The sequence below is a fragment of the Schistocerca americana genome, chromosome 1 (assembly GCF_021461395.2).
Source record: "Schistocerca americana isolate TAMUIC-IGC-003095 chromosome 1, iqSchAmer2.1, whole genome shotgun sequence".
NCBI lineage: Eukaryota > Metazoa > Arthropoda > Insecta > Orthoptera > Acrididae > Schistocerca > Schistocerca americana.
Window position 1 is genome coordinate 743,466,355 of NC_060119.1, and position 72,089 is coordinate 743,538,443.

The 72,089-nt window shown below is 40.2% G+C and overlaps 1 protein-coding gene across 1 annotated transcript; it reads right to left on the bottom strand.

The window, feature by feature from the left end:
- Positions 1-13,630: 13,630 nt before the first annotated feature.
- Positions 13,631-54,551, bottom strand: LOC124610877 (39S ribosomal protein L9, mitochondrial). The gene is made up of 5 exons (XM_047140196.1): positions 54,341-54,551; positions 43,491-43,650; positions 31,107-31,270; positions 30,176-30,376; positions 13,631-13,840 (listed from the first exon to the last, which is right to left on the bottom strand). Exons 1-5 carry the CDS (start codon positions 54,413-54,415, stop codon positions 13,712-13,714), a joined length of 729 nt encoding a protein of 242 aa, XP_046996152.1. The 5' UTR covers positions 54,416-54,551; the 3' UTR covers positions 13,631-13,711.
- Positions 54,552-72,089: the final 17,538 nt, after the last annotated feature.

Sequence of the window (72,089 nt, forward strand, 5' to 3'; positions counted from 1 at the left end):
CTTGTGACTATGTTTGCCCATCCAGCTTCTGTTATTGACATCTTAGTGATACCTACTTTAACTGAATTACGTATTGTGATATCCAGTATCGCAATTTCTATAACCTTAGAAAACTTGGAATGAATATCATCATTCCTCAGTACTTAAGTACCCCATTGCTTTTCGCATCCATTCCACCTTACAGTCCAATATCTGAGTTTGAAATCTCTGTCTTATCGTGATGTTATCCAGCTGGAATGTTTCTCTGTCTCCTTATTTGTCTTTTGGACAGTATATTCGCTATTACTAGCTAAAATTTATTGCAGAACTCATTTGATTGTTCTACTCTCTCATTCTTACTACCTATCTCATATACTCCTGTAACTCTGCCTTCTATTCCTTTCACTGCTTCTGCATTTCAGTCCCCCATGACCATTACAATTCCATCTCCATTGACACACTGCAATTCAAGTTCAATATTCACATATACATTCTCTATATCTTCATCTTTTGCTCGTGACCTTCTTAAGTATCCTTGAAATACTGTTGTTGGGTTTCTTTTACGGTCGATTCTGATAAAAATAATCTTATTACTGATATGTTTGCAGTTAAGATACTCTCTGTCCTGCCTTCTTATTCACGACAAATTCCATTTCAGTTACACTATTTTCTGCTTCTAATGATCTTACCCTTCACCAGGCTGACCAGAAGCCGTTATCTTCTTTCCACTTCACCCCACCAATCTGTACCTAGATTGAGCGTTTGCATCGGCCACTTTCAGATTTTCTAGCTCCCTTACCTTACTACATTCAAACTTTTGACGATCCTTGCTTCGACTCGTAGAATGTTAGGCTTTTGTTGGCTGACGAATCTTTTTCTTGTTGTCGTCTCATCCTTGGCAGTTCCCTCCCAGAGATCCAAATGGGAGACTAATGTGTAATATTTTGCCAAAGGAGAGATCATCACGACACTTTTTGAATTACAAATCACATGCCCTGTGAATACACATTACGTGTTTTTTAAGCAGTAGTTTCCATTGCCTTCTGCATCCTTATATCGTTGATCATTGCTGATTCTTCCGCCTTTTTAATGGCAGTTTCCCATCCAAGGGCAAGAGGATGCCACAAACCTCTGTCCTCTCCTCCACCTGCATTCACGAGACCATTGACAGAATGAGAATGGGTCCTTATACCGAAGGTTTTCGGTCGTCACAGCTGATGATCTGTATTTATAATTTAAGCAGTAGCTGGGATCAAATACTGAACCCAAGGGGTTTTGATAACAAGTCGTCCCTAGACCTCAACCAAGAAAAATAGAAAGACTGACATCTTAAACATAGTAAACGAATGAAAGAAGCAACATTCCCCACAGATACGAGGTCTGTTCAAAAATTCCAGACATTTGTAGTTTCGCGCTAATGGTGTGTTGGAGCGAAATGCGGTTGGCATTCCTGCACACACCACTGTTTAATGTGGAAGTGCCGGAAGTTTCATTGTTGTATGTCCGTTAGTTATTGTTCAGTGCTTATAGCATTGCCTCCGGTAGAAAAAAATAGAAAAAATTTAAGAATGAAGAAGAGTTATCTGCGCTATCAGAATTACAAACATTATCTGCAGTCTTTTGTAGAGGAAGAATGAGTGTTTTTTTGTTTCATTGTCTTATCGATTCTGCTGTTCTCGCTGACAGACGTTAATTGGTCATGGTCTGTAATTGATACAATTATTTGTAGTAGAAATATAATTGCATAATTGTACTGTGTGTGTATATATATATATATATATATATATATATATATATATATATATATATATATAATTTTTTTCAGCACAGAACACCGTGAATTCATTGTCCCAGGAAGGGGAAACTTTATTGACACATTCCTGGGGTCAGATACATCACATGATCACACTGACAGAACCACAGGCACATAGACACAGGCAACAGAGCATGCACAATGTCGACACTAGTACAGTGTATATCCACCTTTCGCAGCAATGCAGGCTGCTATTCTCCCATGGAGACGATCATAGAGATGCTGGATGTAGTCCTGTGGAATGGCTTGCCATGCCATTTCCACCTGGCGCCTCAGTTGGACCAGCGTTCGTGCTGGACGTGCAGACTGCGTGAGACGACGCTTCATCCAGTCCCAAACATGCTCAATGGGGGACAGATCCGGAGATCTTGCTGGCCAGGGTAGTTGACTTACACCTTCTAGAGCACGTTGGGTGGCACTGGATACATGCGGACGTGCATTGTCCTGTTGGAACAGCAAGTTCCCTTGCCGGTCTAGGAATGGTAGAACGATGGGTTCAATGACGGTTTGGATGTACCGTGCACTATTCAGTGTCCCCTCAACGATCACCAGTGGTGTACGGCCAGTGTAGGGATCGCTCCCCACACCATGATGCCGGGTGTTGGCCCTGTGTGCCTCGGTCGTATGCAGTCCTGATTGTGGCGCTCACCTGCACGGCACCAAACACGCATACGACCATCATTGGCACCAAGGCAGAAGCGACTCTCATCGCTGAAGACGACACGTCTCCATTCGTCCCTCCATTCACGCCTGTCGCGACACCACTGGAGGCGGGCTGCACGATGTTGGGGCGTGAGCGGAAGACGGCATAACGGTGTGCGGGACCGTAGCCCAGCTTCATGGAGACGGTTGCGAATGGTCCTCGCCGATACCCCAGGAGCAACAGTGTCCCTAATTTGCTGGGAAGTGGCGGTGCGGTCCCCTACGGCACTGCGAAGGATCCTACGGTCTTGGCGTGCATCCGTGCGTCGCTGCGGTCCGGTCCCAGGTCGACGGGCACGTGCACCTTCCGCCGACCACTGGCGACAACATCGATGTACTGTGGAGACCTCACGCCCCACGTGCTGAGCAATTCGGCGGTACGTCCACCCGGCCTCCCGCATGCCCACTATACGCCCTCGCTCAAAGTCCGTCAACTGCACATACGGTTCACGTCCACGCTGTCGCGGCATGCTACCAGTGTTAAAGACTGCGATGGAGCTCTGTATGCCACGGCAAACTGGCTGACACTGACGGCGGCGGTGCACAAATGCTGCGCAGCTAGCGCCATTCGACGGCCAACACCGCGGTTCCTGGTGTGTCCGCTGCGCCGTGCGTGTGATAATTGCTTGTACAGCCCTCTCACAGTGTCCGGAGCAAGTATGGTGGGTCTGACACACCGGTGTCAATGTGTTCTTTTTTCCATTTCCAGGAGTATATATATATATATATATATATATAAAACGCGTTCTACGAATCAGAACGTGTAATGTCAGATCCCTTAATTGGGCAGGTAGGTTAGAAAATTTAAAAAGGGAAATGGATAGGTTAAAGTTAGATATAGTGGGAATTAGTGAAGTTCGGTGGCAGGAGGAACAAGACTTTTGGTCAGGCGAATACAGGATCATAAATACAAAATAAAATAGGGGTAATGCAGGAGTAGCTTTAATAATGAATAGGAAAATAGGAGTGCGGGTAAGCTACAACAAACAGCATAGTGAACGCATTATTGTGGCCAAGATAGACACGAAACCCAATCCTACTACAGTAGTACAAGTTTATATGCCAACTAGCTCTGCAGATGACGAAGAAATTGAAGAAATGTATGATGAGATAAAAAAATTATTCAGATAGTGAAGGGAGACGAAAATTTAATAGTGATGGGTGACTGTAATTCGGTAGTAGGTAAAGGGAGAGAATGAAACGTAGTAGGTGAATATGGATTGGGGCTAACAAATGAAAGAGGAAGCCGCCTGATAGGATTTTGCACAGAGCACAACTTAATCATAGCTAACACTTGGTTCAAGAATCATAAAAGAAGGCTGTATACATGGAAGAACCCTGGAGATACTGACAGCTTCCAGATAGATTATGTAATGGTAAGACAGAGATTTAGGAACCAGGTTTTAAATTGTAAGACATTTCCAGGGGCATATGTGGACTCTGACCACAATCTATTGGTTATGAACTGTAGATTAAAACTGAAGAAACTGCAAAAAGGTGGGAATTTAAGGAGATGGGACCCGGATGAACTGACTAAACCAGAGGTTGTACAGAGTTTCAGGGAGAGCATAACGGAACAATAACAGGAATGGGGGAAAGAAATACAGTAGCAGAAGAATGGGTAGCTTTGAGGGATGAAGTAGTGAAGGCAGCAGAGGATAAAGTAGATAAAAATACAAGGGCTAATAGAAATCCTTGGGTAACAGAAGAAATATTGAATTTAATTGATGAAAGGAGAAAATATAAAAATGCAAGAAATGAAGCAGGCAAAAAGGAATACAAACGTCTCAAAAATGAGATGGACAGGAAGTGCAAATGGCTAAGCAGGGATGACTAGAGGATAAATGCAAGGGTGTAGAGGCTTATGTCACTAGGGGTAAGACAGATACTGCCTACAGGAAAATTAAATAGACCTTTGGAGAAAAGAGAACCACCTGTATGAATATCAAGAGCTCAGATGGAAACCCAGTTCTAAGCAAAGAAGGGAAAGTAGAAAGGTGGAAGGAGTATATAGAGGGTCTATACAAGGGCGATGTACTTGAGGACAATATTATGAAAATGGAAGAGGATGTAGATGAAGATGAAATGGGAGATATGATACTGCGTGAAGAGTTTGACAGAGCACTGAAAGATCTGAGTTGAAACAAGGGCCCGGGAGTAGACAACATTCCATTAGAACTACTGATAGTCTTGAGAGAGCCAGTCCTGACAAAACTCTACTGTCTGGTGAGCAAGATGTATGAGACAGGCGAAATACCCTCAGACTTCAAGAAGAATATAATAATTCCAATACCAAAGAAAGCAGGTGCTGACAGATGTGAAAATTACCAAACAATCAGTTTAATAAGCCACAGCTGCAAAATATTAACGCGAATTCTTTACAGACAGATGGAAAAACTAGTAGAAGCTGACCTCGGGGAAGATCAGTTTGGATTCCGTAGAAACATTGGAACACGTGAGGCAATACTAACCTTACAACTTATCTTAGAAAATAGATTAAGGAAAGGCAAACCTACGTTTCTAGCATTTGTAGACTTAGAGAAAGCGTTTGACAATGTTGACTGGAATACTCTCTTTCAAATTCTGAAGGTGGCAGTGGTAAAATACAGGGAGCGAAAAGCTATGTACAATTTGTACAGAAACCAGATGGCAGTTATAAGAGTCGAGGGCCGTGAAAGGGAAGCAGTGGTTGGGAAGGGAGTGAGACAGGGTTGTAGCCTCTCCCCGATGTTATTCAATCTTTATATTGAGCAAGCAGTGAAGGAAACAAAAGAAAAATTCGGAGTAGGTATTAAAATCCATGGAGAAGTAATAAAAACTTTGAGGTTTGCTGATGACATTGTAATTCTGTCAGAGACAGCAAAGGACTTGGAAGAGCAGCTGAATGGAATGGATAGTGTCTTGAACGAGGATATAAGATGAACATCAACAGAAGCAAAACGAGGATAATGGAATGTAGTCGATTTAAGTCGGGTGTTGCTGAGGGAATTAGATTAGGAAATGAGACACTTAAAGTAGTAAATGAGTTTTGCTATTTGGAGAGCAAAATAACTGATGATGGTCGAAGTAGAGAGGATACAAAATATAGACTGGGAATGGCAAGGAAAGCGTTTCTGAAGAAGAGAAATTTGTTAACATCGAATATAGATTTAAGTGTCAGGAAGTCATTTCTGAAAGTATTTGTATGGAGTGTGGCCATGTATGGAAGTGAAACACGCACGATAAATAGTTTATACAAGAAGAGAATAGAAGCTTTCGAAATGTGGTGCTACAGAAGAATGCTGAAGATTAGATGGGTAGATCACACAACTGATGAGGATGTATTGAATAGGATTGGGGAGAAGAGAAGTTTGTGGCACAACTTGACTAGAAGAAGGGATCGATTGGTGGGACATGTTCTGAGACATCAAGGGATCACCAATTTAGTATTGGAGGGCAGCGTGGAGGGTAAAAATCGTAGAGGGAGACCAAGAGATGAATACACTAAACAGATTCAAAAGGATGTAGGTTGCAGTAGGTACTGGGAGATGAAGAAGCTTGCACAGGATAGAGTATCATGGAGAGCTGCATCAAACCAGTCTCAGGACTGAAGACCACAACAACGAAAAAACTACGAAGAACGGAACTCGTCTAGCTTGAAGGGGGAAACCAGATGGCGCTATGGTTGGCCCGCTAGATGGCGCTGCCATAGGTCAAATGTATATCAACTGCATTTTTTTTAAACAGGAACCCCCATTTTTATTAATATTCGTGTAGTAAATGAGGGAATATGAATGTTTTGGTTGGACAACTTTTTTCGCTTTGTGTTAGATGGAGCTGTAATAGTGACAAACATATAAGTACGTGGTATCAAATAACATTCCGCCAGTGCAGATGGTATTTGCTCCGTGATACATTACCCGTCCTAAAATGGACCATTTGTCAATTGCGGAAAAGGTCGATATCGTGGTGATGTATGGCTATTGTGACCAAAATTCCCAACGGGCGTGTGCTATGTATGCTGCTCGGTATCCTGGATGACATCATCCAAGTGTCCGGCCCGTTCGCCGGATAATTACATTATGGGACGGAGGGAGAGCTCACAAGAGAGTAGGGAGAAACATGATGTAGTGAATATGTTAAGATATAACCATGGTGTTGGAATGGACTTGGAATTTACGCTGAGGGGTCGGAGCAGGTGGACGACCCTGGCTGCTTAATGCATTGCACAGAAAGTGTCCCAAAAAATCTGATATCAGACAAGATCACGGTTGGTGAGATACATCCTATTTTAATGCCAATGGAGTCAAGCTGCGAAATTCTTTACATATTTTGATTTTGTAGATTTACTTAAAGCTTTCCAACACACATTGCCAATAATATTGTGATCTGGTAATTAAGTGGCAGGTGCAGCAAAGAAAGCCTCCTGTAACATTCTCAGCCGGCCGAGGTGGCCGAGCAGTTCTAGTCTTGAACCACGCGACGGCTACGGTCGCAGGTTCGAATCCTGCCTCGGGCATGGATGTGTGTGATGTCCTTAGGTTAGTTAGGTTTAAGTAGTTCTAAGTTCTAGGGGACTGATGACCTCAGAAGTTAAGTCCCATAGTGCTCAGAGCCATTTGAACCATTTTAAACATTCCCACTAGACACAATGTCTCTACATGCAGTGTCCACTTCGTTAACCGTCATCAGTTTTATATTCGGGTAAATGGAGTTGAAATGTGTTAGGCAAAGACCAACATCACATACTCAAGTCTGAAGACATTGCACTGCAGCCAGACACTTTCAAAATGAACAAGTTCAGCATCTTCAGCATCCTTGTAAGCTCTGAAGTCATCTGCCACTTTATTAGGTTCCCTTCTAAGGAGCTTTTGGAACTTACTGGCACAAAGTTTGAACTGTAGAACGCCTTTCTTTTATGGCCTGTCTTGACCTTAACATATTTTCTCTTCGATGTAGCATACCGTACGCAGACAAAGGGATCACAATGGGTAGCGCTCTCTCACCAGTTGTGGCCAACTTGTATATGGAGCACACTGAAGATGAAGCACTGGAACCTGTTTCCTAGAAACCTACTGGCTGCTTCTTGTATGTTGACAACACCTTCATAATATGTTGATATGTATGAGATGAGCTGAAAAGGTTCCTTACACATCGTAGCTCCGTTCACCTGGACATGAAACTGATGAAGGGAGATTGAAGTGAGTGGTGAGCCCCCTTTCCTGGGCACCTCACAAAGATGAAGGCTGATGATGGAGAACTGCATCACAGCATGTACTCCAATAAGAGTCACCCAGACTTGTAACTGCGTATTCAGAGCTACCAGTGCGCTAATAACCCAAGTACATTGGCTAAGTATGGCTCTCTCACCTGGGAGTTCGCAGCTGTGAACTAGAATATCTGTTGATAGTTTTCAAGAAAAATGGCTACACTGAGGGGCAGATTCAAAAGGCACCACACACGAAACATACTACACTCTCCTCTGAAACAGCGCATGAACAGGAATGAAATATTGCCACTGCATTTGGGCCATACACTGGGCTATATTGGGGAAAATAGAACAAAGCCTGTGGAAACACGACACTCAGCCTGTATTCTTACCAACCACAAAGACACAAACATTACTGCAGACAGTTAAGGATGATCTTGCACTACACAAGGCCAGGTGCATCACACATCGTGCCACTACAGCAAATTTAAGTGACATAGAGAATACACACCATTAAAGACTGACTGCTGAAACATCAACATACTCATTTCATGCAGTCAACAACTAAGCAGTCACACAACACTGTCTATCAGAAAAACATGGCATGAAGTACAAATACAGCAGAATCCTAGCTCCAATATCACATTACTGGGATTGTAATGTCAAGTAATCTGTTGACATATGAACCAATGACCAAATCACCACCCATGACTCTGGCTACTTCAACAAAGCTTGGATTCCACAACAACCAGCTTAATAAGGACAAAGAACAAAACTTTCAGCAAATGAAGGGAACTGGTGCCTAGAACTGGGAAAGCTGCTGACACCATGCCATGGGAAGTGAAATGTAGACAGAATATTGAATGCCACTGCAGTCAACACGCCAGCATGTCTTTGGGGGTAGTTTGCAGATGAGCACTCAGCCAGTGAACTGGTGTACTAAAAACTGTAGGCACACACGGGTCAGGTATTCTCGCTGACCTGATGAGTGGTGAGGACATAAGTGACCCCTGAACCACCAGACAGTCAGCTCATCACACACCTGATGATGTCAACAGACCCAATCACTGAAATACTGTACCCTCTGGACACAAATAGCTGGCAGTGCGTCCACTGATTATTCTGCAAATTAATTAACCTTGAATCTCTCTTTATAAGCAATTCAGTTATTTGTCCATTCCTTTACCATCTCTTATTCATTCTTTTAACATTTATGTTCACAGTTGTATTCTTCACCTGATAATGGAATTACCAAAAAGGTTCAATTAGTTAGAAATGCCTATTAAATTTGAATGTGGGACTGAAACTCAAGTGTCTGTTTGAGTTGATGTCTCTGGAACAGAGCAGTATTTGGATGATCGTATTATAATTGAATTGAGGATAGGATCTCTGATTGGGTTCTACATTTACAAGCATACTCTGCAAACCATTGTGAAGTGCATGGCGGCAGGTACTTAGCAGTTATACACATTCTAGGGCCCAATTGTGTGTGGATCACAGGAAGAACAACAGCTTAAATGCCTCTGTGCACACTGTAATTAGCCTTCATGGTCCCTTTGGGGATGATGAGTGGGGATGATGAGTAGAGGGCTGAAGAATATCTCTAAATTCTTCACATGATACTGGGTCTCACAATATTGTACACAGGCTTTTGTGGGATAATTCATGACCATCTTTACTCATCTGCCATCCCACATTATTCAGAATCTCTGTAACTCTTCCAAGAGTCAAAACTGTGGTTATTTGTGCTGTCGTTCTATGTATGCATTCAATATCTCCTGTTAATCCTGGTTGGAACGGGTCCCGCTTACTCAAGCAGTAGTCTAAGTTGTATGAACAAATGATCCATAAGCAGTCTCCTTTGTAAACCTGTCAATGAACCAAAGTCTGACACCTGCTTTACCCATGAGTGAGCCTATTCTTACAAATTGTTACATTCAGGTATGAGTTGAGTGATTTCAAGAGGAAGAGTTGTATTAAAAATTTGAGCTGTTATTAATTAGTAATCTTGTATATAAATATTATCTTTTCTTGTGTGATTAGAACTGATATTAGTAATCAGAATTTGTGTGAATTAACACTTTATAAGAGACTGCGGCAAAACATAAAATAAAGAAAAGACAACCACTCACCTATAACTGACTGACGTTTGGTGCATAGAAACACGAAACAGAAAACAGAATTTATGCTAGATTTTTAGCTCTTACTCTCTCTCTCTCATCAACCAGCTACAGTATAGGCAAGTTCACTCTTGTCATCTTGTTGTTGTTGTTGTTATGGTCTTCAGTCCAACGACAAGTTTAATGCAGCTCTCCTCACTACTCTATCCTGTGCAAGCCGCTATGTCTCCAAATAAATACTGCAACTTACATCTTTTTGCATATGCTTACTGTATTCATCTCTTGGTCTCCCTCTATAACTTTTACCTCCCCCCCTCCCTCCCCCACAAGGGCACATACCGCCCCCCCCCCCTCCCACACACACACTTCCCTCCAGTACTAAACTGGCAATCCATTGATGTCTCAGAATGTGTCCTATCAACCTATCCCTTCTTCTTGTCAGGCTGCACCACAAATTTCTTTTCTTCCCAATTCTATTCAGCATCTCCTCATTAGTTACATGATCTACCCATCTAATCTTCAGCATTCTTCTATAACCACCACATTTAAAAAACTTCGACCATGTTTCACTTCTATACACTCCACACAAATACTTTCGGGAAAGACTTCCTAACAGTCAAATCAATATCTAGTGTTGACGAATTTCTCTTCTTCAGAAATGCTTTCCTTGCCACTGCCAGTCTACGTTTTATACCTTTTCTCCTTTAGCCAACATCAGTTATTTTGCTGTCCAAATAGCAAAACTCATCTACAGCTTTAAGTGCCTCATTCTCAAATCTAGTTCCCTCAGCATTGCTTGCTTTAATTCGCCTATATTCCATTATGCCTGTTTTGCTTTTGTTGATGTTCATCTTATAGCCTCCTTTTAAAGCACTGTCCATTCCATTCAACTGGTCCTCAGTGTCCTTTGCTGTCTCTGACAGAAGCACAATGTCATCAGCAAACCTCAAGTCTTTTTTTTTCCTCTCCTTGCACTTTAATTCATATTCCAGATTTTTCTTTGGTTTCTTTTACTGCTTGCTCAATGTACAGATTGAATATGGTTGGGGTAGCCTACAACCTTGTCTTGTCTCAGCCCCTTGTCAAACACTATTCTTTTTCATGCCCGTCAACTATTACAAGGTGGTGCAAAATGGACTTCCTGATTTGATGGATGAATTCCAAAAAAGCCAACAAAGATAATAAAAAACGATTTTGTTTCTGAAAACTATGTTCAATGCCATTTTATTTCATTAGGTTTTGAAAATTATATCATCCCAGTGATGACAGCGAGAGATGCACATACTGAGTTGTTTAAAAAGGTTTTAGAAAACTCTTCTCCGCATATCTTGCAGTGTTCCAGCAATGACATCTGTAACTGCCTCTTAAGAGCTTCCAATGTCCTACGTCAAACTTTGTAAACCTCTTCTTTGAGGTATCTCCAAAGAAAAAAAATCACAGGGGTCAATTCCAGGGAGCGAAGGGGCCATGGAACATCCCCTCGTAAGATCAAGTGGTCGCGAAACTGTTCTTGCTGAATTTGGCATGAACGAGGGGGAGTATGAGCTGTGGCACAATCCTGTTGAAACCAAAAGGCTTCTGTGTAATATTCCTCACCATATTCTTCTATTATGGGGAGCAAAAATTTCTCCAGCATCTCACAGTAACACACAGAGTTCACAGTAACAGTTGCACCTCTAGATTCAAAAAAGTAAGGCCCAATAATGGCTATGGAAGACACAGCACAGCAAACTGTCACTCTGTGGCTGTGCAGAGGTCTTTGGTGAAGTTTAACAGGATTTTCAGTTGCCCAGTAATGAAAATTTTCCTTATTTACTGAGCTGGATAGGTGAAAATGCGCTTCATTGCTAGACCACAGAATGACATCGGGTTGCACAGAGGCTAAGACTGCATTGTAAGCATATGTACGTGTCACCCAGTTTTCTGAACTAAGTTCTTGAACAACCATTAACTTGTATGGGTGTAAATGAAGGTAGAGTGTAAAATTCGCCTTTCCATTCTGGACAATATTCCAAGAGCAGCAGCATGTTTCTGTGCAGAGCATGATGGAGACTGTTCAGTGGATGATCTCATTGCCATGATGTTTTCACGTGTCCTCACACTTTTACGTTGGCCAGCTGGTTTTCTAGGAAGTGCAACATGCGGTGCCCCAACACTAATAATCTATTTCCTAGTGGTTTTAGAATCAGGAACCCTGTCATAATTATTCAAACCAAACCCACCACGAAAAGTCCTCTTTGTCACCACCACATTTATCATCGTTTTTAAAGAACATCTTTACGACAAGGCCTCAATGCTCACCAAACCACAGCACGGTGACTACTGAAAATATTGTCCCCCCCCCCCCCCCCCCTACATCTAACACCACTACTCCCACTTCCCTACTGCACCTGCATGATCTTCAGTGATTGAAACTAGGGAGTCCATTCTGCCTCACCTTATATAACTGTTCTCTGGCTTCTGTACAAGTTGTAAATAGCCTTTCACTACCCATATTTTACCCCTGCTACCTTCAGGATTTCAAAGAGAGTGTTCCAGCCAACACTCAAAAACTTTCTCCAAGTCTACAATTGCTATAAACTTGTGTTAGCCTTTCCTTAACCTATTGTCTAAGATAAGTTGTATAGTATATCTAAAAACACAGATGATGTGACTTACCGAACGAAAGTGCTGGCAGGTCGATAGACACACAAACATACACATGAAATTCAAGCTTTCGCAACAAACTGTTGCCTCATCAGGAAAGAGGGAAGGAGAGGGAAAGACGAAAGGATGTGGGTTTTAAGGGAGAGGGTAAGGAGTCATTCCAATCCCGGGAGCGGAAAGACTTACCTTAGGGGGAAAAAAGGGGTATACAGTCGCGCGCGCGCGCGCGCGCACACACACACACACACACACACACACACACACACACATCCATCCGCACATCACACATGTGGGAAGGAGAGGGAAAGACGAAAGGAAGTGGGTTTTAAGGGAGAGGGTAAGGAGTCATTCCAATCCCGGGAGCGGAAAGACTTACCTTAGGGGGAAAAAAGGACGGGTATACACTCGCGCACACACACACACACACACACACACACACACACACATATCCATCCACACATATACAGACACAAAGTAAGTCTTTCCGCACCCGGGATTGGAATGACTCCTTACCCTCTCCCTTAAAACCCACTTCCTTTCGTCTTTTCCTCTCCTTCCCTCTTTCCTGACGAAGCAACCGTTTGTTGCGAAAGCTAGAATTTTGTGTGTATGTTTGTGTTTGTTTGTGTGTCTATTGACCTGGCAGCACTTTCGTTCGGTAAGTCACATCATCTTTGTTTTTAGATATATTTTTCCCATGTGGAATGTTTCCCTCTATTATATTAAAGTATTGTTTATTACATTATGGTGGTCTAATTACTATCTGAACAAGAATACAATAATACAAGAAAACCTTGGTTTATTTTAAGAACAGCTTCAATCAACCTATACAAAAACTTTGTTAACCTCTTTAGTAAAAAGCATTGTATTCCACTTAGAAACTACTTCTAAACTCAGTCTGGATTAACCATGTCCTGCACAACAATTCCTTGTTTACACATTTGATTTCAAAGCAGGCAGTGGGGAAACATTCCTAAAAACACATACTGAGAATGATATATAACTGTTCTGAGTTTATTGATGTGATGATTTATTCCTGTGATAGAACAGTTCTTTACTCACACTAAGAGAAATCAAACTTTAAGTGAACATTTGAAAAATATTTACCCAAATACAACTAATCACAATAAAACTTGGGATACAGGGAAAAAGGTTGAAACATTTTCTTCCCAGCGCACAAAATGCATGAAAATCAAAATTTTGTTTTATTTTGCAATTATCACAATAGATACAATGTTCAGTTATTCGGTGCTATAAAAGTACTCAAGACTGCTCCAAAACTGGGTCATCAGGTAAGTTCCAATACTCCGGAACATATGGCAATCTGTCACTAAGTTTGGTGCTCCAGTGATGGATCCGGCATTTGACATCAACCTTCTCCCGGCCATTTATCTGGAAAGAAAGTATACAAAGTGAAATTTCTCAATGAATGTCCCAGTACGAGGGGTGCTCAATAAGTAATGCAACCCTTTTCAGACATTATGTAGGTTTTGTTCAAGATTCCAATACGCCACTTTATTCCCCACATAATATCCATTCAAGCAATGGCCTTATGCCACCTTACTGGGAGGACCTCTATGTACACATGGTATCACTCCACTAGTTGACACTGGAGCCATCATCCAAGTACTACTTCCCACGGAGTGCATCCTTCACTGGGCCAAACAGACAGAAGGTGCACGATCCAGGCTGTAGAGTGGATGAGGAAGAACAGTCCAATGAAGTTTTGTGGGCTCCTCTCAGGTCTGCAGATTTGTGTGAGTCCTTGCATTGTCATGTAGAAGGAAAAGTTAGTTTGCATTTTTGTGGTGACGAACATGCTGAAGTCATTTCTTCAATTCCATGAAGGTAGCACAATACATTTCAGAGTTGATCATTGCACCATGAGGGAGGACATCAAACAGAATAGCCCCATCAAGAGTTCCAGAAAATTGTTGCCATGACTTTATTGGCTGAGGGTATGGCTTTCAACTTTTTCTTCAGAGGAGATGTGATGTGGTACCACTCCTTGGTTGCTGTTTTGTTTCCAGTTTGAAATGATGAACCCCTATTTCATTGCCTGTGATGATGTTTGAAAGCAAGCAAGTCTGCACAGATAGTCTTTCATTGCTCTTTACGGTCTTCTGTTAGGTGGTAAGGAATCCAGTGGGCACACACTTTTGGGTACCGCAACTGGTGGACAAGTGTGCCAGCACTGCCAACAGAAATGTCCAGTTGTGCTGCGATGCATCTGATTGTGACCTGTCAATCGCCTCGAATGAGTGTCTGCAAGTTCCAATACTGCAGGAGTCACAGGTGGGTGCAGCCAGTATGGACTCGAGATATCAGACAGCTTTGCGCGATCTTGTTGTGTTGATGAAAAACGCCTTGCCCAACAACTCAGCATGCTTTTGTTCACTACCAGATCTCTGTAAACATTCTGCAATTGTCTATTTGTATCTGTGAGGCTCTGGTTTTCTGCCAAAAGAAACTCAATGACAGCTCTCAGCTTGGAACACACCACCATTACAAACGCCATTTTGTAAGGGTGCATATAGTGCCACTACCTACCAGAACTTCGTGGAACTATAGGGATTGAAGCAGAAATATTCCACGAGGACCCATGTTTTTGAACTGAAACTGGGGCAGAAAAAATATGTTACATTATTTATTGAATGTCCTTCATAGTTTGTAATAAATGCTCCTATCTTTTTTGGAATCTAATTACTGTTCATTCTAGACATAAGTCCCAGATGTAAATTTAACAGTTTCTTCATAACAATTACTGTCATGATAACCTCTTAAAAACTACTATTGCTGTTTGTAGTTCGAGATAATAAGTAAATTTAATACCTAAGCTCTGTCCGCGTGAATTATCAGATTTTACTGCCTGATAACAGAAAATATTTGTGAAATGTTACAAATTATGATCAGTTGCCACGCAACTAAGCAAGGAAAAACTAAAGAAAGTTTTCATTTCACTGAATATTCTAGAGTAGGCTGTTTCAGCTTGAGTGCCTGCCCATGGCACAGGTGGTCAGACGAGGGCAAAAAGCTGATATGTGGGCCACTAACCTACGGGATCATACTGTCCTCAGTGAGGGCCCACTGGCAATGGTGACCAATCTACACAATAACAGCATTACACTAAATTGCATGTTAGCAGCGAAAGTTATAACAATTTCTAGGTCTCATCTGGAATCTTCACACAGTCAAAAAGATAATGGATGCTTTTAAATAATGTGGATTTGAGAAACTATTAATCTATTTACAGTTAAATATCTAACAGTGGGAATGAGAAGTGCCACACCCCCTGTGTATACAGCTGTTGCTTACCTTTGAGAAAAAGCTGTGAATCTTATGAAATATCTGAAAAGTGACTAACTGATATATCTAATGCTCTTCTTAGCCCAAATTTAAGCAATAGCAACTATGCAAATTTTAGCTCTCAACCAGATGTGCCAAAGTATGATTCGCCATCATCATAAATTTATAGCTATACATTTGCAATGTACGAAGAGACAGATTGCTGCTTACCGAAAAGAATACATGTCAAGTTGCAGACAGGCGCAATTAAAAAAAGACTCACATAAAGCTTTGAGCTGCAGCAGTCACCAGTAAAAGAGAGATACACACACCATTCACACATGCGTAAGCAAGCACACCTCACATACACACAACTGCCAACTCCAACATCTCAGGCCAGAATGCAACGTCACCTATACCTTTACCTACACCTTACTAACTTTATCCTAATCCATAACTTCTTCTCATTTGAAGGGAAGATTATGTACACAAATATGTAGCTCAGCCATGGGCACCTGCATGTCACCCTCCTATGCCAATCTTTTTATGAGCCACGCAGAGGAAACCTTCCTAGCCTTTCAAAACACCAACCCCTAGACTCGTTCAGATTCACTGGTGAAATCTTCATGCTCTGGTCTAGGGCCAAGACATCCTATCTTCGTTCTTTGACAACCTCAATACCTTCTCTCCCATACGCTTCCCTCCTCAACCCAGCATACCACCCTCCTAGATGCTGATCTCCTCGTCTCTGATGGACTCATCAACATCTCTGTGCACATTAAAACTAACAACAGTACCTGCATTTTGACAGCTGTCATCCCATTCACACCAAAAGAAATCCCTGGCCACCCGGGGACAGCATATCTGTACTGACAAAAGATTGCTTGCTCACTATGCTGAGGGCCTCATCAAGGCCTTCACAGACAAGCACTGTCCCCCGACCTAGTTTGCAAACAGATCTCCCATACCATTTCCCCTCACACTCCCAATCCTCCCACCATCTCGAAGAGCCAGGGCTTCGATTACACCATTCCTAAAGTGGTGTTCCATTGGCCACCCAACTTTCACAACATCCTAGTTCATCCCTATGGCACTACCACTCCCAACCCCTTGGCACATGGATCATACCCTACTGTGGAAGATCCAGCAGACCTGCCCAATCCACCCACCCAGCACTTCGTATTCCAGTCCTATTACAGGTTTATCCTACCACATCAGGGCTGGGCTACCTGCGAAAGCAGCCATGTCATTTACCAGCTCTTCTGCAGTCATTACACAGTATGACTATCAACCAGCTGTCCATCAGGATGAATAGCCATTGCCAAACTGGCCAAGAGCAAAGTAGACAACCCTTTGGCACAACATGCAGCTGAACATAACACATTCAATTTCAACATCTGCTTCACTACCCAAGCCCCAAGCCATCTGGATCCTTCACTACACCACCAGCTTTTCTGAACTGGGAGTTATCCTTACAGCACATTCTCTGCTCCCATAATTATCCCAGCCTCAACCTAAGTTAAGATACTGTCCCCACACCCTTCATCCAACAGTTTCCATTCCCTCTGTCCTATCATCTCCTGCCCATGCTGCTCTCCAACCCTGTTTATTTGCAGTCCTCTGCTAAAGCATCCGCCTATCTTTCCCTGCTCCTCTCCTTTTTTGTTCCTTTTTTCCCCCCACCTCCCTACCCCACAACCTCCTGACACTGCGCCTGTCGGTATTCTAGTCCCTGCACACTCCACCAGACAGCGTTCGTCTCTCTCCACACTTATACACACTAGCCATACCCCTTTCCTGCTCCCTCCAGATCACTGCTCACATCCCACATGATATTGCATTCCGGTCTGAGATGCTGGAGCTAGCAGTTGTGTGTGCATGAGGTTCTAAAGTTTTCCTGACGAGAAGACTGTGTGGTACTGGGGTGCAAGACTCACACGTCTCTCGTGGGTAATTTACATATTGTGTGCAGCCGACCTTCTCAGGACAGACGGCTGCGTCGATCTTAACAATGCTTCTTCACCGAAGATTTCGTGCTGGTTAGGGAAATGATACTAAACTACTTCTCTACTTTTGAAATGATTTTTTACTCTCAGAATACTTTAATATCAACTTTGCTATATTTTCTTCTTCACAATAAAACAACTACACAAGTTTCACATGCACTTTCAAGTCTCGCAAAACAACCCAGTCTGGAAAACCTTAGTACTTAACATACATACTTCGTTTGTTCCCAACAGTAACTACTATTTTACTGCCAAAGAGTAGCCCTTGATTACTCCTCGTACTGGACATACGGCTTCCAAGGCATGCTCAGCCACCACTTGTCAATGCCGATAGACCGCCACAACTTTAGTCTTCTCGTAACACACGCCTGTCCAGCACACACATAAACCGTGATGCAGTAGACACATTTCCATCCTCACACACTCATCCTTCAAATATCATGTGTTCGAGACGGTGAAATACGAGTGTCTCTAGAATTTACCCCAAAATTCTCGAGGCACTACAAGGTGTGCTTGCTTTTGTGTGTGTGTGTGTGTGTGTGTGTGTGTGTGTGCTTGTTTTACTGGTGAAGGATGTTGCCAAAAGCTATATGTGAGTGTCTTTTAATTGGGCCTGTCTGCAATTTGATGTGTCCTCTTTATAGTAAGTAGCAATCTGTCTTTTCCTATACTGTTGATATTCCTAGTTAGAGTTTCCATTGTTTGATTTAACTATACATTTGACAATAGAAAAGGATAGATAGCTACTCACCATATGGAAGAGATGCTCAGTGACAGACAGACACAACAAAAAGAGAGCTACAAATTTGATTTTCTGGACAAAAGACCTCCTTCTAAAGTAGAAAGCACACACTCATTCACACAAGCCATTGAGGCCAGAGACAGTGGTCATGTGTGAGTGAGTTGCACTTGTGTCAATGTGTGTTGTTTTAGAAGATGGCCTATTGGCTAAAAGCTCAAATTGTGTGTGTGTGTGTGTGTGTGTGTGTGTGTGTGTGTGTGTGTGTTTGCATGATCACATTTTGTCTAATTTGATGAAGGCTTGTCTGGCTGAAAGCTTTGTTTGACAGTCTTTTTGTTGTGCCTATCTGCGACTCAGTATCTCCGTAATATGGTGAGTAGCAACTATCCTTCCCATAATATTGTCGTTATTCCATCCTGGATTTTTCATTGCTTAACTAGACATCTGCATAAGTTAAGTCAAATGGTTCTATGTTTTCATGTGTTTACTGGATAGTGATTGTGGAAAGCAAACAAGAAATTTTGAGAACAAATGTTCAAGTGAGAGAGTGTGTAATATAATGACTGAAAGTTGGTACAGACTGCTGCATTTCAATTATTTGGATTTAATGGAGATTCTGATCTGAATGTTCAAAGATAAGTAATGAATTACCCACACACCTGTCTGGGATACACAGAAACAACGCTAAAGCTAAAGATACCACATAAAAAGCTTTAATGTACAGACTGAGAAAAATACAGCTTAGCAAGCTCACCAATTAATCACTGTAGACACAGGATTTGGTTATCAATGAAATAACTCAAAAACTGCTTTGAGAATTAGATGTCAAATACTGAACAATTCATTCATTTGCACATCACATACCATAAATTTTATAAAGGAAAAGAACCTTCAGGAATGGGAAGTGATTCAATGTATACATTAACTAAACAGAAGCAACTCTTAGAAACTAAATTTGTATCCAATACTCACAATAAGCTATGACTACACTGTTTATTTATGTTTACTCCACCTAAATATACATATGTGATTTAGAAGGCAAGCCACTACATTGAAAATAGCTGCTGATGTCTCAGTGTTATTACCCAGCTGCTGTTTATCACCTACTGGTAACTTATTTGCATGAACACATTAATAATTTTCAAATTAAATAGTTACCTACACCTGTAACAACAGAGGTGTAAAGGTTGTGGGCTGGGTGTGGACAACTAGTTCTCTGATGGAGATGGAGAGAAGATGTAGAAAATGAAGGCAGAGTGTTGCGACAAATAATTTATTGACTTGTAAGTTGTACAGACTTAGGTATACGGCCCATAGGGATGGGCGACGGTGGCTATTGGTGAACCAAGGCTAAGGTGGGCAGGCAATGATGCATCGATGTTGGCGCCAGTGTTTTCGTCGATCTGGCTCGGTGGCGACCTTACTAGATGTGCATTATTCAGGGCTGGTAACATGTCAGGAGGCACCACCTCTGTCCTCATAACAGTGGCCCAACTGAGCCAACACTCAGCACAGCAGTTGGCAGTTGCATTGCCTGGGATCAAGTCTCAGACCAATGGCTGGAGGGTGTTGACTGGCACTGGTGAGCCCCAGTGGCTCGGAGTTGAGAGGACACTAGCTTGACACCCAGTCCATCCAACCTGAGGCTGGACCACCAGCTGACTGTCCAGTTGAAATGTGGAAGAACACTGGTGGCCTCACGGCAGGTGCCAACTCACAGTTGATGCTGATTCAAAGTTCAGCTATGGCAGTGTGCCCAGCCTGGTCAAATGGTCAGCTTTTATACATAATAAGATAGGTCTTGCCGCAGCTGAGGTCAAGTACGTGGCCTGCCAAGTACCACCAAATAGTCTCGAAACACTGTGTATTGCCCCAGCACCTGCGTCACAGTTGCAGCGCCACTGGCATGATGTAACTGCTGAGCTAGCAAGTGCCAACAAGCGCCTGGATCTCAACATCGGGCCTGGCTTCTCCCTGTACCGCACACTCCCCCCCTCTTGAAATAATTCAACACAAAGAACTCATGATTGGCTAAAGCCTGGGTGAAACCAAGACACTGTTACCTTACGCTTCACTCTCTTTAAATTCCCAATCAAAACACAAGTCCAGAGTACTAATTATAGTTAGCTGCCATCTTTATTAAACAGTTAGCTATTTCACTTTTATGGGCTCAGACACACTTCTCTGACTCTTGATTTCTGCACTACATCATTTCAATTCTCCAAGCCTTCGCCATTTCCTCACTTGAGCCGACACTATTAGCATCAAAAGACAGTAAGGGTGGGATCTGGTCAATTTTATGCTTTAAGTAGCAATAAACATGATAAATGTGACTGCCAGAAGGGTCAGGTCTTAAGTAAGATTTAAATAATATAGGTTTTCTTTACGTAAAATTTCAAAGGGAAGGTTCATAGGTGGTGTCAGAGTTGTGATTCCGGAGATGGTGGTGAGTAACTGGCAGGTGGGTTCATAAATATTGCAGCTGGTGCTATTGATCAGCAAATCTTGCCCTTGTAGTTCTAAACATTGTGCACTACCAAGGCATCCTTGGTCGTAGTAGGTACAGCTGATGACTACAGTATCTGCTACTGAAAAGAGGCAAAATGACCTATCTTTTTGGCACAACTCATTTTTACCTACAATTACCTCACTTGGCCACTCAAATAAAGGTGCCTCAATGCAGAACAAGTTGAGCTCACATGATCATGGTATGTATTAGTTTTGTGGGGCAGATGGTAACACACGCAGCCTGGCATTGCAGCAGCCCCAAGATGGAGAACAGTGCAAGGGGCTTCCTGCCTGGCTCTGCAGCAGCTCCAAGATGGAGAACATTGCACAAGAGTTCCTGCCTCCCATTACCAGCAGTTCCTCGTGTACTCTGTCACAAGAATTTCCTCACTCCCCCCATCATCTTTAATGAACAAATCAACTCACAAAACAATACAATTCAGGAAACAATCTTTAAATTTGAAGCTATATACCCAAGACTAACTCACATGCATGTACACATTTGCAATCAATGACAACCTACTTCCTATTGCGAGTCTACATTGGACAGGAAGCTACTGCTACACAAAACACACAGTTCATAAAATAAGCAACATAATGCACTACATAACACTGATGTATCCCCAACAAACTAAAGTAATTACACTATGTTTCCACTATAAATATACCAATAACAAACACTGATAAAGGCACAGATAAAACACACATATTTTTGCATCCTAGAAGGCAAGGCAATCAATAATTTAGCTCACAAGACCACATCGTGGCCTTGGGTGTACAGAAACATTGCAGTAACCACAAGAGTATCTTGTTCCATTTGCCTGCCTTACCTTTCTTCCTTGCCACTTCCCTGCCCTCTTTTGAAGGAGCTGCCGGCAACTGAGGCAGTGCCTCAGAGGTTTTCTTAATTCGACGGACTCACCCTACATGTACAACACTGGCAGGAGTTGAGAGTTGTTAACTCTACATTAACCAGGCACGTTATTTCAATTACTTGATAAAACCCTTCATACTGCACAACAAACTTATCCGTTTTCCTTTCTGAGATGTACAGATCAGTCAACATAATCCACTTGTTGAGTGGGGTACTTGAGTACTTGGCTTTTCCCTTATGTACACCTTCTGTTCTGGGACACTGTACACCCTTCAATCTCTTAGCAAAATTCTGTTTACAGGAACCAAGAATATCCCTAGTGATCATCTGGAATAGTATGCTAGCCTCGTGTAACCTCTGCATGTAATCTGTTGATGACTTAGCTCAGCCCTTTACAAGTATGGTACACAGTTTTTGACATGCTGTATCACATGCTTCTTCTGCGTTCGCCACCAGTATTTTCCGCAATGCGTCATTCTGAAGATCATCAGCCTCCATGCCCTGCCATTCATATAATGAACTGAGTTCACTTTGCAAAATGCTGTAAATCCTGGTCAGCAGCTTTTCACCACTCCTCTGCAGATATAGCAATACATACCATGGTGCTTATCTTGTCAACGTGTCTGCATTACTACGAGCCTTCCCAAGACTATGTTGGCTTCTAAATCAAACTCACTTAACCATAAAGCCTACAGAGTCAAGTGGATAGGCAGATCCTTAACACCAACAGGCCATTTCGGTGCTGCATGATGTGTTACAGCTTTAAGACATTGACCAGACAAGTATCAATCAAAATATGTGATTCCATAGATCAAACTGAGCATCTCTTTTTCAGTAGATGAGTAGTTTTTCACTACCTAATTTAGCTGCCTAGGAGCATAAGGTACTGGACGCTCTTCTCTTTCAATTTCCTGACTCACAATGACCTCCACGGCATGACTGCTTGTGTCACACGATAATATAAGTTGTTTTTGGGTGCATGTCTGTACCTATCTTTCGATTTAAATACCTGCAATCATAACAAATACAGGGTGTGTCAAAAAATGTATACACACTTTGAACTGTCATAGACAATTTATTTCCCGTTCTACAAGGTTAAATATCTGTGAGAAAGTAATGTTATGTTTCTTCAACAGGTGGCAGCAGTGGCAAGGAAGTAACTGCAACATGGTGGATGTGCTTTTGAGCTTTGAAGCATGGAAGCAGATAATGAAGTGGTACTGGAAGTTTGGGAATGTAGCTGTGCTTCGAAGACAGTGGAGAAGTGAGTTTGGTACAAACCACCTTCAAGGTTAACAATTAAACGTCTATGAGACAAATTCAAAATTCATGGAACAGTGTGTGATGTACATAAATGTCGATGAGGGCGACCTTGTACAGCTACAAGTGATGATTCCACAACTGCAGTCTTAGAGCTGTTTCAGCGTTCACCTCAAAAATCTTCAAGGCAAGCGGCACGAGAGAGTAATGTAAGTGCTAGTAGTGTGCTATGCATTCTGAAGAAAGGCAAGTTTTATGTGTACATTCCAAGGCTGGTGCCACAGCTAAGTGACAACGATCCAGATCAAAGGTTAGAATTTTGTGAATGGGTTCAGGAGATGGTGAGACGTGAACCGGGATTTAAGGGTAGCATAATTTGGTCAGACGAAGCCCAATTCAAACTCAGTGGAACTGTCAATAGGCACAATTGTGTGTACTGGGCTGAAGATAATCCTCACATTAGAGTCGAAAATGCTGTGAATTTGCCTGGTGTAAATGTGTGGAGTGTTTTGTCTGCAAGGGGACTCAGTGGTCCTCTCCACTTTGAAGGTACTGTTACTGGAGAAACATACCTAACAATGCTTGCTGACTCCATGTTCCCTGCCATTCGTGCATTATACGGTAATGATGAGTTTTATTTCCAACAAGATGGCACCCCGCCGCACTATCATAGGGACGTACGAGCATACCTGGATCACAATGTGCCAGGCCAGTGAATAGGACACAGGGGACCAATCAAGTTTCCTGCACACTCTCCAGACCTCACGCCGCTGGATTTCTTCATATGGGGCACAGTAAAAGATGAGGTGTACAAACATAAACCACATAACCTGGACACACTTTGGAATGAGATTCAGGCAGTGTGCACAGAAATCTCATTGGACACTTTGGTACGATGTATGGAATCAGGGGTGACTCGTACTCAGAAATGTATTGATGCTGAAGGCCACCAGTTTGAACATTAATCACATTTGCAAAGTACATTTATTTTTCCAATTGGACTTTAAGCTCTCCATTTCCAGAAATTTAACATTGTAGAACAGGAAATAAATTTTCTATGGCACTTCAAAGTGTGTATACATTTTTTTGATGCACCCTGTATATAAGCGTTACTACTGTCTGGGGCCTTTTATGGTATAATTATGAGGGACATTCCTTACCTAATTCCTCATTTTCCATCAAGGGGGTTCAACCACAAGGAAACTTCATTGTAATAAAGAAATACACCATGGCATCATGAACGATACACCTTGCACTATTTTTCAACATAGTCACCATCAACAGCGAGGCACTTGCTGCAGCATGGAATCAGTTTGAAGAAACCACTTTCGTATAACTCTGTGCCCTGGGATGCAATGAACACACACACACACACACCCTGATCCACCTCAGCATTGGTTTGGAAGTGACATCCTGAGAGAGCAGCTTTCAATGCAGGAAACAGGAGAAAGTCCTTTTCTGAACATGCAACAAATACCAATGACCAATCATTTGACATGACATGACCTCTTCACCATAATGCTCTGTAGGCATTCATTGATTATGGACACACTAGTATCAAATGCCCATTCATACCAGATAAAGCAGGCACTTCCATTCATGACCACATTTTCAGTACACATTCATCTGTCATTGTGATGTGCACTCAAATAATTCCAGGCACACTGCTCAGCTGCTACTCTCTCTCCTCTTCTCCAGCTAATCATTCCTCCTCCACTGACACCCCTTCCATTGATGAACTAGCAATGGGTGTCGATTCATGTGGCATTCATTTGTGTTACCTAGTATACCATTCTCTCTTTCAAAAACAATAAAGGAACTTACTTTCAGACACAGGGAGGATTAAACAACTTCGGGTATTTTTCGAATAATCTTTCAATTTCCTCCCTACCGTGCTGCTGTGCGGCTAAGTCAAAAGACTGTCCCCACATTGAATATTTTTATCTGGAATCTCTACCTAATTCTTACTCCTCCAACACTTCCAAGCTGGCCAGACAGGCAGCTTTTATACACGACAAGGTAATTTTTCTGCTGCAGCTGATGTCATGTACACAGACTGTTGACAGTACCTTTATACGGTGTTGATTATGCTCTTTAACTGACCTCTGATTGTAATATTGACTAATATTTGATGGTGACTGTCAGTACTAGTGTATTTTAATGTAGATTTTGCTGAATCATCTCAAAATGTCAATTATTGTCTCAACGACCAGGTTGTATCCGCATGAGCCAGTGGCATGGTTTAAGTGCTGAGTCAGCAGGTGTTGGCAAGTGTCTGGGTTTCGGCACCGGGTCTTCACATGTGGCCCCGTCGTTACAGAAGACTGTTTACAACACAATACCACTTGTCATGCAGCTCTACAAAGAACAATGCTACCTGTCCATTAGCTAACATAAATATTTAATCCCTGAACATAAATAACAAGACTCTTTGTGAGAGGATTCGTTAATGATGTAAGATTTAAATTTTCTTTTAAATGGGTAGGGAGCACCAATGATTGCTGTATGTTAGATGGCTGCCTGTTGAAACAATTTTCACAGGAGTACCTGTGCATCCTAAGACAAGAAAGCAAAATCTACATTAAAATACACTAGTGCTGACAGTCACCATCAAATATTAGTCAATATTACAATCAGAGGTCAGTTAAAGAGCATAATCAACACCATATAAAGGTACTGTCAACAGCTGCCTTGTGACTGCTGTTATATGGAGTTGCCCCTCCCCCTCCCCCTACCCAATAACTGCACTGAAGACATTTTCACAATTTTCTGCCTCTTGTGTCCCTTATGCTACTTCGTCATTTTGTATTATTTTTCTTGCCCTTATTTAACTCATTTTAAGGTAGTTTTCTCTTTAGCATCTCAATCCTTCCCCTTTCCTGTAACTTCATCTACTAGCCTCTGGGAGTCATACATAAATTCTTAACCCCCTGCTTCACTCATTTCTCTCACACCAGAGAGAGCAGGGAGAGAGGGGGAGGGAAAGAGGGAGAAAGGGAGAGAGAGGGAGGGAAAGAGGGAGAAAGGGAGAGAGGGGGTAGGAAAGAGAGGAAGGGGGAGAGGGAGGGAGGGAAGGACAGAGAGAGGGGGTGAGAGAGATATTGGACTATGCACCAAGGGTGAACAAAAGTTCAGTAGCTTAACAGTAATAACAACCTTTTTATTTGTCTGTCTGGCAGCCGTCAATTAATATTATGTAAAGGATATATTGCTACTCACCATACAGAGGAGATGTTCAGCTGCAGACAATGAGAAGACTGCTGCATATGTGAGCTTTCGGCCAAAAGGCCTTCTTCTAACATAGAAAACTCACTAATATTCAAGCAAGCACAACTTACACACACATGACCACTGTCTCGGGCCACTGGAGCCAGACTGTGACCAACTGTGCCTGATGGGAGACACAATCTGGATTGGGGGAGAGAGGGGGCTATGGAGGAGGCTGGGGCATGGAGGGAGGAGGGGGTTAGTAGGGCTGTGGTTGGGGGAGGATGTAGTGGTGCTTGTGGAAACATGTAGGACAGGATGGTACTGTTAGGTGTAGTCAGGAGGTTTGAGGGTGGGGAGGGGGGGGGGATGAAAAAGGAGAGAAGTAGAGGAAGGGAAGAAGACTAGTGAGTGCATTGGTGAAATAGAAGGTTGTGTAGTGCTTGAGTGGGAGCTGGGCAGAGGACAGCTGGGTGAAGGGCAGGGGCTGGTGATGGTTGAGGCCAGGGAGGTTGCAGGAATATAGGACATATTGTGGTAGTATTCCTATCTGCGCATTTCAGAAAAGCTGATGTTGGTAGGGAAGATCCAGATGGCAGAGGCTGTGAAGTAGTCATTGAAGTGAAGCACACTGTGTTGGGCAGCAGGTTCTGCAACTGGATGGTCCAACAGTCTTGCATCTAGGTCTATTACACAGATAAGAGCCATGATGCAAGGGGTTGGGAGCACTGGTGGAACAGGGGTGAACAAGGATATTGCATAGGTTCAGTGGGCAACAGAATACCACACTGTGGGATGGGTGGGAAGGATAGGGGTAGGACATTCCTTGGTTCAGGACACGACAAGGGGTAATTGAAACCCTGGCAGAGAGTGTGATCCAGTTGCTGAAGTCCTGGGTTGCACTGAGTTACAAGAGGAGTGCTACTTTGTGGCCAGACAGTGGGATTGTGGGAGGTGGTAGATGACTGGAGAGACAAGGCATGGAAGATCTGTTTCTGTACAAGGTTGGGAGGGTTAGGTCTGTGAAGGCCTCAGTGTGACCCTTGGTATATTTGGAGAACTCCTCATCACTACAGATGTGATGGCCACAGGTTGCTAGGCTGTATGGAAGAGAATTCTTGGTATGGAATGGGTTGTAGCTGTCAAAGTGGAGGTATTGCTGGAGGTTAGTAGGATTGATACAGACTTAGTGATCTTTGAGTGGAGGACAATACTGAGGAAGGTGGCCTCTTGTGTTGAGGAGGACCAGATGAAGCAAATGAGGGAGAAAGTGTTGAGATTCTGGAGGAATGGGGAGAGAGTGTCCTTCCAGATCACTAAGATATCATAATGAATCTGAACCATTTGGGGGTCTTAGATTCTGAGTGGTTAGGAAGGATTCCTCCAGATGGCCCATCAATAGGATGGTGCTATGTGGGTGCCCACTGCTGTTACCATGGATTTATCGGTAGGTGATGCCTTTTAATTATGGGTGAGGATTCAGTTGGTTGTGGTGACCAGGAAGGAGGTTGTAGGTTTGGAATCAGTCAGGCATTGGGAAAGATTGCTCAAAGATTGCTACGTCAGTACCTCTGTCCGTATCAAACTTACTAACCACCAGCAATACCTCCACTTTGACAGCTGCCGCCCATTCCATGCCAAGAAGTGTCTTCCATACAGCCTAGCAACCTGTGGCCATTACATCTGTAGTGATGAGCAGTTGTTCTACAAATATACCAAGGGTCACACTGAGGCATTCACAGACCTAAACTGGGGCATTATGAATGTTAGTGTTGACGGAGGTGGCATCATTAGTGAAGAGCATGGTGTCATGTGGTAAAGGAACAGGAACTGTGGAGACTAAGTGGAGGAAATAGTTGGTGTCTCTGACATAAAAGGGTAGGTTACGGGTAATAGGCTGAAGGTGTTGGTCCAAGAGAGCAGAAATTCTCTCAGGAGGCGCAGTAACTGGCTCAGTGGGGTATCCTGGATGGTAGGGTTTATGGATTTTAGGAAGCATATACAGGGTACGAGATCGGGTAGTGGTACTGGTGAGGAGACAGCAGACTCAGAGGACAGCTTCTGGGATGGCGTAAGGAGTTGAGAGAAGACTAAAGATCCTGTTATATTTGTGGAATGGGTTCACTGTGGCAGAGTTTATGGGTGGACGAATATAAAAGCTGGTGGAATCCTTCTGCCACGTAATCCATGTGATTCAAAATGACAGTGGTGAAACCTTTGGTGGCACATAGGACTATAAGGTCAGGACCAGTTTATAGGTGGTGGACTGCAGTTTTCTGTGCAGACATAAGGTTAGCTTCCTTGTTGCGGATTTAGGGAACAATCGTGAGGCAAAGTTTGAAATTCTGAAAAATTCTGGAATGTTAACATAGGTTGATTTGGAGACAGTGAGGGTGAATCACGGTTGGATGGAAGAGTGCACTGAGTCACATAGGATTCAACATTGGCTTTGGGTCGAGTTTGATTGGTACGATTTGTGGAGAACAAGTGTTTCCACTGCAGGAACCTGGAGACAGAGGGAAGGTCTTTAACAAGTACAGCATGATTTAATATGGGAGTGGGGAAAAACATAAGACCTTTGGAAGAGGAAGACATTAGAGTTTAATATCCTGTCAACAGTAAGGTCATTAGGGACGGAGCACAAGCTCAGACTGGAGAAGGATGGAGAAGGAAAGTGGCCATGCCCTTTTGAAGGAACCATCCCAGCATTTGCCTTAAGCAATTTAGAATAACCACAGAAAGCCGAAATAATGATGGCTGCATGTGGGTTTAAATTGTTGTCTCCCGAATGTGTGTCCAGTGTGCTAATGTAAGACCTTTGGAAAGAAATGATACTAATGTGGGATTAGGGCTCCCTGTGAAAGCAGCCAAGTGATCTACAAAATAAGCTGCAACCAAAATGCTGTTTTCTACCTGGGAATGACTACCAACAAGTTGTCTGTCCACATGAATGGCCATCGACAAACTATGGCCAAGAGACAGACGGACCACGCAGTTCCTGAAAATGCTGACCAACGCAGCATGTTTCACATCAATGACTGCTTCAGAGCCTGTGCCATTTGGATCCTCTATACCAACACAAGCTTTTCTGAACTGCGCAGGTGGGAACTCTCCCTGCATTATACATTATATCCTATGTTCCCAAAACCCCCCCTCAATCTTCACTAGTCCCTACCCTTCACCCATCTATCCCTCTCCCTGCTCCCACTGCAGCACTAACTATTTCACCAACACACCCTCTAGTCTTTTTTTCCTCCTCTACTTCTCTCCTATTCCCCTTAACCCCCCCCCCCCCCCCTCAAACCCAGCAGTCCTACCCTGTCCCGATCACGTCCCTGCATGCTCCCACAAGCAGTAATACACCTGCCCCACCTCCACCCTGCTATTCCTCCCCCATCCTAGCCCCAGCCTCCTTTCTTCTCCCATCAAGCTCAGTTAGTTGTGCTAGCACCGCTAGCATGAATATGTGTGTGTGTGTGTGTGTGTGTGTGTGCGTGTTTTCTGCATTAGAAGAAGGCCTGTTGAAAAGCTCACATGTTCCTGTCTGCAACTTAACATATCCTCTAGACGGTGAGCAGCAATCTGTCCTCATAATAATATTGTTGTTATTCCACCCTCGATTTACCATTGTTCGACTGATCCATCCATCAATGTTTAAAATATCTAGTGGTAAGTTCTTTTAATTATTTTCATTCCATACAATATTTTTCATTATATTACGAATTCTATGCTCTTGCAATAAAAACACGAAAAGTTATGTTACATGATGCACTGTTACAAAAACAGCCACACTTAGTATCTTTCATACTGGTGTTTTCAGACTACACTCTAAAGCAAGCACTTACCGTTACAGTAACATAAAATATTTTTCCCTCCTTGTCCAAGTCTGGGCCAGTTATTGGTTTATCAGGTATTTTGATAGCTGCTTCAGGTACATACACTCCACGTTTGCGTAACGATGCTCGTACATGCCATGGCTCCACTGTCCATGGAACTTCCTTATTCATAATTATTGGTAGATTCATGTTTGACAAGAATCCCAGTGTCTGAAAAAAATGCAAAAGAAAGTACACATATTTTCTTTTATTACTACGAAGAACAATGTCCCATCATTAGTCAAAAATGTTTTCAGTTGTACTGGTTTGAATGTCATCACATTCTGTCAAAGTAGTCCCATTTAAAATTTCCCATTTACTATGTGCTATACAGGTGACTTTTGGCAGCACTATATATGTTAAGATTGATCAGTGAAATTAACCATATAAGGTAGATTAGGAAGACATTGCTCAGTTATTACCACAATAATTCTCCACATTAACTGGTTTTGGAAAACATCATTTTCTCATCTGAAAATTAAGCAACGTAAATTAAAAAATTATATCCTCATATTTCTCAGAGTACCAAGTAAGAGACTGGATAATTACACTGCCTTTGTAGTTTCAGATTATAAATTCATACAACAGGAAGTATGCTCAATGTCAGTCAAAGATAATTAGCAGGTTCTATCATCTGTCAATTATCAAACATCTGGGAGAAAAGTAACATACTTCACAAAAGTCAATTGTATATATGCAGAATCTGTATGTAGTACAAATTTAGAGCAGTACCATACATGACATAGCTATAGTAATAATCTCATTTTCTGGCAACCTTTAAACACTCTTCGTCGATGTGGCAAAATAACGGACTGCTGAGAATGTAGGAGGGCTGAAGGATACAGCAAATCAACAAATGTTTAGGTGCAAGATAGCTTTCAATAAAATGTACTAAACTTACTCGCTGAACAAATGGTGAGCTATATGTTCGTTGTCTATTATTTTCATCTGTACAATATCTTTCAATGTTGTTTGGTGTAACATAAACTGCAAGACCTGGGAGTAGAAGCTCGTTGTAGGCATAGTTTGGCTTCACAAACACCCTGTCACCTCGGTCTCCAAGACCTGCAAGGTAAATTTACTGTTTACTCTTGGAATTACGTTCCTACAACCAGTACTTATTAACAAAACGTTTATCGATAAGATGTAATAAAACAAAACAAAAAATCCATTGTTGCAACAAAAACCAGTAAATAATGTGACATACAAAATAGAAGAAATAAATTCAAAGGAATTGTACATGTATTTCTTTTCTATATGCACCCTGTGCTTTTCTTTTCAGAGCACAGGTCTCATCTTTGACATATTGAATACTGGCCCTTCTTTGAAGAGCTTGTTAGTATATGAGTGACAAGCTATCTTAATGTCTATGAATCCCAAACAGAGTAGTAATTAACACTCATCCTTCATTCTATAACTTTGTTCATAACTTGCAAATGGTCCATTGTACTGTATCCAATTCCAAAGCAAACTTGTTGCCAATCCTGATTAAAGTCCCAAGTTTTTGCCATGCGAGTGGTGATAATTTTAGAGTTTATCTTGTGCACTATGCAGAGGAGTGTGCCAGGTATGTAGTTTTTTTGTCTCTTTTCTTGTGAAGTAATACATTCATAGTATTGTTACAGTTTTGGGGAATTGTCTTTCTCCAAAGATGTTTTAACATAATTTTGCTATTTCATTCTGTAACAGCTTACTTTACAACCAACACTGTAATACAGTAATCTTTCATAAGGCTAAGTCAATTCATTATATTGTATTTACATAAGATGTACATTTTTAATTGTTTTCCACATTCCAAAAAACAATTTCAAGAGACCTGACAGATTATTACTAAAGTTATGTAATTTTCTTCAGCTTTAACTATTTCCACGGAAATACTACGAGGGTCGTCCACAAAGTAAGTTCTGTTTCGATTTCTATCTGCGGCAGCACTATGATTGCAGTTCTGAGCATGCACGGCAATTACTCTGACTCAAGGAGAAGACACGTACGCCATTTTCAGATCACTGATGCCAGCATGTGCTTTGTAGTGCTTCTTTATAATGTAAGCCATAATTGAAAATGCTGCCGCGTGTGAAATCAGATCTGTGATTAGTTTTCTAAATGCAAAGAAAGTTAAACCAAAGGAAATTCATCAGCAAATCTGTGAGGTTTAAGGGCAATGATTCAATGATTAGAAGATGGGTCAGACTGTTCAATGAAGGACATGATCAAGTGCACAATGAAGAATGAAATGGACGCCTGTCTGTGGTAACTGATGAACTGGTCCACACAACTGAAGAGAAGATTAAGCACAACTGTAAGTTTACACTTAGTGCCGTTGCTATGGAAGTTTCACAAATCTCACCATCACTAATTCAGGAAATTGTTACTGAAAAACTGAAATTACGAAAACTTTGCTCACGTTGGGTACTCAAAATTCTAACTGAACAACACAAAAAACAATGGATGGGCACTGCACTTCAGTTCTTGACATGCTACAAGAAGGCAATGGTTTTCTTTATCGGATAGTCACGGCGGATGAAACTTGGGTATCTACGACACCCATGAAACAAAACGGCAATCAATGGAATAGAGGCACACTTCGTCTCCAACAAAGGTTAAGCCTAAGGCCGGTATTACACTATCAAATTTCTTTGTCGAAGATTTGATCAAAGATGTGATCCAATATTCCGTCAAATATATTTGACAAAGATCTTTGATGTAGCGCTAGAAGGGGTATTACACTGTCATCAAATTTTTCGTCAAAGTTCAAGACGGCTGACAACTACAAATTGTTATTAACTGCAGCAGCTGCTTGTAGCACAATTGGACTGTGTGCACATGTGATACAAAAGTGGGGGGAAAAAAGGAAACATAGCTGGGTGAAGCCGTGGGTTTCTAGACGAGATGATAAAAGCATTCAACAAAACTTGTTATGTGAGCTTATAGCGCAGGACATCAAGTCGTACACCAATTACTTATGAGCATACATTTCAGTATGTGCTCAGTGAAGTGATTCTTCATATCTCAAAGCACAATACTCACTTAAGAACTGCTATATCTGCAGAAGACAGGCTCATTGTAACACTCTGATTCCTTGCTACAGGAGAAAGTTACTCTAGCTTACAGTACAGCACTCGAATTCCACAGTGCACATTAAGTAAAATAATACCTGAAACATGTGAAGAAATTTATAAAGCACGAAAGGACCAATGTCTGAAGGTAAATAAATGTTCAATGCACTTTATGTTCATTAAGAACAATTTTTATTTTATTTTATTTTATTAACACAGCATGTACCAATTGGTGTCTGAAATTACAAAATCAATAGAGATGTACGAAGCTGATTAGGTGTTTTACAACGTGAGGCACCCTGAATACAAAAATAGATTACGAAGATTGTAGAGGTACAAAAAAATTATACATATATATAAAAAATGGAATCGTCCTCTTCTATACTAGCCTGCTGCAAGGCAGCCAGGATATATCCAGAGGCAGACGGTTGTGCTTGTTGAGTTGTCGCATGCAGCAAATCCCACCTGTCCATTAAATATCGCTGCAAACCATGTATTTTGGCCATTGTAAATTCCTTGCTACCCACATTATCCATCTCACTCAGTTCAGCTGCGATGTGGGTGCCAAGGGCACTGTAGCTGTCTTCTTGAACAGGCTGGAGCAGAGTCCTGGACACATCAGCCACAGCCTTCAATGTCCTGCTTGGCCTCCACAATGACGTCTGTTGCCTGTCTGTTGTGCCTTTCCTTCTTTTTGTGGGAGACCGCTCTTGATGCTGGGGCTGGGGCTGTGGCTCGCTGCATGTGACAGAAAGCATGCATCTCATGCTATAAAACAATAGATGAAAGCCATTAGTTACATACTTCCTTGCACATTCATAAATCTTATTTACAGGTACCCACAAGCAGAGAAGAGTGGGAGCAAATTGCAGAGGATTTTGAGAAGAAGTAACACTACAGGAGCAATGAACGGAAAGCATATTCGTATTAAATGCCCACAAGCTAGTGGATCTCACTTTTTCAATTACAAATCCTTCAACAGTTATCATTTTATTTGCCATGGTAGATGCTTCCTACAAATTTTTGTATGTTGATGTAGGAACTAATGGGTGTGTTGGTGATGCTGGAGTGTTTTCAAAAACCAAACTACGGGAGTGTCTCATTGACCGATCTATTCTCAACATTACTGAAGGCAGGAAGCTTGGGAACACAAACATTACAACTCCAATGGTTGTACTGGCAGATGACGCTTTTCCTCTGAGTTATAACATTATGAAGCCATACCCCTTAAAAGGAATCACAAAAGAAGAGAAGGGTTTCAATTACAGACTGTCACGAGGAAGAAGATTAGTGGAGAGCAGCTTTGGCATTCTTGCAAGTCATTTCAGGATTTTTCTTACTACCCTTAATCTGCCTCCAGAAAAAGTTACCACAATTACACTGGCTGCCTGCACGCTGTACAACTTGTTAACTGAGAGAAGAAAACACTTGTACACTCATCTGGAAACAGTGTCTGCCGTAGTAGGAGACTGCACTTATCTTGAGACACATAGCACTGAGGACCTACAGCGAATGGAACCAATAGCTTGCCAAGCTGCATCTGGATGTCCAGTACACGGGAGAGCAGTTAGAGAATACTTTAAGACATTTTACAATGGCACTGGGAAAGTGCCCTGGCAAGATAATCACATTTAGTTATGTAAAATGTAAACAAATGTACATACCTCAAACATTTCTTTGAATGTTGGTGTAGCATGTTCACTCCCACTTTCTCTGATTTCGATGTTACAGACACTCGTCTGCCTCTGTGGCCTTGTCGAGGAACTTTAGCATGTGGAACCAGTACACTTGCGGAATGTACACCGCCTGTGCACTGGCTCCAGTTTTGCTTTTATGCATCTGCAATAATAGAAATGAAAATAATGTAAACTACTTGTAGGTTACGTAAACATTATTGTATGCTTCAAATTGCTGCAGTGAACAAAGTAATGCTAATCATTTGTATGACATGTAAACTTTACTTGCATAAATAAAAAGAAAGAAATATGTCGATACGTACTTTTGCTTTCTCGTAGGAGTAACTCGTGCGGAGGCCATTAATTTTCTTTTTAACATCGTCAGCCCAGGCCACATGTCACAGCTAATAACCTCTGCAATATTTTTGTAGCTCTCCAATCCTCGTAATCTATTTATATAATCAGGTTGCCTCACATTGTAAAGCGCCTCATCAGCTTCATACATCTCTATTAATGTTGTGGTAGATGCCACACACCAATTGTATTTTCCAGCCATGTTTACAAACACACTAGAGATGACAAAACGCTGCAGCGATACTAGCTCTCCACGTGGTAACATATCGCATTGCAGTGAACAGAAGACAAGCAACTTCTTTGATCAAATCTACAGCGAGGCCCTAGATTTGATCAAATATTTGACGATATTTGTTAAAGTTCCTTATTACACTATCAAATTTCTTTGACAAAGATATTGGACAAAGAAATTTGATAGTGTAATACCAGCCTACACTAATCTTGACACCTTGAAAAGTCATGTGCACCGTTTTTTGGGACAGAAAAGGCATTTTGCTGATTGATTTCTTACCACGAGGCCAAACAATCAATGCACATTTTCTTCAAATTCTTATTATTAATAACTATATCTATTACAAAACTTTTATTGTATCTCCTTAAATCCTCCCAAAGGTATTTCTTAATTTAGCAAATTCCTTCACATTCCTATTTTCAAGTGCCGGAAAGTCTGATATTCTCTTAAGAGCTGTGTTGTGCAATTTTAGTTTTTCTTTGCCTTCTTTTACCTGCTGTAACTTATGCTGTTTGTATAAGTAACTTTGGTAAATAATTGCTTATCCAAACTAAGTCTGTATAACCTGCACTTTCCAAGATACTGAGCTCGTTGTTTAATATAACTTGGGCCTTGCAAAGTCTATTTTCCATTTGTTTTCTTTTGGCACAAAGTATTCTTCAACAAATTCTACTACTGTATGATCTCTGTCGTTTGTACAATTCCCAAGTTTTCTTGATAAAAAACCATTCTATGTTTTTAGTTCTACTTTTACCTTAATATCTTTCTATGTCCTCTAGCACCGGAACTGCTGCCATTTGCATATTTCTATAACTCTTTGTAGAGGTTTCTCCATCACCTCATCATAATTATTGTTTGTTGGTGTATAAACCAAAGATGCGCACAGGAATAGAATGTGCTTTGTCTGCATTATTAGATAGTTCAGGACAGCATTTTGAAAGTTTGAAACTAAAATTAATGAATACAAAAGTTATTTTGAAGGATATGTTATATAAATTAAATTTAATATAAACCGAGGGCTAAAAATTTTAAATTGTGGCTTTATTGGCATAATATTTAGAGGAATGTCATGTGTTAAAAGAGAGATAAAAGTGCCACTTGAATAAAGCAACACTCAAGATCTTGTTAGAAAAATTGTATTTTTGTTAAATACAGTGTGTCAGATTATTCTGTAACGAAAAAAAAGTTTGAAACAATAAAGATACTTCATAGTAAAGAGGTTCTCTTTGCTATTTTAATTTCATGTGACAAAGTGGCAACTTTGTCTCAAATCCACTTGTCAGCCTAGTGTAAAATATTTGTGTAAAACACGGTAGCTTCTTATTTGCAATATACCTTCAAAACCTGGAGATACTGATACTTTGCTTTTGATGTTGCCAGAGGACCCATAAAGACAAATTATTATTATTATTATTATTATTATTATTATTATTATTAGCACTATACAAAATTATTCTAAAAATATTTTATTATACATTTATATTTTACCTCTGTATGCAGGGGACAGATAGTCCCCAGAGTGCTGCTCTTGAAGTCACTATGAAACTCTCACCACTGATAAGATTCAAACTCTATTTTTAGCTACCCAATGTTGAGTGAGGTTTTTGCCTCTCTGATGGACAATGTTAGGAAATGACATTTCCTCAAATATCCATTCTTCAGAAATGACCCCAGTTTTGTATACCATATGTTGATTGATCACCACAACATCAAGAGGCTTAGGTCCCACTGAACATCAACCATGATCCACAACCAATCCATTGGAACTTTTCATACTGCCTATGTGTTAATCAGTTCCATATTCTTATCAAACTCTGTAAAAAGAGTGTCCTCTGATAAAGTTCCAAAGGTTTCTGTTCACTCACAAGATAATTAAGATACCTTGATAGAGTGTAAGTCTTGTTCTAGCCCAAGCACGAATCACAAAAGCTTCAAGATGTTTGACTTTCTTGTGTAGTTATTCTGTCACAAAGTGATCTGAAAGGGTTACAACTTCTTTGCCCCCTTTTCTTCCAACATCTTCAGTAATAAGTGCAGAATACTGAAGTCGCATTTGAAAGCTGATGAATACTGAAAGAGCAAACAGACAACTGCCTTTTGTAATACATGTTTTGTAATACATGTAATTAGTACTTACATTTAGTAAGCGTACAGTTTTTTAGTAGTCCAGAGTGCTTCTGTTTCATCAGACTTCTTGTTTTTTTAAACAAGTATTTCTCTTTTCAGAATAAAATGTTTCAGCTTTGCGTTTGGGTATTTTCTGGTCGATGGTGATCTTATTAATTTCTTTCAAGACTTGTTCCTTCATGACATCATCTAAATTTTCAGATAACATTGCATTCAGCACTTTCATCTAAGCAATGTAACTACTGGAGGTTGAGTACATATCATTCCTAGGATACCCAAAGCTATATTGAATTTGGTGTTGAATTCTGTTCTATGCTTTTCACATGGAATGTCAAAATTCGAGTATTTTCCCAGATCAGTCACTGTAATTTTTCAACCAAAAGTTCCTCTTTTAAATTCTTGTCCTGTCTTTGTGGTAATGACTTGATCTACCCCTAAACAAATGAATGCAATCATAAAATTCCATTTCGACTTCTTCCTTAATTTCCCATGGCCTACTTCCATGCTTACCCTCTCCAGCACAAGGAGACTTGTTCAGCTTCAGAAACTTCTGGGCTGTCATTAATCATCACCTTGTTACTTCATGCACTGCCATAAAGGCTTTTCTTTGTATAAGAATTTCATGTAATACAATGTCATCACCTTTTACTCTTACTCTCTTACTGAAATTACACTCTTGAAACTGGGCTTCATCTTCAGTCTTCCTCGATCACCTTCTGAGATGTGGAAGTATTGTAATGAGGCCTTTCAGATACAATGGTTGTTCATTTCAGTCTACCATATCACAAATTTTTTGTATAATATTTTATCTTTCTTCAGCACTTACTGTTATCAAAAAATGTCTCTGAGCACTACGGGACTTAACATCTGTGGTCATCAGTCCCCTAGAACTTAGAACTACTTAAACCTAACTAACCTAAGGACATCACACGCATCCATGCCCGAGGCAGGATTCGAACGTGCGACTGTAGCGGTCGCGCGGTTCCAGACTGAAGCGCCTAGAACCGCACAGCCACACCGGCCAGCTAGCGCTTAGCACCTCAAAACACTTTAACTTACAGTTGCAGTCTTCTCCTACTTCATGTGAGTGAACCTTTAATTTCTTCACGACTGTGCTCATTCACCCTCATAACTGCCTTTTCCTAACATCTGAAGTCTCTGTCTTTCATCCTCAGATGCAATACTCATCATTCCAAATAAATAATAAACTCTTAAAACAGAAATGAATAACCTGCATTACTCAACAGAATGTCTCAAACTAAAGGGACAATAAAGGAAAATTCTCTGTTTCTTGCTTCGACATTGTCAACCTACAAGGAATCTAAAACCTAATAAAAAACATTGGACAAATCATATTTATTCCCTGTAGCGAGACACATTAGCATGTTCTTTCCCTGCATGGCTAATCTAAAATATTAAACACAGAATCCTGTGTGTGTGTGTGTGGGGGGGGGGGGGGGGGGGGGTGTCTTGTTGATGCACAACCAGGTTTTTTTCTTTTTAAAAAAAATCATGATATTCCGCCTGAGTCCCCTTCAATGTCTGTGATACTGTTTTTAATTTTCTTGTACATAATTTTTTAAAAATTTGAATTTCAAAACTTCCTTGTTGCTCTGTAGAAAAATGTATAGCCTTACTTTAATTCTATGTGGTCTTCTGCCCTTCCAGTTCCACTGGCTTCTCTATCTTTCTAAATACTCCACATTTTATACACGACTAGGCATTAAAATTGAAACATCATGAATACAGCAAAAAACATCAATTTCTCATGCAGTGCAGACCTATAACATTCTTGAATATGCAAATTATTATCTAGAGATAAAAATAAATCATGCTACTGCATCATAATACATTCCATTGTACTTCACCAGCTATTCTTGTCAATATTTTGTGAAATAATGCATTGTGGTTGATTTTTAGCCAAACTGTGCAACTACAGAGAATCTTTATGAATTTAAACCAAGTCTGTTTTTCAACATAAACTTTAAAACAACCATGTGAGTGTAAAAATACAGTATTTATAATGCTTGCAAAATACCCAGGTAATTACCTCTTCCTCTGTTTTTACAATGAATGTCAGCCCAGCATGCATAAATCAGCAACTGCAAAATAACAGAAGTAGCTAACATTATACATGAAGTTCTCATGTACACCTATTCCATCCTGGAAATTTATTTGCAATTTCAAATTTTCCACTGCCTTTCTTTTTCATGCCCTTTAGGAAAATTATAATAAATATAATATACTGAGCATTATTTCAGTTTACTTGCAGTGTATGTGATACAAAAGACTGAAGATAAAAAGAAAGAGAGGACTCTACCCCACAATCCTCAGATTATCATTCTGCACTCTTCCCACTGAGCCAACGCTGACAGGAAACTATGCTAACTGGCTCATGCCTAGCCTGACCCATGCAAAAAATGCTGATTTTCTCTAAACACTTGGCCATCTGGAGCTCCCTCATCCATGACTTTAATTTCTGGCCAAAACCTGCTTGTCATAAATTTGAATGAAATCTTGTAAGAAAAATGGGTTGTGAGGTAGCAATGAAGGTGGATCTATGCAAGTAACATTTCAGCACAACTGCACGAAGCAACTTGAAGTAAAGTCATCTAAATTCTGTATAAAAGGAAAGATTACACACAAGGTTTCTCACACGGAAATTGCATCTGAACGTTGTTTGGGAGAAGATGTTATGCCTCATGTACAAAGGAGAAATATCTAACAGCATGTCTTGGAATTTGACAGCAAAAGGATAATGGTCCATTGAGACTGCAGTTTATTGTTCTACAATATAACTGCCCGTGTTTTTCAGTATCCCATGAATGTTATACAAATACGGAACTGATGGAGTGGGGTAGGTCATACTCAACGCTATGCAGGTTCTCAATGGCCCCACACAACTAGCAGCCAAGAGGATAGACATGTTCTTCACTTGGCCATATAAAATCATATGGTCACCCATAGTGAGGAAAAGGGCTTATTTGCAGAAGACAAGTGTCCACATGGGCAGTACGCCGACATAGCTCCACGTCTCCTGCATACAGCATCGTGATGACTGTATTGTGTTTTGAGTATCTGGGGAGAATGAACATAGCCAGGTTGTTTACCTTGAGGTTGAAGCTCGCTTTTCTGTCATTTTTGCTTAAATGAAATTTGTTTTCGGATACGATCCGTCTTGAGTCAACACAATTTTTTCTTGGTTTTACTCATACATGTTTAGCTGAAGATACAGCATTGTTTTCTTTCTGTTAAATAACAGGAAAATTGCTCATTACTCTCTGAATGCATAACAATTTCAGTTTTTTAAGAACAGTATTCACCAACTTGATAATTTTTTACATCAAGTTCTTTATGGTTGCACATTAGAAACTGTGAGAGAAAACCAGGTATAACCAAAAACACAGAAAACCACAAAAAATACAGCATTTGGTATAAAAAAATTCCGTAACATTTGTAATTTCGCGCCAACGGTGTGTCAGAGCAAAATGCGGTTGGTATCCCTGCACACACCTGTGTTTAATGTGTAGCTGCTGGAAGTTTCATTGTTGTCTGTCTGTTAGTTATCGTTCAGTGCTGTATGGAGTAGAACGTCATGTTGCACAGTTTGCACATTTCAAAATGGTGGAGTTAGAGAAGCAATTTGTCTGCATTAAATTTTGTGTTAATTTCAAGAAAATCTTTACAAAGACACATCAAATGATGCAGGAATCCTACATTGATGATTGCTTAAGCCATACTTGGTGTTACAAATGATTCACACAGTTTAAAAATTGTCAGATGGAAGTTAAAGATGACACCCTACAATGTCTACCACCAATGCTCATGTCAGGAACATCAATGAAGCTGTGCATGCCAATCAAAGAGTGACTTTCTGAAAGATTGCAGAAGAATGTAACATTTCAGTTGGATCATGTCATGAAATCCTAAAACAGTATCTGGGAATGCATCGTGTTGCCACCAAGTTCGTCCCACAGCTCATGAGTCAAGACCAGAAACACCTTCGCCATGCAATCTGTGAAGAGCTATTGGATCATGCAAATGACAATGAGATGTTCCTTAAGAGAATCGTAATTGGTGATGAGATGTGGGTTTACAGTTAGGATGTAGAGACCAGGGTTCAGTCTCACAATGGGTTGGTAAAGGTTCTCCAATACCAAAAAGAACTTGTTAAGGCAGGTAAAATGTCAAAGCCATGTTGATAGTTTTCTTTGACTTTGAAGGATTAGTTCATCATGAATTCATGCCACAGGGACAAACTGTTAATCGATGGTACTACTGGGACATATTGCGATGATAGCGAGAAAATAAGAGAAGGAAATGGTCTGAAATGTGGTGTGAGAATTCATGGCTCTTGCATCATGATAACACACCATGCTGGTGCGTGATGTTGCACAAAAAACAAAATCACTGTGCTGCCTCATTCTCCGTTCTCTCCAGATGTGGACCCTGCGGGCTCTTTCTTAATTTCCAAAGTTGAAAACCGCACTGAAAGGACGAAGATTTGCAACAATAGACAAGATAAAATAACATTTGCACGGAATCCAGCAAAAGGCGTACCAAGACTGCTTCCAGATGTGGAAACAGCTTTAGGAGTGGTGTATCAATTGTGGAGGAGAGTCTTTCAAAGGAGACCATGCACGAAAAGTAAAAGGTAAGCACAGAAAAATTTTTTGGCAAAGTTCCAGAACTTTTTGAACAGACCTCGTACATAAAAATATTTGTTATCAAATCTGTGAATACTTTTCTTTAAAAAACTGAAATTTCTATATCTACAGATAGTAAAGAGCAATTGTCATTTAATAGAAAGAGAATAAAAACCACATGATGATGCTGGAGCTTCCACAAAACACGTCTAGGTAAAATTAAGAAAAAAAAATGTGTTTTCTCATGGCAAAACATACCTGACAACAAATTTATAGCTAGTCTGTACTCATCATTCTCATAAGTGTTCAGCACCTGGCATGTTGGTATGTGGTGCCACTAAGAACATAACATGATCATCTCTCGTTCCCACAATCAATAATTTGGACAGCAGCCATTACATTTCTGACAAGTTAAAGACAATGACTGTGCCATATCTTCAAGGTCACTCTGATGTTTTCTTTCAACAAGATAACACAAGATAGCATATTGCTCACATTGTTCTGATATACCTCAATACAGAGGGCCTTCATCTGTTGCCCTGGGTAGCACGTTCTCCTAATCCCTCACTCACTGAAAATATCTGGTCATCAACTGCCAAGAGACTGGCATGCCATCACTCGCCAGGCACAACCACTGATGAACTCTGGCACAGAAATCAAGCAGCACAGAATGATGAAACCATTGTTGCTGCCAGAGGTTGGTAGATCCGTTTACAAAATTTTGCACCCTGTACACCCTCAAATCACAATTTTAATCATGTGTTCTTCCTATCATATTTATACACAAAAGTAAAATAATGTTGCAATTTTAATGACCAGAAGTGTATAATATAGGTACATCATACACAAAAATACATACATCACAGTCACTCAACCACATCATTAAGCTTAATAAATTTAGTTATGCTGTTTTATCCCACTTCTCAATGTAAACTTGGGTTTGATGCACATCTTTAAATGCTATCCCTCCATAATGTTACCTACAAGTAATAATGACTAAATTAAAGCTACTTCAATTACTTACCATGGACAACAAGGTGCTACATGAATACAATGACCAGCTGCTGTTACAAAAATAACTGAGTTTTGGCATATTATTTAACTTAGCAATTGCTCATCATACACTAAAGAGGTATACTACAACAAAGAGATTTGTTGCAAATGTCATCTAAGGGAAACAATAATGATACTTACCTTTGACATAGCCAGTCAAAATAACTTCTATTTCAGGCTGTTTCTTGAACTCTGTGTTTTCCACAAACTCATAAACGTGATGTCGTCCACGTAACTTTTTTGGTTGCTGTGACTTTTTATAAAGACCTGGAGGCCACTTCCTTCTAAGAATCACTGTTGTCTAGAATTAAATAATGCAAAAACATTTTGTTCAGTAAATGTGCCAGTTAAAATTATTTTCCATGAACTCGATAAAAACTTGTGCAGCACAATTCAGTTTAACCCATGTCACATACCACATTACAAAAAGGGAACGAATATTCTATTACCTGGAGGGTGCCAGAGACAGTCAAGTGTTATATATGAATATTTTTGACATTGGTGCTTGTACTGAATACATATCAAGCCATTTTCAAAATTTTAAAATGACTGGAATACAAGAGAAGTCATCAATCAGTGTATAAGTGTGAGCAAATGGTGCAGTATTTCAGCAAGCTGAATTTCTTCAGGCAGGATTTGTCTTCTGCTGGGCGCCATCTTATACCCCATTAGTCCAATAAGTTTCAATTTGGCATTGTGGAGGCAGGAAGTGTGCAGCCAGGAGTTGTGAATCTTAGTATGTATGCCACCAATGTGGGGGCCGAGGTGCTTCTGGTGCAGAGGCAGCACTTCTATGTAGTGTGATTTAAGCTCTTTAGTTGGTGTGGCGTGCAAGGACCTACCCACAGACTGCTATTGTGCTTTGAACACGCTCAAGGCCGGGTCCCAAGGCTTACTGTTGTCTTTACATATCAGCACATCTTGTATCCGGATCTCTAGATTCTTTTAAAATGTAATCACAGAACATGTAGACCTGTTTTAACAATTTGGTGCTAGCCTAATTCAAGCTATGTCCATGGAGAGGCCACCCCCCACCACAGCTGATTTTGTTGGTTGTTCCTGTATGACACTTGCGCTCCACGCAGCTTTCCTTTATCATACGGATGAACTGACCTACATAAACTTTCCTACACTGGCATGGGATGCTATAGACTTTTGGTTTTCAGGGTCTTAGGTCATCCTTAAATGGTACCAACAAGTCTCTTGTCTTGGCAACAGACGAAATACACACTTGATGAAATGTTCCCACTGCAATCTCCCTTTTTTTGCAGCTGCATTACCAACAAAAGGGGTAAATGTTATCATAACAGGTTTCTCTTCTTCCTTTAGAAGTTGCAACCTAGACTCCTTCAGTTTTATGGCACCTTGATCATATGGTCATTATAACAATTCTTCTAGAAGACTGTCTGCAGGAGCTGTAATTCCACTGATGAACTCGGATGATCAGAGGATTCAGGAGCCCTGTGCAACAGTGTTACGAGGATGCCTTCTTGTCATGAAGGGGCATGACAGCTGGGAAGTTTGTGCATATATGTATGTCAGTGGAGCTGCCCCCAAATACTGCGGACCTGAGCTCGTTATCGAAAGGGAGGGGGTATATAAAAACATGCCCAGCCAAAGACAAATTAGTCATCAGAACTGCCTGAAGATGACCAGACATTGCACTAAAATCACTGTATAGCTTCACACTACATATGACTCCACACCATATGCACAAAACTCATTGGTAAGAACTGTTACAGAAAAAGGTGACAGAAATGATTAATTTTGAAACTACTAGGAAGTCTTTCTTCAAAATCAAAAAATCATTTGGAAGAAAGTGACTCTGGATTCTCAGTCAAAAAGCCACATGTAGTGATGACACATACAGCCCCTGCTAAAATACAAACTAATGTTAAGTAGGAGACCAATAGTCTCTGGAAACTCCACTGAACCCAACCAGTATGACATAACATACATATTGGAGTTTAAGACCAGACACAGTGTGCCAATATTGTGAATGTATTCTCTGAATAAACTCTTCTTGGTTTATAAGCCACACCATTTCGAATAAAACACTTGAGCTTTCGACGGCCATCTCTGCTATTGTTGTCAGAAGTTAAAAACCACTAATTGCCATGACTAACATGGTGTTCCACTCATACAGCCACAACTGCAGAATCTGGACCCAATCAGAGGGGGCAGAAGTGATGCTTGAGCAGAAGGCAAGATGCCTCACAAAACCTCAAGGCTGGCGTGTGACCAATGACACCAGGTGGCATGAAGAAGTGGCACCACATTTGCAACTGCCGTGCCTGCTTCCTGTAACAAACGGAACATCAGCAACCTTGGCGGGTTAATGTATGGTGCAGCATTATGGGAGGAAGGATAATTACCCCCCATTTTATCGATGGCAATCTAAATGGTGCAATGTACGCTGATTTCCTACGTAATGTTCTACCAATGTTACTACAAGATGTTTCACTGCATGACAGAATGGTGATGTACTTCCAACATGATGGATGTCCGGCACATAGCTCGCATGCTGTTGAAGCATAGAATAGCATACTTCATGACAGGTGGATTGGTCGTCAAAGCAACATACCATGGCCCGCACGTTCACCGGATCTGACGTCCCTGGATTTCTTTATGTGGGTAAAGTTGAAGGATATTTGCTATCGTGATCCACCGACAATGCCTGGCAACATGCGTCAGAGCATTGTCAATGCATGTGTGAACATTACGGAAGACGAACTACTTGCTGTTGAGAGGAATGTCGTTACACATATTGCCAAATGCATTGATGTTGATGGACATTATTTTGAGCATTCATTGCATTAATGTGGTATTTACAGGCAATTTGTAATAGCACGCATTCTCAGAAATGATAAGTTCAAAAAGGTACATGTATCACATTGGAACAACCGAAACAAAATGTTCAAATGTACCTATCTTCTGTATTTTAACTTAAAAAACCTACCTGTTACCAACTGTTCGTCTAAAATTGTGAGCCATATGTTTGTGACTATTACAGCGCCATCTATCACAAAGCGAAAAAAGTGGTCCAACTAAAACATTCATATTTCTTCACGTACTACACGAATGTGTAAAAAAAAATGGGGGTTTCTATTTTAAAAAACGCAGTTGATATCCGTTTGACCTATGGCAGCACCATCTAGCGGGCCAACCATAGTGCCATCTGGTTTCCCTCTTCAAGCTAGACAAGTTTCATCCTTTGTAGTTTTTTCATATGACACTTATCTCATGAGATATTTGGCCCTGTCACGATCAATGGACCACCCTGTATATTACTTGAAGGACCAAGTAAGCCTTTCTCCACAAGTGTGTCTTGTATTTGGACTCTCATAAAAATGTGTTTACTGCCAGAATAAGTGCCTGGAGAGAATTATGTGAATTCAAATTTAGGTCTGCAAGTCCAAGTATTCCAAAGTATTCCAAACAGCATACACAGGAGTTACTTGTAGCCACTGTTACTGTTAGAAATATTATTGAGAATTTGAAATACTAGGGAAGCACTCAAATAAACTGTCACAGACTGAAAAATAAACTGATACTGGCAGTCAAATCCCATAAGTGAACTTTTAGAACAAATCTTCTTCTACAAAAGTCTTCTCCTTCAGTTCAGGTATGGAGGTCACAGACAGCAAGAAAAACTTAATTTTTATTTATTCATTTATTTTTTGAGCCATAAAAGGAAGACTGTTTGGTAGAAGTCAGTGATCATTGTTGATTTATCCAATGAAAGAGCTGTCTGGATCACACTTTATTTTTTCACACGAACTATTACAAGATATCTTACATTAATTATTTCTCTCTTACAGACATGCACTGTGTCTTGGTTTCTCATAAATTATGATTCCTGTCTTAAGAATGTCTAAAATTCACTATCGATTTTATTTTTGTTTTCTCTCACATTTTTGTGACAAAGTATGATGGTAGTCGGCCAAAACATGAACTGTCCTAGGGCTCCCAGCTCAACCATCTTCAATTTTGATGAACTTTGTACAGTGTGTGCCTGAGGGGCCCTACATGACCTTATGCTAGGTTTCAGGCTCACCTGTAACTTGGTTGAGGTGCCAGAGCCACTTTTGTGAAAACCACTTTTACTGAGACCGAAAAGTCGTGAGAAAATCTTCAAGTTTGGCATTCCACTGTTCCTAATGTGAAAGAGCTGGGTTTGTGGATATAGTGGTGCAACTTTTTATGCTCTACAAGCAAATGATGGATGTAGAGTTCAGAAAGCAATGCATTAGGCATAATCTCAGTTCAAAGTGGGCAACAATTCATGTCATGAGAAATTTGCCCCACAGTTTAACGAGGCATAAGTAGTGGAGAAAGTGCGCTATGGACCTGGTTTTTTGCCAAACTACTGTCTGTCTGGATCTTTAGTATATCACAAATTTGGGCCTGGTTTGTGTGTTTAATTACTGTGCTACCATCCTGTAAATTTGCTAAAAAACATGAATGTATCAAAATATACCTGTGTTCAAAGTCATGTGTCTCAAAATGGACACCTACAACATTATATTCATTAACACCATTCAACAGAGCACACTTCATTCTATTAGAAAAACTTATTTTCATTTTGGTGTCTCTTTGGATAAGGTGCAAAAACTGCGCATAAACTATTGATTTTTTTTGTAACTCGAGAAAAATCCTTACATTGGTCCACGGTGGCTATGCCACTACCAATCTCAGTGACTAGTAGCCTAATACCCATGCAAGGTGAGCCCCGAGTGGGTTTCTTTACTGCAGGTTCCCAAGCCTGAAAGTGGGAGTCTAGCAGGTTCCCAAGCCGGAATGTATCTAACAGGTTCCCAACCCTGAATGTGGGTATCTAACAGGTTCCCAAGCCTGAATGTTGGTATCCAACAGGTTCCCAAGCCTTGCTTGGGTCTCTTTGTGATTTCCAAGTCATAACGCACAATTCTTCAGTTGTTAAATGCTTTACATTTGTTGCTGATGTCCAAAACTATTGATTCCAGCAAACTGTATTGCTGCCCCATCATTGAAGCAGCTGGAACTGGTATGACTGCAATTATCTGTTGTTCTGGAATCTAACATATGCCTTTTCTAGCTGGTCAGTGAAATGATTGAGCAGCCCCATGAGGATGCATGAAATTAACCAAGTCATCTTTTTCTTAAAATGAAAGTTCACAGGTATTTCCTATCCAACATTTTCCATCATAAACGCAAGTGACAAACTGGTCAGGCTGTAGTCGAGTAATGGCAACATGTTTAGTAGCAACTTTAGCATATCTGTTAACATTTGCTATAAAGGACAATGTATCATTTGATATGAATCTGAAGTCGCTTTTCATCAATTGGCACAAAATGGTGATGGTCCTTGTACCAGACACTGTACATCCATCCCAAAAGGGTTTTCTTGATCAATTTTTTCATCTTAAATAATTTTTTTAACATAGATAAATTCAATGCCATGCACATTTTTTGGCAATATTCAAACAGATCAGTTGGTATTAAGATCTGGTTGACAACTGGGTGCTGAAGGCTAGCTCTTGCTGCTAAATGCTTAATTGTGCCCCCAATTCCGCCTCATGGTGATTTGCCTTGGCTTGTTCCGAAAAAATTGCATTCTGCAGCAATGACAAAATCTTTTTCATGATGGCAAACATTTAGGAAGCTCTTAAAATTTTTGTACTGTGTGACAGAACTGCCACTAAAATAACAAATATGCTTAATTTCTTTAAAAATGCACTTCAGAAATTTGATCAAGTACGTTAAAAATGCATGCACTGCAACTGTGTCATGTCGGAGGCAATCACTGATTATTCAGTAGCTGACGCTTTTTAGGTCTTCATTATCTTTGTAGTAAATGACAAATGATTGTATTGTTCAAATGGCTCTGAGTACTATGGGACTCAACTGCAGTGGTCATCAGTCCCCTAGAACTTAGAACTAATTAAACCTAACTAACCTAAGGACATCACACACATCCATGCCCGAGGCAGGATGTAGTGGTTGCACGGTTCCAGACTGTAGCGCCTAGAACCGCTCAGCCACCCCGGCCGGCGGATGTATTGTAGCTTGACTATTTTCACAATGGAATCCTTGAACTGCATCTTGGACAATTCAGGAGTAATTTTCAGCAAAATCCATTAATATAATCAAGTCTCCTGGTTTGAGACCTTCTTTAGTGAACTGCACTTGCTCTGATGCTTTTCAATGTAGAGGTGAGTAGAATGGACTAAAAGTTTTGTAATTCTTCAACTGTCATTTCTCTGGTTTCAAGTGTATCTCTGTCAGTGTGAATCCATTGTTTGAACTGAATTGTACCTTCAGGATCAATATCTGCAAAAGCACTTTCCAAATATTCCTTCTGTTCCTAGACTTACTTCACAGCAATGAAACATACAATCCTTTGTTTCCAAATTACAGACAATTTTGCTCAATAAAATTTTACAGCCTTTTTTTATTGGACTGTGTGCCAATGTTAGTTTCACATTCCGATGTTCTGTGCAAACGCAAACTAAATGTGAACCAGCTGTGCCTAGAGTCACACACCACTTTGGCCTTAATTCACAAAATTTGGAAAATCCAATTTCCGGTCCATTTTTATTGCGGTACACAAAAAACATTTATTTTAAGTTGTACGCAACAAACATTTCTTTTGAGTTACTCAGTAATAAGTAAATTTGTTTTTGAACCTTTTCTCCATCAATCCGAACAGTAATACAGTCCTTTTTTCCTGGACAAATCTGACTAAACTCATCATCATAAAAATGTTCTATGACTCTTGCCTTCACAGCCTCAGGAAGTTTTTTTCCCACATTTACCTTTGGGCTGTGCCAATATTCCCTGTTCAGCTTTTAACTTTCTAGCCTTCCTTACCATTCTTTCTGAAACACACAATTCTTCCATAGGCCAGCTTTGGGGAACTAAGGTCAAAATTTGAATTTTCGCATTATGATTTGATGTATTAATTTGTCTTTCAATTCTTGGATCAGCTGAGTGGATGGTTGTTCCAGTTCACTGGTATCAAGTCCTCCCACTTCTGCAATTTTCTTAATAACTGGATCGTCAAGTTTATGTATTTTGTGCTTTGCATATCCTTTTGTATCCTTTGCACCAATTACTTGAAATTGTAATGGTGATATTCCAACAGCTGCTAAGCTTGTACCCAAATTGTGAGCAACATTAGCCTCATCATCTTCATCTGACTGAGATGTAACTTCCATATGTGAATATTTCAGAGAATCACATTTTTTTCTACAGGAAGGGCACATTTTTTGGCCTGGTTTAATATCAGACATGGTTATCGTTTTTAGGGGATCAGCATTTTTTATGTTGACTGTGCGCATACTATTTCGTGTTTATGGTTTTTCTTAATAAATGGGTTGGAGCATGATCTTTGCAAAAATTCAAGTCTTTGTAGGAGTAAAGCTTCGTGGCGGAAGCATAGTAGAGCATTTTCAGTAGAGTGTAAATCACTCTGTCTAGGAAGTAATCCTTGTTCTACAGAAAGTTCCTTTACAGTGTTAAGTCCTTTTAAGGAACTGTATGTCATTAAATGGCATGGTGAATCAGTATTTCCAAAACTGCATACATTAACTTGATCTTGTTTTTCAATTTTAGCAACAACTTGATATGCTTCAAGCACTAAAATCAAATTGTCAAGTGCTAAGTAGAGAAAAGAAATAGAATGAAATGTGCTCTGTTGAATGGTGTTAATGAATGTAATGTGGTAGGCATCCATTATGAGATACGTTGCTTTGAACACAGGTATATTTTGATACATTCGTGTTTTTTAGCAAATTTACAGGATGGTAGCACAGTAATTAAACACACAAGCCAGGCCCAAATTTGTGATATACTAAAACCCAGACAGACAGTAGTTAGGCAAAAGACTAGGTCCATAGCGCACTTTCTCCACTACTTATGCCTCATTAAACTATGGGACAAATTTCTCATGACATGAGTTGATGCCCACTTTGAACTGAGATTATGCCAAATCCATTGCTTTCTGAACTCTATTTTCATCATTTTTGTGTAGAGCACAAAAAGTTGTAACACTATACCTAGAAGCAAGAGTCCACCTCTTTTACATTAGGAACAGTGGAATGCCAACCTTGAAGATTTCTTCATGACTTTTCAGTCTCCGTAAAAGTGGTCTTCACAAAAGTGGCTCTAGCACTTCAATCACTTTACAGGTGAGCCTGAAACTTGTAACCCTCATAACAATTCAGGTGTCATAACAAAATGCATCCAGAAAGTTCTTTCATTGTATAACTGCTCAGCAGAGCGTACAAATGTCTGAATGGTGCCGCCAGCTCCATAGACAACTACTGTTTCTGCCTGCAACCATTTGCAGTTCATATGAAAGCTAACACTGGCAATGACAGCTGTATGGGATCTTCTTTTGCCGACTCTACTCTAGCTACAGTGTGACAGTGGCCCACCCTCCTGAATCCCGGTTATGATGAAAGATATCTAGCATAACCTACACTCTAGATTAGACTGCAAGGTGAAAAATTAGTTGTGAGAGGACAAAGCCAATAAATGTGAATGTGAAATAACAGGCTGATCTTTTATGTAGCCAGATGTCTACATTTGTGTCTTATTTAACAGTTTTCTTTGTAGAAATAGAAACTGAAAAGTAACTTCATAAAAATAATTTCATAAAAGCTATAGTACATTATTACATTACATACATATCTGTGACAAGTATTTTTGTGCATATTACATATCACATATACTAAACATTACTACAAAATATGCAAGGTGGGAGGATGGGGCACTATGCAACTCCTATACCAAGATTGCTCGAGAAAAAGTCTTAAGCAGTTTACATTAGAAGACAGCTCAAGTGTATATGGGATTTATTTCAGGCTGGACTAATATAGGCATGAAGTGTATACAAATAGGCCACTCGGCATGGACGTCCATTGAAATTATCTGGGAAAGGAGGGGGGGAGTCAAAACTCAAATTTTCCATAAATTGGCTGGTGATTTTCAAGATGTGTCAGGACAAAAGAACTAATTTAATGTTCTGACTGACTAACTAAGACGTTCAACAGAATCAAGGGAAATTACTTCTAAAAGTTTATGACAGTTATGTGATGTATAATGACACTGTACTCCAGTCTGCTTGCTTAGTTGAGTGGTAACGTGGTTGCCTACCATGCAGCAGGCCCGGGTTCGATTCCCAGCCAAGTAGGGCTGGGTGTTGTGTTGTCCCCTCATCATCTCATCACCACCAACACGCAAGACTTGCGCCTGGTGACCAAACTTCCCTGGGAAGGGCTTCCCAGCCTACAACGCCACACCATCATTTCATTTCATTTTACTGTAACCTAGATTCTGGAGAACGGGGTGGAGGAGGAAGCAAGTGTCCACTCCTCTTGCCGACCCCCCTCTTTGTGGACACTTTTATCATTAACAAACACACACACAAAAATCTGAACACTCACAGAATAAGGATCTACAATTTTCAAGTCTTCTACATACCACTCCAGCAAGTGCCATGAAGATAAAAGTAACTGACAGCAGCTACCTCAGAAATGCATAACTAGCCATTCTTCCTTTGCTTCATCAACAAAGCAATCTGAAAGATATTTCACTACATGGTAAGCTACTCTGGAAAGAATTTGGTGTCATAAGCTTCACAGGGATGTGCAGAATATAAACATAATTAACGGAGACTTAAACACGTGCACTTAAAGATGGAGTTATGATACTAACTGCCTTTGGATGAAACGCTGAGAGGGTTATACTGTCACCTTCAACATTGATTTCCAATTATGCTTACCCCCCCTTTCAGACAGCACACAAAACAATGTGGTTGATAATTCGCAGTTCCTTGACCAATTTCATGCATCGGACAGATCAGTGTATGGAATGAACCTGCTGAATTGGACGATCAACTGAGCAGATTATGCTGAGGTGTTGTGTGTTTTGCATATCAATGGCACCAGTGTGTACTGTAAAGTGTGGTGTGGCGGGAATACAATGGGGTGTGCTGCTTTTATAACTAATGACTAGATAAATGTTAGGTGGCACACTTTGTACCAATTAACTAAAATTAATGTCTTGCATATAAACCTGAACAAAACTACAGTCATATACATACTGTACCTACCTCAGAACTAAACAACCAAATGCTAGGTGGTCACAGTGTAACCAAACCTTTCATATCCTAATCTATCACAGTGTAACCAAACCTTTCATATCCTAATCTAATCATAAATCTTACAATACACAATGTTTTACAAAAACTTGTGGCCATCAATCTGTTGAAATTACAGTACAAAAATGTCATTCAGGTTCCAGCAATTTAAGTAAACCTGTTGTGCCCAAAGCTAAACACAACTATGTATTCCAAGAAATGGCGGAGAGCAATGGTACGCCACCAAAAAATGTAAAAATTTTCAATTTCAGCACTGAAAACAGTTTGTCATTTGCTCATTTCTCACTGCATCGCTTATACTACCATTCCATTGGCTATGTGAAACTCACTGTCATTCTGTGTGCAGAAAGAAGTGTTCTTGCTGCACTTGAGCCTGACTGAACGTTGAACAGCATATACCTACGCTTAATCATTAAGAAAATAGGCATGGGCAGACGGATCCCATTATAAACGCAATTCAACATAACTGGTGACACACGCACACCAAAGAATTCAGCTCAACTCGACAATCTTCACAAATATGTAAGAAATCTCAATATAGTAGAGAAAAAGGCACATTATTAATGCATAAATGTACACAACAAAACTTCCATTTCATGTCAAATCAGTTATTAGGCATCTGAATAAATTTAAAAAAAGGTAAAACTTTTTTTGTTATCTGCCCTAATATGTTTTTCAGGGTGGTTGTCACTTATTTCTTGACTTCATAGGAAAAAGAATCATTCGATCAAATAATTTTTAAAAAGGGCTATGAACATAGAAGCTTCTGCGCATTTGTATACACACTACTCATATGCGGTGATTTGTTAAAGCAAAATAATGTACCACTGTAGAGGAAACATACTCTGTTTGGTTGGGACGTAAGCACTCCTGTAACTGCCCCACATATTCTTGAGGCACTCAAAAAATGCTTCAACATTTCCAGTGTCTGTATTCTTTTAGGTACTTCAAATAAAACATTTACTATTCAAAACAGTCCGACGACACAAACAAACAATGTACGATGCTTCTGCATATCTTTGCCTACCCACGATGTAAACAACTTGTGTCTAGGGCAGGGAATAGAAAGGTCTCTGGAGTGAGTATTCAAATGCGTAGAACACAATTTGTGCTGTCAACATACATTGTCAGCCTGGTCACGTTATCTCAGGACGCCGTAAGCCTTATACTCGTAGATTGTGCCGTAGGTTTGTCCGTAAAGCACACTGTACATTTAGAATGTCATTACATCACTAGTACAGACAGATTCTCCTCATAGAGATTTGGCACAGATGTTTCGTAAGCATCATAACAATTTGCATTTGAAACCCGGAATAAATCGTTTTGAAGAAGAATGAAGGAAACCAAAAAGCTCAAACTTTGAAGACCTTCTTTATGTAAAGTGTCACAGCTCAGATGCACTCATTTTTCGGGATCTGGGCCAGCCACAGTAAGTTTTTAGGTATCGCACGGCACTTTAAACAACGTATTGCAGAGTCTGAAGTAGTAAATTTTTGCTGTGATAGTATTGCAAAACGTCTTGATAGCAACTAAATGACTTTGAAGTTTAAGAAAACCAGTGCATTTGCCACATATTAATTATTTACCACCAGCTCCGTCGATTTTCCAGTTTTTGTGGATTTGTCTTCCTCTTTCTTGTAGGCTAGTGCACGTTTTTGTTCTCTGGTAACACTTTGACGTTTATATTTAGTGCATTAACTCCCATTACATTGCAGTCTAAGTAAGATGTGAATAAAACATCCGATCGCTGGTTAAATGCGTTGCAAAAGAAGATGTATCCAGCATATTACAAATGCTTATGATACACTATCATCTCTGCACCCTCCCCCCCACATAATATCTCCATCTAAACCTACAATTTCCAAATAACCGTGAGGTGTATGGCATAGGGTACATCTCATTGTACAAGTTATTAGGGCTTCTTCCTGTTCCATTCACGCATGAAGCGCGAGAAGAATGATTGTTTGAATGCCTCGGTGCATGCAATAATCGTTCTAATCTTATCCTCACGATCCCTAAACGAACGATATGTAGTAGGTTGTAGCATATTCCTAGAGTAAGCATTTAAAGCCCGTCCTTGACACTTTGTTAACAGAATTTCGAGGGAAAGTTTATGTCTATCTGCAAGAGTCTTCCAATTCAACACCTTCAGTATCTCTGTGACACTCTCCCACTGATTAAACAAACCTGTGACCATTTATACTACCCTTTCCTGTGTATGTTCAACACCCCCCGTTAATCCTGTTTGGTAGGGGTTCCTCACACTTGACCAATATTCCAGAACGAGTCACACGAATGATTTGTGAGCAATCTCCTCTGTAGACTGATTGCACTTTCCCAGTAGTCTACCAATAAACTGAAGTCTACCCACAACTGAAAATATGTGATCATTCCATTTCATCTCCCTACAAAGTTTTAACCCAGGTATTTATATGATTTGGCCGATTCCAACAGACACTCACTACATCTTTTTCGTTTTGTGAAGTGCAAAATTTTGCGTTTCTGAACCTTTAGAGCAAGTTGGCAATCTCCATATCACATTGGAATCTTATCAACATCTGACAATGTTTACCCATCTTCTTTCAGATAGTACAACATTACACATAACTGCATCATATGATAAAGACGTGATTTTACTATTAATATTGTCTGCAGGGTCATTAATATACAACATGGACAGCAAGGGTCCCAACACACTTTCCTGTGCCACATCTAAAACTACTTCTACATGTGACAATTATTCTTAAGCCAATACATCATGCTGTGTCCTCCTTACCAAAAAGTCCTCAATCCAGTCACAAAATTCACTTGATACCCATTATGATCGTACTTGTGGCAAGAAGTGTAGTTCTGGTACTGAGTCAAATGCTTTTCGGAAATCAAGAAATACTGCATCTACCTGGTTGCCTTGACCCAAAGCTTTCAGTATGTCATATGAGAAAAGGGAAAGTTGGGTTTCATCTGATCGATGTTTTCGAAATCCATGATGGATGGCATTGAGTAGGTCATTCTGTTCAAGATACCTCGTTATGTTTGAGCTCAGAATATGTTCTAAGATTCTACAACCAATTGCTGTCAAGGATATTGGTCGGCAGTTTTGTGGATAACTTCAACTACCCTTCTTGTAGACAGGTGTGACATATGCCTTTTTCCAAGAACTGGGCACAGTTTTTTGTTCGAGGTATCTACAATAGATTATAGTTAGAAGAGGGGCTAACTCAGCCGCAATTGAGAGTAGAATCTGACAGGGATTCCGTCAGGCCCTGGAGCATTGTTCAGTTTGAACGATTTCAGCTGTTTCTCAACACCACTGACACTAAAACTTATTTCATTCTTCTTTTCAATGGTATAAGGATTAAATTGGGACTATTTTCCTTGGTTTTCCTTTATAAAGGAACATTTCAATACGGAATTAAGTATTTGAGCGTTTGCTTTGCTACCCTCAATCTCAGTTCCTGTCTCATTCGCTAGAAATTGGACACTAACTTTCGTTCCACTAACAACCTTTACGTACAACCTGAATTTCTTTGCCTTCTGTGAAAGATCACTTGATAATATTGTGCTATGGTAGCCATTGAAGGCTTGACACACTGCTTTCTTGACAGCCAAATGCATTGCATTTAACATCTCTAGCTGTAGCCCTATGCTTTGTTTTACATTTATTATGCAGTAATCTCTGTTTCCTTAGAAGTTTCTTTACAGTGACTGTGTACCACGGAGGTTCCCTCCCATTATGAACTGTTTTACTGGGTACATCTCTATCCAGTACATGATCAACTATCCTTTTAAACTTGAGCCATAGTTCCTCTACATGCTCCTGTCCTGAGCTGAAAGTTTCAAGTGCCTTATTGAGATATGATACTACTGATTTTGTATCTGGTGTACTAAACATATGTATCTTTCTGCTTGTTTTAGTTGTCCTTTGTACTTAGGTAATCATTGTTGTCACAACCGTGCTGTGCTCACTGAAACCAGTTTCGATGTAGACATCCTCAAAGAGGTCAGGTCTGGTTGTTGCCTTTAGATCCAATATATTTCCACCATGAGTTAGGTTCCTGGCTATCTGTTCTAGGTAGTTTTCAGAGAAGGCTTTTAGTAAAGTTTCACAGGATGTCTTCTCACATCCACCACTAATGAAACTACAATTTTCACAACTGTTGGATCATTTAAGTCTCCATCCATAAATACAGTATGATTGGTGAACTTACATACAAGTGAACTATGATCTTCTTTAAAGTTTTTGGTTACATCAGGAGATGGGTCTGGTGGGTCATAGAAGGATCCAGTTATCATTTTATGCCCACCCCTGATACTGAGTCTTGCCCAAACAATCTCACATGCAGCTTCAATTTCCATCTTGGTGAATTTGCGTTTCTTGTCTACTGTGTCAAACACACCATCCCCATTTCCCATTTGCCTATCCTTTCGATATACACTTAAATTTTTCCCAAAAATCTCACTGCTATCAGTTTCAGCTTTCAACCAGCTTTCTGTACCTAGTATTATGTGAGCTTCACTGCTTTTCATGAGCTCTTCAACTCAGCCTCTTTGTTGTGAATGCTTTGCGGTTTACCATTAGAATTTTAAGACCCTCACCTGTGGGAGGCAATTCTTTCGATCTTACACTGATACGTCTGGGTTTCCTACCACTATCGTTATCTGGATTTGATAAATAGCTCACTAATCTCAAAAACCCTTGTATGCACACCACCCACAGTCAGCTACCTGTTTGTTGCCATTAGATCCGATACATTTCCATCATGAGTGGGATTCCTAACTACCCGTTCTAGGTAGTTTTCAGAGAAGGCATTTAGTAAAGTTTCACAGGATGTCTTATCACACCCACCACTAACAAAACTGCGCAGGTACAAGAAGTCGCAGCCTAGCTTGTCATGGAACCTTCGAAGTCTCTGGTTCAGTCCTTCCACTCGATTCAGAACCAAAGAGCCACGATCGATTCTGGGGAGAATTCTGCATATTTGAGCTTCGTTAAAAGTCCAAATGGATGATTGGTCTTCTCGGACTCAGACGACAGGCATCATTTGTTCTAATGTGCACCAAAATGTGCAGTTGGTTGCACCTTGTTCCCTCAGTGGCTGCTGCGATAGCCTCTTCAACATGTTGAATGAGGCCCCAAGTATATACACTCAGAGCATCTGGTGTCCTTTCCTGTACCTAGTTGCCATTTCCCTAAGAGGTACAATCATTCACCTTACTTTTGAACTGCCTACAATTAATAGACCCCTATCCTTTTGCGTATGTCTCCTTCTAACACCAGATAAAAGAGGTTTCCCAAAAAAGGGGAAGTGAGTCCCACTGGCTCAGTTTCAGATTCAGCGAAAGACAGCACTTTAGACTTGTTGTTTAGAGGTATTAGTACAACAACCTGAGTCCTCCCAAGTCCCCATCCACCCTGTACAGGACGCTTAGATCTACCACTGACATGCCATTCACAGTGACAGATCCTGTACTTTCTGCAGAGGGGGCAGGGTCCTAGGAAGAGGATAGTACTTTAGGTACCACAGTTACACAACTCTCGAGAGGTCCTCCAACACACAAATTCGCAGCAGCTGTCAATCATTTGACAACAGTCAGGGCGATTTCCTGCTACTTACAAACGTCAACCGACTCATCCCATGTTTGAGAACAGCATTCAAAATGTAGCTGCATTTTGACTGGTGCAATGCATTATATAAGGCAGTTAACAAATAACTTTAAATTAAGCCTGCTGATATCTTTTCATCTGCTGGAGTCAAAAGTTGCTAATTCCCTATAAAAATTGAAGTACACACATAAACTGAGATTTCTATTAAGGCAGCACAAAAACCTGTAGTAAAAATTGCTAGCTTCCTAAAACTATAGTTGTTAGCAAACCCAAAAACAAAGCTAATTTACGGTAAATGCAAATAATAGATAGGGGTAGTCCTCTTTAAGGGAAAAGTTTATGTAACACAATATGCTAATTAGAGAATCTGGTGCAGTAACCAAATCACAAACGCCGATTTGTTAAAAACAGCCCATAGATTATGCAAATTCTCAAAAACGCGCGTTTATTTGCGTTCATATACAATGAAATTCAGGGGTGATGTAGTCTTTGGGTTAACTGTGAACCAAAAACGTTGATTTAATACGAATTAAATTATGTATCCAAAACGCTCATGCCGGTAACTGAAGGAAAATATAGTTTTCTAAGCACCCGAAAATTCTCAAGCTAACCTATTTCTAAAGAAACTGTGCAATGAAATTAGATTTATAATGTGTTGTTTCTAGCACCTATTTTAGCTCTTCAGTGTAAGACCATTTAACAGCACCAAGGAGAGTGGATGACACACTTAGATGGCAGCTTATGTAACAGTATTATACGCTTGTTAATCAAATGGTAAAGACAATAAACTGAAGGTAAAATTCAACAAAACGGCCGGTTTGGTACTTTGGTTACACTGTGTGTGTGTTTTCAGACTTTTGTTCCCTATGATTATCATCCACATTCAGTCAGTTGATTTCTTATTGATTTACTTCCAAAAAATAATATATGCCCTAGATGTGAAGATGCCACTGTTGTGATAAAAAATAAAGAAAACAATTCTTCTGAACAAGACTTATGCAGAAAATGTATTTAAGATAAATAATGAAATTTCACTCAATGAGACAGGTCAGTTTTCCAGCTTTCCTATTCCCCTCATTTCACATGCCTATCAGCATTTGTTTAATGTCCTGTTTCCTATCAATTTTCTGTCTCCAAAAATGGGTTCTCTCTCTCTCTCTCTCTCTCTCTCTCTCTCTCTCTCTCTCTCTCTCACACACACACACACACACACACACACACACACACACACATACACACACACACACACACAAAGTTCTTCTTTCCTATTTTGCAAAACATCCTATCTGACCAAAAATGGAGTATTTCATGAACATTTTGCTTTTGAATAAAACACGAAACTCTTTCTTCATGTTCCGTAGTACCACATGGAAAGTACACTCCTGGAAATTGAAATAAGAACACCGTGAATTCATTGTCCCAGGAAGGGGAAACTTTATTGACACATTCCTGGGGTCAGATACATCACATGATCACACTGTCAGAACCACAGGCACATAGACACAGGCAACAGAGCATGCACAATGTCGGCACTAGTACAGTGTATATCCACCTTTCGCAGCAATGCAGGCTGCTATTCTCCCATGGAGACGATCGTAGAGATGCTGGATGTAGTCCTGTGGAATGGCTTGCCATGCCATTTCCACCTGGCGCCTCAGTTGGACCAGCGTTCGTGCTGGACGTGCAGACCGCGTGAGACGACACTTCATCCAGTCCCAAACATGCTCAATGGGGGACAGATCCGGAGATCTTGCTGGCCAGGGTAGTTGACTTACACCTTCTAGAGCACGTTGGGTGGCACGGGATACATGCGGACGTGCATTGTCCTGTTGGAACAGCAAGTTCCCTTGCCGGTCTAGGAATGGTAGAACGATGGGTTCGATGACGGTTTGGATGTACCGTGCACTATTCAGTGTCCCCTCGACGATCACCAGTGGTGTACGGCCAGTGTAGGAGATCGCTCCCCACACCGTGATGCCGGGTGTTGGCCCTGTGTGCCTCGGTCGTATGCAGTCCTGATTGTGGCGCTCACCTGCACGGCGCCAAACACGCATACGACCATCATTGGCACCAAGGCAGAAGCGACTCTCATCGCTGAAGACGACACATCTCCATTCGTCCCTCCATTCACGCCTCTCGCGACACCACTGGAGGCGGGCTGCACGATGTTGGGGCGTGAGTGGAAGACGGCCTAACGGTGTGCGGGACCGTAGCCCAGCTTCATGGAGGCGGTTGCGAATGGTCCTCGCCGATACCCCAGGAGCAACAGTGTCCCTAATTTGCTGGGAAGTGGCGGTGCGGTCCCCTACGGCACTGCGTAGGATCCTACGGTCTTGGCGTGCATCCGTGCGTCGCTGCGGTCCGGTCCCAGGTCGACGGGCACGTGCACCTTCCGCCGACCACTGGCGACAACATCGATGTACTGTGGAGACCTCACGCCCCACGTGTTGAGCAATTCGGCGGTACGTCCACCCGGCCTCCCGCATGCCCACTATACGCCCTCGCTCAAAGTCCGTCAACTGCACATACGGTTCACGTCCACGCTGTCGCGGCATGCTACCAGTGTTAAGACTGCGATGGAGCTCCGTATGCCACGGCAAACTGGCTGACACTGACGGCGGCGGTGCACAAATGCAGCGCAGCTAGCGCCATTCGACGGCCAACACCGCGGTTCCTGGTGCGTCCGCTGTGCCGTGCGTGTGATCATTGGTTGTACAGCCGTCTCGCAGTGTCCGGAGCAAGTATGGTGGGTCTGACACACCGGTGTCAATGTGTTCTTTTTTCCATTTCCAGGAGTGTATATTTCATTTTAAAACAAACAGAGTGGCCACAACTGATACAATTCTGGGTGCATGGATACATATTATGAAACAACGTTGGTACTATGTAACTGTGGGAACTATAGTTAATATCAGAGACGTTTCTCTATTTTTCTCAATATGTTTCTTGATCGTAAGTGAAGGTATATGACTACAGATTTATTTGTTTTGATTTGTACAGTAAATTTAATTTAATTCTTTTCATCTCAGAATCGAGAAAGTCACAGAAAACATGAAAACCAACAAAGTAATGTGACCTGACTAAATTCCAGTGGAAATCATTAAGCTTCCTGATGAAGAAGGTACCAGAGTCTTACACAAAGTCTTCAACAAAATTTCCTATACAGGTCATTACCCTGCACATTGGCTATTATCAACTTTGATTCCTTTAGCAAAAAAGAAGAATGCAAGAATATGTGAAGATCATAAACTCAAATATTCTAACGAGTCACTCCCTGAAAATACTTCTAAAAGTCGTCCATCAAAGACTATATGAAAAATTTGATAAATTCATTGGTGAGACACAGTTTGGGTTTAGGACAGGTTTAGGTACAAGAGAAGCAATAGTTGTACTAGCATGTTGTAGCACAAAAATATTATGATAAGAATAAAAATGTAGGCCTTTGTTTTATTGATTGTGAAAAGACCTTTGATACTGTGCAATATCATAAACTTATGCATATTCTCAAAAGAATGGTTGTAGATCAAAAAGACATCTGCCATTCAAAGAATTTATATTGGAATCAGACAGCACAGGTTAAGTTTTAATAAGAAGGTCACTGACTCATTTAACAACTGAAGAGGAGTCCAGCAAGGATGCACTCTGTCACTCCTGTTATTCAATTTGTACTTGGAGAGCATTTTTCAGGAAGCACTTGGTGGTATGGAAAAAGGCATAGAGGTTAATGAAGTCTTCATCACAGCATTCACTACGCTGATGATACAGTGTTGATTGCTGATATTTTATATTATCTCCAACAAGTTGTCAGCATAGCAGGAGATAACATTAGTAATCTATGTCTCAATATTTTCAGCAAAAAGACAAATTTTGTGATTGTCATACAGCAGGCAGAGTGACTGCTTTACAAATGCAAATTTACAATTCACCGACTCCTTAATACATAGAGTAGACATGTTTAATTACCTTTGAAGGTGGCTCTGTGAAACTGCAGCACAGACACGGAAATAAAATGTTGCATAGAGAACGCCCATAAATCTATCATAAAATGTAAGAAATCTCAAGTAAGATATTGCACCTGGTTTGTCCTTCTATATCATTGTGAGGGATGTGCACTAAATATGGCAACAGTAATGAAGGTAGGGGTCTTTGAAATATGGATTTACTGGAGAATACTTAAAATCCCATGGACAGCAAGAAGACTAACACTAAAGTATTTCGAAGAATACAATGACAGCGAGAAATGTTAACAATGTTTAAAAGAAGAAAAACTATATACCTGAGACACATATTACAGATCAAGAAATATACGCTTCTACAGTTGATTCTACAGAGGAAGACTGAGATACAATGAAGATAAGGTAGAAGAAGAATATCTTGGTTAAATAAAATGAAGCACTGGACAAGATTACGAAGTGCAGCTTATTTATTTCATACTGCAGGTCATAGAATAGAGCTGCATTGTTCTGGCACTAACATATATCAATACATAAGCATCAGATGAAGATTGAGATTAGGTCACCACTTGATTACTCAGTCATTTACACTTTTTAAATTAAGGTCAACCATTCTTGTTATGCAATATCCATATTTGCCACAGGAGGCCTACAGGCACAAAAAATTGCTGTTTAATTCTCTGCATTTAGATTTATTGTAGCAGATTGGGAGACTCCAAAGCAGAAAGTAATGCTACCGTTAAAATATTGAAATTACGTTCTCTTCCATGAAGACTGCTACACCTCCATCAGTCTTTTCTGCTAACAGCTGAGCAAACGTTCATGGAGAGTGGTTCATCAATGCTAATCACCTCTTCAGTGTATCAGTGTTCAGTTAAACTAATATATCTGGTCTGTCAATCCATGTACATAAATTCTGTTGTATGATTTTAAGTCTGAATTTCGTCTGTTCGACCATACAGGAGTATTTAGGGGTACTAAGATGTCACACAAGTTCTCAAGGTTCCCTGGCTTATTAGCAGTGGCTGTTTCTGTTACTGATCTTCTTTGTGTACGTTGACCATTCCATGGCAATGCATTTATTTAGACCATTTTGTGGAAAATTTCGTTAAATTTCTCAAACATTTACTTGCAGTCTTTTGATTTTATTTATTCATGTGCATGCCTTGAGTTATGTGCAGGTCTCTTCCTAGATCGCTGACATTTATCAGAGACACAATGTGTAATTTATTACAGATTGCTTTAAATCTTTCATTTGTTTGACACACTCCAAATTGGACAATAGAGTCTTCAAGCATGTCATTTCTCTGTAGAATGTTAATAACAATTATTTTAGTGCTTTTTAAGTTACAGAGCATCACATTCATGTATCTCACAGACTTATTTGCTTTATTTTGGCCACAACATTGTAACGACCATGAAAATCACATAGTCAGTTGATGAGAACACAAATGTAAAGTTTAAAAATAATGCTGTTACCTTCACTTACAGTCACAATCTTTTGCATTCCTGATCTGAACAGTGTTTTTATCGCACCACTGACTAAAGTCTCAGCTCGTAATAAATTTGTTGTTTTCTTTCTCTGATGAATCAATTTTAGTACAATGAAGACTAATCATATTGTTGCAGGGTGTCGGGCTGGTCGAACTCGGGACTCGAGATGATGTGCTGAAGCCTGGACACACCACCGTCTTTCGTCAGGAGGCCGAGCATTATCAAGAGAATCAAGGGGCAGTGCAGAGTGATACAGCGGTATTTGGTGGCATTAATTTGTTCTCATGATTTACAGTGCTTCGATGAGTGCAGCGTAATGTTGCCGGCCGCCCACGCACTGTGTCGCGAGTCCAACTGGCTCAGCAACTCCTGGTATGCTGACATCGCTGCTGCCGTCTGCAAAGCTGCCCAGCTGGAACTCAGCCGCGCTCGCCCGCTCGCCCTCGCCTGTTGCGGCGTAGAGGCTGGCGCCACGCCGCTGTCCGGACTGCTACAGTCCCTGGTCCTCGCCACACTCTGCCCCGTTTGGACTGCTCTGTCCGACCATGGAACGAAGGTGTGTGTACTGGTCACCCGTGGCCCTCGGCTGCAGCTGCTCCCAGTACAGGGCTGGAATCGAACCTGCATCCTCCTGTGCTGCAACTTGCCGCTAGTGGTGCTTGCCGGATGGCAACCCCCACTGCTGTTTCTGCCACGCCTCCCATAGCATATGCCTCACCAGGACCCCGGTACGCTATGTGGGAAGCGAACGTGGCCCCGTACTGCTGACTGTGCGATCTCCAAGTAACTGGCTGCCATTCTGTTGTGCCCCGGTGTTGCGTCCCCAGAGGTGGAATATGGCCCAAACAAGTACATAGAAATAAAGTAAGATTTCCATAGAATATTTACAACATTGCTGCCAGATTGTCACCTATAAGTGTGGACCAGCACAGGTCCATCCCGCCACTTGACTGGCCTAGCACACCTTGTCCCAAGGTAAAAGTACCTCACTATTTAAACTGCCTTTTCCCTCGCCTCTGACGTAGTGTCAGAGAGAGACAGAAAGTATGGCAGAGATAAATTCCCAAACGTCAGCCATCTGCAAGTCTCGACTTGGCTCTAGTCTAGTTCCTCGCCTCATATCGCAATAACTTCAAGCAATGCTGCAGTTTGCTGCCTCGTTGTTGCTTCACACAAAGCGGTCCCAGATTCCATCGTCCAACAGCGCTTTCATTGACTTTTAATAAAATTTCCTCTTTCCTACGATACTGTGTGGGCACTTGCACACAAATTCTATCACATTACAAGTTCGAATAAACTAAATAAGGCCTTCCTTCATGCACAAGTTACTTCTTTGATGGTTCAGAACAGAATAAGCATGTTTGCAGTTCAAGTCACCTATGGTGCCTAAGGGCATCAGCGCTGTTTCTGTCAGTAATGAGTATAAAAAAAATCCATTCTATTTTTAGGCAGTATTTTTTATAGGATTCGTCGTCTTCTGGTTAAAAAGTATGGATGCAAAGTTGCTTTCTCTACTAACAAGAACTTGCAGAAAAATCTTATTCACAATCTTAAGCCCACAGTCGCTACTACACACTGTTCAGGAGCTTATAAAATCATTTGTGGTGCTTGTCCTTTTTATCGTATAGGACAACTGGAAGTTCTTTTAGTGTTAGGCATAAGGAACGTTTATTGGGAAAAAGAGGCACTAATATACATAGTACCACTTTTGCTGATAATCTGTTAATTTCCAGTCACAAAGTAAAAAGTACTGAAGAAATTTCCATTTTATATAGTAAAAAGAAAAGTCACAGGTTCGATATACTCGATGAGCTGGAGATTTTCAGGCATATTTCTAAGAACAATGGCCTCATCCTCAATGCAATTAGAATTATGCAATTATGTAACAAATTTTTTCAAAGGCTTTAATCTACTACTCAAAGAATTTCGATTCCTTTAACTTTTACTATGTTTTTCCTGCCTATAGTTCCGAAACATCTTTTTCTTCAGGTCTCATATAGATGTTTACTACTAAAGTTTCCTTCCAGATGTTTTTTTGACTGCTCAACTGTTGGTGTAAATATTTTAAAATATTCTAAACTTTATGTAATGCACATTTCTGTAAAGTCAAATATATGGCGCTCAGTTGTACTTCATTTGACTATTTCGTATTTTCAAAAATACATTAAGCACTCATCTTTTGAATTTTGTTTTTATAGATAACTGTTGCTCAGTTCGATTATTTCTGTTATAATGTCTCAAATGAGCATATGTCACTGCCTGCTCCTGATAAGTGGCGCAATTTCTGTCATGTTTTTGTAGCAGCAATGTAAGTCACCAGGCTGATCAGTCTGATTTTCCTTGCAAGATATAGGTACTGAAGGCTGGATCGTTTTTGATTTTGACTTGAACATGTCTGCTCCTAACTTTGTCTATTGCCTTCTCGCAATGTAACTTTACATAAGTAACCTTCCTGTGTTATGACTTTTTCATCTTGGTTAATGTTTCTGTCAAACTTATTTTTCTGTGTATTATTTCACAGGATTTTTAGAAATTCATTGTGATGAAGACATCCTTAGAAGTGTCAAAACCAATGTCAGTGAACTAAACAATTATTTGCAGCTGGTTGGCTATGTTATTTCTCCATTGAGACTTACATACAGTTGCTGAAAGACAGCCATGTTCAAAATATAAGATTTCTACTGGCCCCGATGTCTTCAGCAGTATCAAAATATAAAGACATGGCAAGAAAACAGTTAATATAGACATGGCTATTAATTTTAATAATCATTGTGAAGAATAAGAACTTTTGCCAAATTACATTAACTCCAATCTCAACACTAGACAGTGCATGAAGGATCCAAAAACGTTTCTGTGCCTAGTTCAAACAACTATTTCCGACGAAATTAGTACTTTATACAAGATAAAGGACAGATTAAATGAAGAAATCTATGTTTAGTATTTTGAGATTACTAATTTTTTTCACATGCATTTTCATTTCCTAATTGGTGAATTTTGGGATTTTATTAATGAGGGGATGGGCAATTATAATAACTGTATTGCTAAAAGACATGAGAAGAAACTGGCTAAATGCAAGATCATTTTACCTGTATAAAATCCCATTGTTAGTAATTTTCATAGATCTGACCATCAATAATTAACAGAATTTTGAAATATCATGAAATAGATTTTACACCAGAAGAAATAGCCATGCTGGAAAAAGGGCTTAAATACAATGTAATGCACAACACATCAGACAAAAATGTTGTAAAAAGTAAGATTGTAGATCTAAAAATAGGCCTTGATAGTGTCAAAATTGACACTTCTCTACAAATGAGTGTACCCCATGATGTATGTAATATTTTTGAGAGATATGCAGTTAAAAATCCTATCAATAAGATTGTGTTACAAAATTGATTAAAAATATTAATGTCAAGGGAAAAGAAAGTAATGCCCTTATAAGGAAATCAGATGAAGTGAGTGGTGTAATCGTCGCTACTCAAAACACGTATGTGGCTAAAACATTACAATTTTTTGAAGTGCAATGTCTGCGCATAAGATGAGGATCCAAACCTCACAATACAAAATAAATTACACTCGGTATTAATAGTGCTACACATTTGCTGAATCCTTCATCATCAGAAACCGCTTATTAATATAAATCCACAGGCCCCAAAATCACATTCTCAATTTACAGTAAATAAAATTCACCACCCAGTATGTCGGATTGTGAACAGTATGATCATGATATATCATGAGTTAGCATAGTTTCTTCATGATAAAAAACTCCTACCTTTTTCAAAATAACTATTCTGTTGTCAATAGTCAAAACCTAGTGGGTAAAACAAAGATTTGCGGTGTGATTGGCATACTAAATCGTTTTCACTAGATATTACAAATCTATATACTAATGTACTTGTTCAAACAACTATTGACAGCAATGAAAAAAACCAACACACTTTTAAAAAAAGATATTTCTGATGAGCAAATCAATGACCTCATGTGTTTGCCAAGAATAGTATTAAAAAACAAATATTTTGTTTTCAGTTGAAAACTATACGATCAACCTGACAGTCTGACAATGAGTAATCCACTGGCAGGCATCTTGGCTGATATTTTCATTAATTCGCTGAAAGAAAAATTCTTCAATAATTTTTCAGCTACTGATCTGGGTATTTTGTTATATTCTCGGTACATAGACGACACTTTGACCGAATACAGTGATTCACAGGAAGATACTGAGAATTTGTTTGTAATTTTTAATAGTCTTCCACAAAAAAACAATTTCAGTTATGAATTACAAAGTAATGATCATCAGCTACATTACTTGGACCTTAGCATTGCCGTAGACAATAACAAGCTTTCCTTTGGTATTTTTCAAAAGCTGCTAACGCAGATCAGATTGTGTCCACTAGTTCAGAGCATCCTCAAACCTATAGAGAAGCATTTTTGCATTCAGCTATTCATCTTGCAGTTTCTGTAGTTTTGTGACCAGAAAAATTAATGATGACATGAATTTAATAAAGACTATTGCAGTTAATAACGATTATTATCCCTCATTAGCTGAAAACATCTTCAAAGTTAAAGCTGACACTAAAGTAACTTTTTTGGACATCAGTGTTGTTTGTAACAGTAATAAGTATAAAAAAAGTTTTTCCCATTCCAGTTTTAGGCCATATTTCTAATAGAATTCGTTGTCTTCTAGTTAAAAACCGTGAATGCAATGTTGCCTTCTCTACTAACAAGAACTTACAGAAAAATCTTATTCACAATCTCAAGTCCACTTCCGGATTTTATAAAATCATTTGTGATACATGCCTTGTTTATTATATAGGACAAGCTGGAAGATCTTTCAATGCCAGGTATAAGGAACATTTATTGGGAAAAGAGACATTACTGTTCATTGCTCTATTTTTGGTGATCATCTGTTAGTTGCTGGCCACAAACCAAATAGTGCTGAAGAAATTTTCATTTTGTGTAGGGAAAAGAAACGTCACAGGCTCGAGGTACTCGAAGAGCTGGAGATTTTCAGGCCTACTTCTAAGAACGATGGCCTTGTCTTCAATGAACAGTTAGCAATTACACAACAAAAATTTTTTCGATTGCTTTAATGCACTACTCACAGTATTTTGGTTTCTTTATTTCTTACTACGTTTTTCCTGCCACTAGTTCTGAAACATTTTTTTCTTCAGAACTCATAGGGATGTGTACTACTAAAGTTTCCTTCATGTGGATGTTTTTGACTCTTCAACTATTTGTGTAAATATTCTACAATATTCTAAACTTTATGTAAATCCATTTCTGTAAAGTCTAATATATGGCTCTTAGGTGTACTTCATTTGACTACTTCATATTTGCAAGAATACATTAAGCACCCACCTTTCGAATTTTGTTTTCTATATTTAAGAGTTGTTCAGTTCGATTATTTCTGTTATAATGTCTCTAATGGGCATAAGTCACTGCCATCCTTATAGGCGGCGCAATTTGTATCATGTTTTCGTGGCAGCAATATAAGCCACCAGGCTGATCAGTCTGATTTTCCTTGCAAGATATATGTACTAAAAGCAGGACCGTTTTTAATTTTGACTTAGTATGTTTGCTCCAAACTTTCACCTTCGCCTTCTTGTGATGTAATTTTACGTACATAATCTTTCTGTGTTAAGACTTTTTGATCTTCGTTAATGTTTGTGTCGAACTTTTTCTTCTTTGTATTATTTTATAGGATTCTTATAATTTCATTCTGATGAAGATATCCTTAGACGTGTCAAAACCGATGTAAATGTACTAAATTATTATTTGCAGCTGGTTGGCTGTGTTAATCTCCATTTATAATAAATAAACAAAATAAATACGGTCTGCTCAATAGAGGCATTTGATTGATCTCCACTGAATGGTCGTGTCAGATTTACATAAGTAGAACCAATTTCATTTTACTTACATTTTTATTATGGACCAAATGGTTATTTAATTGAAATTGAAAAATCAGTACAACATGCTGAAAAGTAAGGAATGGTTCAGGCTACAACTGCTGCATTTATTAGAAGTGCATTTATCGAGTAATCATTGTTCTGACACATTGACAAAATTTGCAATAATGAAAATAAAATATATTTCAATATGTATGATAGTTAGCAATGCGCGATCATCACTGATGATAGCTGATGTCATTAGCTATCGTTTAGCCCCTTGACTGTGAAGGTCACTGCAATCGTTTATGAGATATCAATTTTTCAAAGTTTAAGTAATATTGTTCCTATATTGCACTGACGTAACTTTCGTAATTTTTACAATATAAATATTACTAAAAGGGCAGTGTACTCATCTCAATATCATAATCTTTACGACTAGGTGGATTTCAGATGTGAGGTTTCTGTAAATTATTATGCAATTTCGTCGTGTTATGCGGTAGTCATTGCTCGCTATACTGTGAAGTGTCTCACCCAGGATCCAGGATTCAATGACAATTTGTTCCTACTTGCTGGACCGTCAAGACACCCGTTAGGCCTGCCCCTAGTCATCACACCACATGTTCACAGACTCTGCCTGTTGATAGCTCGCCAAAAAGGTGGGTTACTTTGCAACAGGTCGTCGAAGGAACGAGATGTCAGTGATAAGGTTATTAGGGGAGAAAGTGTTGATGTTGTCGTAGGTGAGGGTGGAAGATAATATTTTGCTAACATCGAAAGATAACCTATTTTCACAGAGTGCACTCACATTACAGTAGTGGACTGTGTACTTCTGTTTCTTCTTTATATTTATTTTTATTGTTTTTCTTTGTTTTCGTGACATATTGCATTTGGATGTTTTCTGCCACAAGAGAGGTCAAATATATGAAGCAGAAAAATTATTTAATTTTACAAAAGTTGAACAGAGCTGCCATACCCTGCATACAAATAAGGAAAAAAATGATGAAACTATTTCTATTACTTAACATTTTTCGATGTGAAAAAAGTCAGCTGTATTGAAGGAAAAAAATCAGTTATCCGACTTTATTGCTTCGTGGGAATGGCACAATGAATAAAGTAAAGAGGTTCTACATATATCCTTACGAAAATTGTTTTGTGTATTTGTGAATATGTATTTTGATTTTAAATAAATGCCAATGTTTTGAAATGTATGTTCATTTTTCAAATTTTATCTTACAACATTAATAAGGAATATCTGTAACGAAATTTGCTTTGGTCATTAATGAACTTCATTGCTAATTCTGGTTATACACTGTAGCACCAAAGAAACTGGTACAGGCATACATATTCAAGTGCTGAGATATGTAAACAGTCAGAACACGGCGCTGCGGTCGGCAACGCCTATGTAAGACAACAAGTATTTGTTGCAGTTGTTGGATCGGTTTCTGCTACTACAGTAACAGGTTATCAAGATTTAAGTGAATTTGAACGTGGTGTTATAGGTGGTGCACAAGTGATGGGATACAGCATCTCCGAAGCAGTGATGAAGTGGGGATTTTCCCATACGACCATTTCATGAGTGTTCTGTGAATATCAGGAATCTGGTAAAATATCAAATATGTGACATCACTGCGGTCAGAAAAATATCCTGCAAGA

Excerpts from the sequence above, each read along its gene's own strand:
- LOC124610877 (XM_047140196.1), bottom strand. The coding sequence starts at position 54,415 with ATGTTGAAGCATTTTTTGAGTGCCTCAAGAATATGTGGGGCAGTTACA. Across the intron at positions 43,651-54,340 it reads TTACGTCCCAACCAAACAGA|ACAACAGTGATTCTTAGAAG; the intron begins GTATGTTTCCTC and ends ATTTAATTCTAG. Across the intron at positions 30,377-31,106 it reads GCTCACCATTTGTTCAGCGA|ACACTGGGATTCTTGTCAAA; the intron begins GTAAGTTTAGTA and ends CATTTTTTTCAG.